Raw genomic sequence first — 72,089 nt, 5'->3', positions numbered from 1 at the left:
AAGTTACATACCGATATCAAAGTTGAACATTTCTACGAAGCCACTTTGAAATTGATCTTAAATTGCCCATACTTCAGTGGGCTTTGCACAACATGCCATATAAGTCGAATTAAATGAAGGACGGCTGTATTTCGTTGAGGTAGCATTCGTCAAGACTTGAAATAAGTCTTGCATGCCGATGTTAAGTTCTTCTCCAGTTCAAAGCAGTGCCCTAGCATGTTTAAAGAGCTATCAAAGTTAGCGAATGATAGGGAAATATCGGCATTCGGTGAGATGAATCTTGTGGGTTTAATAATTTTAGTGAATATGAATAATTTCTGCAAAGCCTCCGACTGTTCATGTTGTTGGTTGAGTTGTCTGTATGTCAGGTACTGTAGATAGTAGAAAAAAGATTCGATCTGTACACACATGCAGTCTTCGTGGTTATACAATGAATAAACAAGTTCTGATGAGCAGTCTGTGCATAAACGCCGTCGGTACATTTCGCAACGCAAGATTTCAGGAACACATTCGCCTCTTCCCTTCTGAATATCAAATGAACAGACCATCTTTGTTTTACAGACTGTTCATATGACTGATTTGCTATTTGACATGCTATTGACTCCAATGGAGAAACGAATAACTTGTATATACGATTGGTATTGGTATTTTTATCTTCTTCTATCTGCTTTTCTAGCAAGTCAAAATATGTTACCATGCCTTGTTAAATTGCCCAATGCAGAATAGGAGGGAAGCGTATCGCATGTAGTTGCCAATGGTATCAGACTCTTCAGATATAATAGTTTCATTGTATTGATGCCATCGTGATTCGATTCAGGTCCTCTTATGCCTTCAAGATACCCAGCACATCCTGCCAGATTTAGCATGACGCTATGTAATGCATTGTTATATTTTCCATTATATCCGAACGTGTTGCGATAATATGTTTCTAACCGTGTACAATCGTTTTCATACAACGCTTTCCTGTCATTGACCGATGTTTCTGAACATTCAAAGTCATACGTTAAATGTGTCAATTCCTGACAAAACTCAAATACATATTTAAATAGTGATGAACTATTCGTTCAATATATGCTGCGTCGTTCATTTTTTTTCTCTTACATTGCTCTTTAAGCGCCTTTCCTATGTTGCCCATCTGTATATTTTCGATAGTTGTCCTCAGTGAATTGATAATATTTGTAAGTTTATCCACCAGTTTTGGAAACTCTTGTCTTTCAATTCTTCCATTAAACAGGTTTACGTTCTCTATAGTAAAATGTGTGGACACATGCGGCGTATTAAGAATCGCCTTAAAGCTACAAGAATGTACTTGACACAATTGATAAAATTGTCTCCCCTCACACCATCAGGGCGGGTGTTCTCGACTCCAAAGAATAAAGCTGTTTTGAAATGAAATGTACTTATTCTGTTTTGATATTCGGGCACAAACAACTCTTTTCTTATCATCTTTGTAAGAGCATATGCTTGCAGATGAACTGTATCTAAACTGAACATAAATAGCCGCTCAGTTAGATTTGTAGACATTCGCCATTGGTTAGAATAATCATAACGATACGTACATATTTTCGTACATTTAGGAGGCCCCTGAGGTATTATAAAGACGCCTTTTTCCAACGTCTTGTCTGAAAGCCAGTGACCGGGCCGATGCCTTTCAAAAACGAACTTGCAAGGCGTAGGAACTGTTTTACAGTAGCACAGTGTCTGTTATATATACGTTCTGTAGATCCGTGTCTTTTTGCTTCCTTAAATATTACTGGATATTGGTTGAGTGTATCGATCATAATTGTATGTGGAATCACGCCGTTAGTTGTTGTCCCATCCCTTTGAAAAAAAATCAACGATATCAACAGGATCCCGATAAGGATCCAAATTTTCAAAATTCCTTGCTTGTGATGATGGTTCACAAACTGTTATAACACAGTTCTGCGAAGCACAATCGTTTGTTGTCACCTTAACTATGACTTGGTGAACATGCGACTGAAGGGGAGGTTTTTCGGAATCAAGAAACAAACGAAACGTATCAACACGTTGTTAGCTGTCTCGGTCAGACATCATTACAAGTGTTGTAGTTCCTTCGATCTGACTTCCAAAGCAATAAATTCGTCTGTAACATTCCAACGCTTTAAGCGCTAGTGTCATTTCACGTCCATAAGCGAACAATATTTTTCTTTTAAATTCTAGTAAGTGTTCATTAACGGTAAAGTAAGTAAGTGCACGTGCAAGTCTTTCAGAGAATTATGTATCATCTGTTGAAATCATTTCCACAAGTTGGGTTGTTTCAATAGCATTCCTATCTTTCCGTGTTGTGTGTTTCTTTTTGCTTCGCCCGTTTCGAGCCATCGTCAAAGATAAAAACTAAATTTTAGTTTTCATGCACTCGTATTTATGTATGATATTATACTTTCCATTTATGTAACAAATGCCGTGAGCTTTAAAACGTTTACTTAGCCGTTCACTTTCTCATAATTCATATAATCGCACATATTTCATACTTCATGTTTATAAACCAGAAGAGGACAGCCACTACCTCTGCTCCGTCCTAAAATAACAAATAATAACAAATAACAAATAAAAAAAATAGTATCAATTCCTTTTCACTCATAGACTCCATATCTATTAGACAAAAACATACACTTGCAATATATGATATGCAAGTATATATGATGTAATATTAAAATATTCATAAGTGATTCTCATTGACATTGTATGCAAAACAATATTGAAACAAGAACACACAATATGTCCAGCATAATCATGAAATAATATACACACTTGCTTAATGGTTTGGCTTTGTATCCTTAAATCATCGCACAATGGAAACCCAACTTACTTATTGGTAATTTTGACAACGTTTATGATTCGAGAGTGACCCCAGGCACAAATGAGCGGACAGTTGAATAGGGTAATAGGAAACCTCTATTCCGTCCTAAAATAACAAATAATAACACGCATTTAATTTAGTATAAATTCCTATTCACTCCTGAACTCCATAACTATTGGATCAAAAACATACACTTACAATATATGATATGCAACTATATATGATATAATATTAAAAGATTCATAAGTGTTTCTCATGGACCTTGTATGCAAAACAATATTCAAACAAGAACACACAATATGTCCATCATAATCATGCAATAATATACACACTAGCTTAATGGTTTGGCTTTGTATCCTTAAACCATGGCACAATTGAAAGCCAACTTACTTATTGGTAATCTTGACAACGTTCATGATTCGATATTCACCCCAGGCATAAAGGAGCGGACAGTGGAATAGGGTTTGAAATCTAAGAAAAAGTAGTACCCCCGTGATAAGTGTACACGAGAGTGTGTTCAACTTGTTACAACGCTGGAATCATCAGATAAACTGATTGATTAAAACATGAGCTTAGAGCAAACATCGCAACGGTAGATAAAGTAGAACTGTGCCATATACTAGTACTGAAACAAGTTCAGATGATTCACACACCTCTTTTGTCGAAATATTTTGAGTTAGCAGTGCCCCAGATAATAATTTGGGAAATAGGGTTTTCATCCATTGATTTTGAAAAATAGGGTGATTTCATTCTTGAAATAGGGTGAAATGAGATATAAAATGCATACCGTAAAATCATTGCCGCTTTACTTCTGTTGAAGCTGCACACTTGTATTGATTCAATAAAACTGTAAACTATCATCATTAACTTTAATAAACTGATGTTTCATAACATCTTTAATCCTTGAAACTGTCCATAATAAAAAATTAAACTTAAAAAAATGATAACACGAATGATTCGGCACTTATTGGCTTTTGCTTTCTTGGGTCGAAAGACGTCCGCGATCGACTGATATTTTGGCGCAACAATCGCGGACGTCTTTCGACCTCTATTAGAATTTTTATTTCGCATCGTAATAGAAGCTAAAAGATCAGACGCTTTACAAAGACATGCACAGTGAACGACAGATTTAGTCAGATTTAAAACGCATGTATGTCGTTGTAAATAATTTGGTCAGACGCTTTATTTAACAATGAAATCTAGTCCGCAGAGCGTTTGGATAACTTTGATTGTTCCCCTGCTCCGTCATCCAGGCGCTTGCTGAATGAAAGCGTCGCCGCATTACGATAATAATTCCAAAGACAAAATACCGAAAATGAGCAAAGCATTTTCAAACGAAGCTGTTGTATCGTACGCATCAAATTTGACGAATTTGCGTAAAAGTCAAACCGGTTGCGTTTTCAATACGCATGATATTGTATTTCTGGGTGAAAGGCGCAGATACGCAGCCTATCTGAGGCACTAACTTAGATAATTTTAAATTGCATGAATTTGCCAAGTTGCCGAAGCAGGGTTCTTATCTCAATGATGTAAAATATTTGTTGGAAAATGTAAGTAAACAAAATGGTGTGCGACAAATGTCCAGATATTTACTAACTTAAAGATTGGCTTCATAGTTAATGGGCGATGATGTGTTGTATAGAAAATGATGATAGTGGCTTGTTAGAACTAAAAATATTTGCATTTCATTTGAAAGGAATAAATACGTTTTGTATCAGTTACATGATAGTTTTACTGCAGGCGTATAGAAAACTATACAGCATTATAGGAACATATTTTACTGGAATATTTTGAGAAATTATGTTGAAATATGATATAAGAAATATACTATTTGTGCAAGCACGAAAACCGCTCAGGTAAGAAATAAATTGCCGATGAAACTATTGTGCTAATTGGGAAAGAATTTCAATTGACCTTTTTGGTCCATTTGCATGTATATTTATGGTTGTAATTAACCAATTTACTAAATGGACAAAATGTGTTCCTCTTCCAAACATAAAGACTGTTACAATAGCAAATACTTTGATCGAACAATTGTTGGACACGTTTTGTATTCTATTATCGATTCATACTGGCAAGGGGTTTGAGTCAGCATTATGTAAAGTTGTCAATAATTGTTTGATCAAGATCTATTTGACAGTCATATAACCATATCGCTGACAACTCAATTGTTTATTTGAATGGGAGAAATGGGAGAAAAGAAAGATCGCTCACATGTAGCTTTATTGTGATGGCAAACAGCTCAACAGTGCACTTTGCTGCGAGTGTGTACAAAACTTATTTGCTAAATAAAATAAAATATTGACTGAATAGTTTTAATGTTTATATTTCATATACCATTGTGTGCTGTTACACTTTTGTTATTTTTGAAGTGGGGCTAGAGCTAGGTGCGGAGGGCGCAGATTAAAATGTATAAGTAAAACAAAATGGTGTTAGTTGAAATTAAATCAACATTAGAGGAAGAACTGACAAACTTTACTGTCAGTATTTAACGTTCATAGAAAAAGAAATCCCTGAAGCAAAGGCGGAAAAAGTGCACGAGTAGTCTTAAAAAAAGGCTTTAGAAGTAAAGGTAGAATCCTCAGTGTGTATAATAAACACACTTCTAATTGCACCTGACAATGCCAATGAAGATGAAAGCTCCATCAGTGGTAGTAGGCCTTACTCACGATCAAGTAATAGTAGTAGATCAAAGGCGATAAGTGACGCTGTAATAGAAAGGAAAGTAAAAGCCGAGACCGCTCGAGGTAGATTGCATTATGTGGAGAAAGCGGAAAGGTTAAAAAAGGAACAGTATGAATTCGAATTAAGCGCTAAGAAGAGACGAAGTGAGATGGAATCCAACTTGAACATATTGAAGTGCAAACAAGAGATTGTGGAATCAGAGGCAGAGCTGAGAGCTGTAGAAGAAAGGTTGATTGAAAATTGTAGTGTTTTAAGTTAGCGGTGAAGTCCCTTTCATCCATCTCTAAGAAAAGCAAAAGTGAAATCGTCAATGACTATTTAAACACACTCCTGGCCGGGCCAGATTCCCAATCCAAGATACAGCAAGACACATTTCACTTAAAGCCAAGTGCTCCAGAATTTGTCCCTCAAACAACTGCGAACTTTGCTAACTACATGGTGAAAAAAGATCTCCTCCTTTCAAGAGTCACTTAATTCAGTGACAGATCTGAACAGTTCTACACATTGAAAAGTAGCTTTCGGAACATTTGCACAGAAAGAGAAACAAATGACAGAAAAGAACTCGACTTACTTCTGAAGAATCTTGCTCCAGAGTCCGGTCGCCAGGCTAACTCTATTCGTAACACGAACCCGCATGATGTTCATGGAGCGCTAGAAAAGATATGGGAGCAATTAGATCTTCATTTTGGTGCTCCCGAGAAAGTGGCCGACAGTTAGCGCCGAAGAGTTGATGCTTTCCAGAAAATAAGAAACAAAAAAAAGCTGTATTATCTAGCTGATTAAATTGAAGAGATTAACAGTGTGAAGAGCAATTCCAAATATAGTTGATCAATGTCATTTTATGATTCTTTCCTAGGTGTGAACTCTATATTGTGTAAACTACCATCGTTTGTTCAAAATAAAAAGGTTGATCACTGTAGTAACTATAAAATCAAGAACAATGTCATGTATCCACCTTTCCAGGTTTTCGTGAAGAAAGATGGCGGTTCGTCAGAATGTCCCTAGTTTTAACTTACATGCGCTAGGTAAACCGGAGACGACAAAGGTAATTGAGAAGTCTGGTAGGTCAGGATCAAGAACAGTTGGTATAGTAGAAAGACAAATGCACATTCTGACAATGACAAATCTAAGAATAGTACGGAACCACATTGTGTCTTACACGGCAAAAATTCTAGGAATGAGCTTATAGACTGAAAATCATTTTTACAGAAATCCATTCAAGAACCGACGGAAATTGTAAAGAAGCAAGGTTTGTGTTTTAATTGCATGACATAGAAACATTTAACAAGTGAGTGTAAAGTCCCAGTTAAGTGTGAAAGGTGCAACAAATCTAGTCATTGTACTCCATTTCATATTGACACTGAAACATTGAAAAACCAACACCGAGGTCCAGTGAGCACGGTGGGGAACCTAAAAACCAGGTCAGTCCCAGATGCACAGAAAAATAAGGAAGTCGTGATCGCAGAAGCAGGGAAAACAGGGATCGTTATGCAAGCCGATAACCTGCCACACGTTCTCGATCCAGAAGTGCAGCAAGAAATGATGACTAAACGCACGTGGCCTCAAAGATTGTTTTTGCTTTCATTCATTGATAACATGTTTGCTTCTACATTTGCTGTCTATTCAATTATCATTATGTGTATTCCCAGATCACAATTCAGTTTTCTTTGTAAGACATTGTGTTTTGATTGACGGACATATATTCAGAATGGAAGTTGACACAGAATCGGCAGTGACATTAATGTCGGAAATTGATTTCCGAAAACGGTCCGGAAATGTACCACTAGATCCCGCAAAGTCAGTACTTAAGACGTATTTCGGGGAAATCATTAAACAAGTAGGTACCAAGGTTGTAACAGTAAAGTACAATGGACAATCAGCACAATTACGGCTTTGTGTAGTTCAAGGCATTGGCCCTATGTTGTTCGGGAGAGACTGGCTAACGGCTATCAAGTTAGACTGGCAACGCATTGCTCCCGTTAACATGATCGAGAAAGATATTGTTAAAGACAGACTTAACACAATTATAATACACAATGCAAATGTTTTCTATGAAGGTATCGAAAAAGTGCAGAACATAAACGCCAGGTTAACATTTAAAGAAGACGCGTCGCCCAGATTCTTGAAAGCAATAACAATTCCGTACTCTATGAAACAGAAAAAAGAGCGTGACAGCCTTGAAAGGCAAGGTATTTTTTCAAAGGTAAATACCAGCAGATGGGCAACGCCAATCGTTCCAGTATTGAAAAACAACGGAGAGAATGTTCGAATTATTGGGGACTTTACAGTGACAGTTATCCAAGCACTTAAAGTTGACAAATACCCCCTATCAAGGATCGAAGACAGCTTCGCGAATCTGTCACACGGACAGAAATATTAGAAACTGGATCTGCGCCAGGCGTATCTCCAACTTGAGGTCGACGACGACAGCAAGGAATCGTTAACCATTAACACTCATCAAGAGCTGTATCGGTTCAACAGATGTGTGTACGGAATATCGTCACTTCCCGCAATCTGGCAACGCACAATTTACCAGATACTACAAGGAATACCTGGGGTGCAATGCATTATTGATGACATGATCGTGACAGGTGACAGTGATCAGTCTCATTTGGATAACCTCGAGAAAGTGCTTTCTCGTTTGAACGAGTTTGGTTTAAAACTAAACAAAGACAAGTGTGTGTAATTTGAGGATAGAGCTACGTATTGTGGACACGAGCTCGACAAAGATGGATTATGGAAGTGTAATGACAAGGTGCAGGTTGTGATTGACACACCCACCCCTAAAAATGTTACTTCTTTAAGGGCGTATCTCGGTGTTCTCAATTACTACCACAGGTTTCTGCCGAATCTCGCAACTGTCATTAAACCCCTAAACGAGATGCTCGAAAAAATCGAAAGTTTATTTGGTCAAAAGAATATGAGATCGCGTTCCAAAATTCGAAAAAGCTGATCACTTCTGAGCCCGTGCTTACTCATTATAACCCAGATCTACCAGTTAGACTGGAAACGGATGCCTCTCCGGTAGGAATATCGGGAATAATGTCTTATGTCATAGCAGACGGTGCTTAAAAACCTATAGCTTTTGCGTCAAGGTCATTAAGCAATACCGAGCAAAGATACGCGCAGATTGATAGAGAAGCGTTGGCTATATTCTGGGCAGTAAAGAAAATCTACCCATACCTTTTAGCGTTGTCATAAACCCACATACACAACACGAGTCTTCAGATATTGGAAAATATAGGGTGAAATTAACAATTTTGGGGATAACTTTCAAGTGATATAACGTAAGGGGAATATCATCTATATAGCTTAGTTTTGGGTTGACAATTCATTTTTTAGACTTTAAAGCTTTAACTCTGCTACATCTATTGGATACAAATCTCTTTTTATTTTACCTGTATTTAGAAATAATCAAGTATAATGTTTGTTTATCACATGTACCCCGAGTGTTAATCAACGGGAAGTGTATTAGAGGCGGCTCGGAAATCCAGGATTTGGACAAGTGTGGAGAGCTCAAGAGGATATTGTATGGCAAGCGGTTCGACACATAATACCAAGAAACTAGGTTTTTAATGAGAACCTAGGTTCTGATTCAGAGAACCTAGGTTCTCGCTTGAAGATTGCACATGGCTGCGAGTACCCACGTTTTTATTCGATATCATAAGTTTTCGCAAGAACCCAAGTATCATAAAATGTGCATCAAACGGCGACAGCCTAGGTTCTTATCTGTGAAAACCATAGTTCGCATCTTTAATACTATATCCGTGGTTTTCATTTGGGAACCATAGTTCTCATGAGAACCTAGGTTCCCAGAATAACGCGTCGGACGGCGTAAACTTAGTTTAAAGCTGGTTGGCTCGCAAACGCTAAACATAAATTCAGAAACATGTGATCTCATTTGAAAACCTTAGTTTACGCTCGAGAACGCATGTTCTCGGCGAGACGGAGCACATAGACACATAGAAATTAGGTTCTCATCAGAACCTAAGTTATCATTTCAGAAATCCCGGTTTTCAGTCAGACATTGAACGAGTATTCATAAAAACACACCTTTTCACGAAACCCTAGGTTTTCAAATCTTGAACTTAAACGATCAGATTATAAAGAAAAAAAATGTGCGTGAACCAAAGTTCTCGTTTGATATTCAAGGTTTTCAAAAGAACCTAGGTACTCGACAGCTTTTCGCGTCGTTTCTTCGGATATCCTTAGTTTTCATGAAGACACAAGATTTCATTTGGGATCATAAGTTCCTGTCAGAATGAGAACCTATGTTTTTAGAAAAAAACTAGTTTTATGGGATTATGCATCGAACCGCTCGCCATAATGTTGGCTGCTGAAACCACAAATGCTCGAGGCCTATGGATCAACATGTTACCCATACGACAAAAAAAATTGCGCGCTTATTTCACTCGTATTTAGATGTATGTTGTTATGGAATTTTTTATTATAAAACCAAGGCATGCATGAAATAGCAACATATTTCATTACATCTCAGCCATAGTATTTCGGCATATTGATAATATGTTCAAACTAACATCTTGATAAAATATATGCTTAAAAATCATTTGATTTAATTTACCTATTGTTAATATTTCTGCGTTTAAGCTTAATTGAACGCAGAGTTTCTGTCCGTCAGTGCGTGTTTGTCCGTAATTTTTTTCTTCAAACACTCCCCCTCCTGAATCGCCAGACAGGTCTTATCAAAGATCATAAAACTGATACTTGGGTGACCTTCTTTCAAACAGTTTCAAATGTTCCTGTTCCGTGGTTTATGAATATGACCAGACCTAAATATTAGATTTTTTTAAACATCACAAATATTTTCAAAAGCCAAAGGGGTAGGGGGTTTAGTTCTTGGTGAGTAATATTATCAAGTGTTCCTCGACTAAAACTGTTGTAATTAGTCCCCTGTGTTAAAACATTGCCACACCTTAGAGGTCACATGATTAATATAGCATATTAAAAACAATCTTTTTCTTACAAAATGACAAGAGCCATAGGTATATTTAACGTAACATACTATCACTTTACTAAGTTTTTTTGCTCATTACCCTGTGGTAGAAATGTGTCTCTGATTAATTGTAAATGGTTTCAATTATATGTATACATTGGAAAAAAAATTACAATTATTCTCTGAAACTGCAAGGACAAAAGAATTTGTGGTTTCATGTAATATTTCTTGGTAGTCATTAACCAAGCGCCTTAAAATTATGTTTCAGGGGTCAAAATTGGGTGGAACTTGTTTATGTTTGTTGTTGTTCGTTTTGTATACATCGAAACTTTAAAAAAAAAATCACGTTTTCGTAAATTGACAAAATAAAAAACAATGTTTCAGATTCGCAAAGTTTCGTTGTAATTATGATATTTGTGAGGGAACAGTAATACTGAACATTTACCATGCACTTAAATATCCATTATATGCATCTTTTGACGATTTAATAACCTGAAAATTATAAAGCGTTGCAACGCGAAACGATTGAATAATTTGCACAGTCCTGTTGTTGTCGTTATATTTTGTGACAATACGAGGATTGCGTACATAAAGTATAAAATACATCAATTATTGCAAGAGCACGAATGGCGGAGTAGTCTAAGTGTTAGACTTTTACTCCAGGGGTCAGTGGTTCGAGCCCAGTTTAGGGTTACGTGTTTCTTTCTTTAATTGTATTCTTGCTTTTACCGGAGCTTTTAAGATCCAATGTTTATATGTATTTATACAAAGCTTTAATGACAAACTCCAATATCTGCCAAAATCCGTGGAACGTTCACTTTAATAGTTTTTTAACTTGTTACTGATGTAATAAACACACATGTATAGTATTTGATAGCCGAGTAAAAAGTGTTCTAATATTTTCCGTGTTATAACGAATATTTCTAACTAATGATGACACCATTTTCAGTCCCGAATATGTGCAGTGTTATTAACACTATAAACAGGACACCCGTCTGTGCGAACAAACTCCACAAATAAAAAAAAACAAACTATAAAATGTTTTATCAACAATTGACATAAGCACATTATTGTATCAATAAATAAAATTACATTACCACAAAAGAACAATAGTACAATATAGAGTTACTCTAGCATACAAACGTTAAACAATTTCTCAATCATTATTCGATTTTGACCAAATACATATTATTCGCACCTAGCCATTTCTGCAATAGCATACACATTACGATTAACACTTATCGGACAATAGTCTATATTTTTTTGTGTTTGAAATAAAAACAGTTAAAAATAGATTAACTGACTTATATTCTTTAAACATTACAGATCTATACACAATTTGTTTTCTTATTTCTAATAGGATAGTGACACAATTTTGAGTTTCATATGCGTTTGTATCTTTTGGTGAATAAAATACATTTACCGATCAGGTGGTTTCACGTTTCTTTCCTAAACTGCTATTGAACGGATACTGTTTTATCAAACTTGTCTTATAAAAACTTTTTTGATGTAAATATGCACCAAAGTATACTTATATCAGTATATGATCCAAACAAACAAAAAATGAATGAAAATTTAAAAAAACAACGATGCATAAACAAAACGTAATACACTACACGCAAATCAGATGTTGTAAAACACATTCACATAACAACAATAAAGATTTTCCAAAACAAATTGTTCTATCCTATCTAAAGCTATACATTCAATCAGCAACAAAACACTTTTTAATGCGAAAAATTTATAAAATATTGGTTTGTTTATATCAAATCCACATTCCAAATATTGACGATTTTGTTATGCCTCATAGATAAAAATAAATATTTTTCTAGCAGACCTATTTTTCTTGCTTTATTATTATTATTATTAATGTTATTAAATTGATGAAACAAAGCTCTTGAATTACATATAAAAACACAATAGAATAAAGCGTCGACATCAATGAATAAAAAAGTAAGGCAAAGAAATAAACAAGACACACTTCTTACAGCTTAATAACTTACGGTGACAAGTTATAAACTATTTAATTTAAACGTCATTCTATGATGAATATATATAAACAGAATATAAAATGCTGTTCATGTATGTACTAAAAGAATATACGGTAACTGTAGAAAACTATGTTGATACATTTATATATATACAAATGCAAATACATGTCACTTATATAGCGCAAAAATTATTATAAACATATTATATTGCGCTTCACAAACACTAAACATTGGGTATCCGTGAAAAAGATTGCACAAATGAGTTTTAAGTATTGATCTACAGCTATCAAAACAGTAAACTTGAAACGATGGCAGAAAACTGCTTAATTTACTTAATGACATCAATGCGAGTCCAAAGTGCCGGTTCTAATAAGCTGTATTTAGTTCAACTTATTTTATTATATATTTTAGTATACATTACATTACAAAATGATGACCAGCTCTCACAGTAATCAAAGCAATAAACAATATCATAATGTTTATAGGAAGGGGCTCTATGGAATATTATCAACATTACATGTGTCAATATTTCATCCGGTTGCATTTAATAAGACATACATAAATTTTTGTATTATGTACCGGTTTGTTTGAAAATATACAATACAATGAACTCACATCCATGTTATACCTTATCACTAGTCATCGTAAACAGAAAACCATATCTTAGCGTTGTATTATGCAAACACATCGTGTTTATTCCGTGCTTTTAGAAATTTTGATAGATTCCTGGTTTCTGAACGTAGGCCAAAATTGCGTCGTAGCAGATCCTCAGTTGAGCCTTAAGGCAAACAGACACACATTAATAACACGAAATATTTTACATTTTAAACAAATCTTCATCAAATTCTTCCGATAATGTAAATAAACAAACAGGTTTTGTTTAAAATACAACATATTATCTATTAGACTGAAACAGACAGACATAATGTAACATTCAACAAATCTTGAAATATATCGATAATTCTTATTTTAGCAAATTACTTTATTAGATTCGTAATTGCAAATAACAGTACAGTTATAACTATCATATACATCATATAATATTAAATATCATACAGCGCTATGGATAAGATGTTTCTCTTGGTGCTTCATTGATACAACTGTTTCAACAAGGTTTATTTGTCCGTCGTGCTTCGTAATGCGACATATCTCGCTCAACAATACCACAACTAGGCCGCTTCGATGAAAGTTTGAGCTGAAATGGCCACTACATTTAAGAAATTATAAGGTCAAAAGATACAATCCTGATTACTATGTTGTTAATGAAATTAAATATGCAAACATATGCTAATGTTTGTATTACTCTAAAGATGTGGAAGTAAATGGGCCTATCCATGGGTTTTCCCAAAATTCTTAAACCGTTTCAAAACGGAAAATATTCTAGCGCTGGGCACATATATTAATTTTCTTGCAAAATATATTTGAACCTCGCTCTATGAAAAGAGGATTTAATGCATGTGCGTAAATTGTAGTCCCAGATTAGCCTGTGCAGTCCGCACAGGCTAATCAGGGACGACACTTTCCGCCTAAACTTGATATTTGCTAAGAAGAGACTTTCTTGAAACGAAAAATATCATACAAGCGGAAAGTGTCGTCCCTGATAAGAATTTGCGGACAGCACAGGCTAATCTGGGATGACACTTCACGCACATGCATTAAACCCCCTTTTCACAGAGCACGGCTCATTTATATAACTTAAAAAAATATATCATCACATCACAAGACATCACAAAACATCACCATATATTACATCGGCTATGTAATTAGTATACCAAACAATTAATAAAGAAATATGAAAAGATACAGACAAGATAAAGCAATCTTTCAGGATTCTAAAAAAATCTAAAAAAATAATAAAATACAACAGAGCCGTTATTGAACCTTGTGTGCGTGTATGTTAATTATTTTATCTTTAGCATCAATAACCATAACTTCATACTGGTTCTTAAATATGTATTGATTAAACTGACATAATTACAGATAGTGTTAATGCATATGGGCGGCATATATATCTATGTATTGTGTTATCATTTTCAAATATTTGAATAAAACTTATTTTGGATGATTTTTTCGCATCTATACTAAGTGGCATATACTGTTATTGTGGGTTATAATAAACATATTTCAGGTTTCGTGTCACATATTTTCCTGAATGGCTTGATAAGGTATTCCTTTTGCCTTTAGAACACGAAATTTACAAGCAACCAATTTCTTCAAATGTTATTAAACATACTTTCGGTATAATTGTGATTTAAATAACTCAAAATGCTAGCACTAACGCATATTACCCATCTTTAATCAATATCGGTGTGTCGGTCGAGAGCTGACCTTGCCATGCCAAGATCGCCTCTATTAGATCAAGAATAGACTGTCTGTCCGGGTCTTCATTCGTGCCAGGCACGTAGAACTGTTTAAACGTCTTTAGACTGCTACCTTTCTGTGGTTTAATATACATTTAAATGAACTAATTTTTGGCGTACATCAGCTTCATATCAATCATTTAAGCTATATTTTTAACACTGACTTATTATAATCCCTATAGCATTTTCACAATAAAACTCAATCAAAAACATATACAATGTACATAACAATTCAAACAATTAGAATATTGTTACTGTGTCTTCTTTATAGGAATATGTTCTCTCCTCAAAGCCGCGATCGTTGCTTTCCTCGGTTAAGGTGACGTAATATCTTCCGACACACCCACCCTCTTTCTGACCAAGGTAAGTGTCCGCCTAACATAAGCAATACGTGTTGTTCAAAAATGTTTAATAAAATTCATTGTCCCATGTCAAAAGCGTCGATGCTTAACATATAAGTTTGTATTTTACATGTGGATTAAAAAACATACACAGAAACAACAACAACGAAACATACTTTCTTATGACTTTGAACTTGAAATTATTTCAAATGGTTTAAGGTATGGATAGTCTGGATTAAGTATATGTTACCTTATGCGACCCTTCCGAACGATTTAAAAACTCAATCATAGTTTTACATCCCTGCTTCCCAACAAGAGACCATATATTTTCTGCAGTGTTATCATGTAAGGAAGTCAATGCCATAAACGCTCTGCTCTCTCCAAGTGCCTTAAATTTAAATTAATTGTCCATTTAGCCTATTGTTTAAGTTTGTTATGAGAAAGTGTATTATTCATTCGTATCAAAATGCATTTTGCAATATAACTTTTGTAAGTAATACACAAAGCCAACATACTGATAAGACAATACACTGCGGCTTAGTTTCCGTCGCCTTGATACTCATGGCTTCGTCTGTAACATAATATTAAACAATATAAAATATGGCATCATATGCATGAATGTAGATAATGACTTATGATACAGAGTAGTACAAATAAACGAGTTGTTATGATTATATAACTTTTGTCCATGTAAAGATAAAATTTCGGCAGGTTTCAGCAATACAGTTTATTAGAGATATATGTAATCTTCTTCAGATATAAATCGTTTTTTCCACATAATCGCATAAAAAGCTTCTGACTTTGAGTTTTGATATGGTTGTATACAAGTCCAGTTGCTATTGCTGCGTTCTGTCCCCTAGCGTAATCAGCACTTTTGGTTATCAACTGAAATAAACAGAATATAAAATTATTCGCGATTTAATTGGTGGTAAAATTGTTTGGAGTGTAATGTAAATATTGTTAGGTATATAAACTGAACGTGAACAAGAAATCGAAGGCTTTACCTTAGTAGACTCTTGAACCACGATCCCAACTAACCATTACTTTATTTTGATTATTTTTAATGTTTATTTTGTTTTGTCCAACAGGCTTAATTTAATCAAGGCCTCAAACAAAAACCTAAAAACTACGAAAAGCAACACAAGTATGCAATCAGAGATTAACAAGATGAATGTGCAGCACATTTACAGTTATCTGTATAATAGAAGTCATTGATATACATAGCATTTCGGTTAGTAAAGTGCAGAAAGTTTTTACCTTTACTATATAGATGTGATATTGAAATATAATTTAAAAAATGAATTGACAATAATAATATATAAATATGAAATAGAAAGCGGAACACCGGTGTTTTGTTTATTATTGGGAACATATGCAATCTTAAACAGTGTGTAGTAAAAGTTTATGGCAAATGATGTTGATTTATTTCTATTTACTACGATTTCTATTCTATGCGAAAAAACACAGATCAGTTAATGATATAAAAAATATCGTTATGCATGTTTATTGCGCACAATTGTGAGAAAGTATTAATGGCATAGTTTTATAATTATGTGTCTTTTTAAAATCTAGTTAAATTACAAAGTGTGGTTTTGTTCGGATCTAAAAGAATGATTCGGCTAAATTAGTAACGCTCGTTTCATCGTATATATTGTTCTAAATTAAGTTTGTTGACAAAAACAACAGAATATTTTTGGAAATTATCACACAACTCCTAATAACGCCCAATTATCGGGACCAATGTATATTGACAGTTTCATATTCAAATTTAACATGCTAAAAAGTAAACCGTTTTGTTGAAATATATGTTTGTTCTTATTTGATGCAGCAAAAGGCTGTTTATTAAATCGTGATCAGTTTAAGCGCATCGCAGTCGCGAGCTAATGTCACTTTACGACCGTACTGTGCAATATCAATGCGTATAAAACAATCCGTCGAGAAAGTGTAACATGACAGTAAAATAAAAAAAAATCATACTTCGAACTGCTGCTCGATTCGTGTCTTCGATGACTGAATGTCTTTTCCAATCATAAAGTTGTAGACACTTTCAAACTGCCTGGTAACCCAGTGATGCGTACCAATAAGGAGGGCTTCTGCCAAAGCTTCATGCACGTATTTGTACTGTTCCTGGTAACATATATTACCGGAAAAGTATCGGAAAATGAGTACGAAATTATTGCGCATATAATACTTATAAATTTAGTGTTTTTATTTCGTGTTCACATATCGTTTAATACCAAGTGGGTGTAACAAGAATTACTCCCCTGACAATTTTTCTGGAGCTTGTGTTTACCGTTTTTATTCGTCCTTTTGAAACACTATCGTTCACATTCCTTGAATAAATTATAGGGTAAAGTTGTATATACTAAAATATTAAAACAGAACACTAAAATAACATCTATTTTACAAGCAACAAATATACATTTTGTGGATTGCCAAGTGTATAACACCTTTGTTTGGACCATGTTCACTCTTTGTTGACGTAAAGCCTCAACCACCTGGAGAGGTCTGACGCAGTTTTCAATCCTTGCTTGTGCAATCAAGTTGTCCAGAGCGATAAACATTCCACTGCGTCCAACACCCGCACTAAAATATCATTAAACATATGTAACCAATGTTACATAAACATATTTAGAGCTTAACTAGAAACGTTAAATAAACGGCGTTTTCTAACAGATTTCTTTACGATAAAATAAAAAAAATCTTAATGATAATCAACACGAGCAAAATGTTATATGTCGGGTTTTGTTCACGTCGTTATTGTAAAAATTGCTTAATTGTATTATGATGGCTATTATCTGAGATACATGACAAGATACGACCGTTTGAGCTTAAAATTATGTTATGTTCGATCATTGTTTGTGTGCATAAAGGTCGATTCAGAAAACGAGACACACATTTTTGTTCAGATTCACTTAATGTTGTGTTTTGGATTTGTATGGCTTTTATATTTCTATTTTATTGTTATCAGAATTATTATTTCGGAAAGAGAAGGAAGAATATAAACATTCTAAAACGATATTGAGTTCAGAATACTTAAACTGCCTCAGAGTCATAACATTTAAATGATATATTGAACACTTGTTTGCACAAATTGAAATGTTGTTTACATTAATCGTAATTGTCGATTTTAAGGGAACACATGCATAGCATGCAATAAAAATAAATTCATTATAAACATTGTTTTAATAAAAAAAAAACTAACCTGCAATGTACAAGAATGGTGGATGTGTTGGTGTCGTTGCGCTTAGCAACAGCTCTCCAGAAATCGACAAGACACCAGGTTGTATCTGGAACATCTATATCAGGCCAGGACTTGAAATGGAACTGGTTGAGGCGCCTGGTCTCACCATCCTGGTAAGACAATGATGCGCATACAGTTCACATTGACATACACATTTTAATTTAACAAATATCACACAACAGTGTTTCAAATATGCTTTGTGTCGGTTTATAAAAAGTGCGCATTATAATTATTCATTCGTTTTATTATTCAGTCTATATTCGTCGTCTGTTAACGATACTTGTTAGTTCGTTGCTTCGTTTGTTGAAAAAAGTTTGGACTGAACAGTGTGCATGAACTTACCTTTGTGATTTCAAGTGATCTGATATTGTAGTCGAATGTTTCCTTGATGCCGACATACTTGATAAGAACGCCACCGTGTTTGCACTCACCGTTTATATCTTTTGGCCAATACTGAAGACACTTAAGCTACAGGAATAAAAATGTAAAAAAAAATATTGTTTGGTGCATAAAAGAAATTTTCAACAGTGGAGTCTTAAACTTTTTTAAGTTTGTGTGACTCAAACATTAAGAAAATATCATCAGTTCAATTATAAACCATCATTATTATTTTTAAAAGCATATTTGTTTAGACCTCCTATTTCGAGATATACTAATTATAAGGCGTATAATACATATTATATTTTTTACTGGTTTCAATGGCCGTTTTAAGAGGTAAGTTATTCATGTTATGCACTTATTAAAAAAAAACATTTTTTTCTAAATGTTAAGAATATCATTTATTTTCAAAGATAAATATTTCGTTAAAAAAAATCAACATAATTTTGTCATAGTAAACTGGCATCGATATTTTTTTTATAATTTGGTAATCGATCGTTTTGGAACATTATGAAACTAATGCGGTACATTTCGCAACCATTTGAATTCAGTGAGGACATAAATTCATATTTTAATAGACGTTTCTTCAATTGTTTTATTTTCATTGATATATTTCAAACTAAGATTTCGCATATACCTTCATACATGTATACAAACACCAAAAGAATTTGTACACAAAATGGTAAACCAAAAAAGTGTTTGCAATATTTAAAAATGATACTGAACAGATGGAGATAGATGGTATATGTTTCGCTTCAGCAGTTGCTATGAAATTAAAACGCTGAAAGTGTATACAGACTATTGGTGAGAAAAGACGCAAGAAGAAAGTAAATTGCCCGAGCTGTCTGGTCAGGGCTATCAGGTCCACTTAAAAGTGATATTATGCGCATCTAACGGTATATGCTATGTTTATAGATGTCTATCGCAACCGTTGTTATTTTTTTGTGTTTTCATTTCATATACGCATATATTTGTTAATGCAGCATCAACATACTAAAACAATATCCAGTAAAGAGAAAAATAATGCATTTGAATATCAACTGTACTTTCGTTTTACAACTGATCATGCATGAACGATGTGAACCTAAATGTAGTTTTAGTGCAGATTCGTTCATACGACACAAAAACTCATCTCCGATCCTTATAAAAGACAGTTCCGCTCGGCTAAGAGGACTGGGACAGTGATGTAAAATATCGAATATAATATATATTTTTTTAAACAAATGGTAGCAAGATGAGTTGCAGATAATTGGTCAGTTACCACATTTTAACTAACTCTTTTGACCTGTTAATTCTTTTCAGCTCAATTCAACAGTGAAATATGCGAACAATATCACTTTAAGAGATCACGAAACCGTGCGTGCTTTTATGGCGCGATTGGGGGCTCCTGACCAGACTACGCTGAAATGCGCTGGTCGATTATATAATATTACCCATATGTTCAATGATAAAAGAAATCTTTCGACGTTTGAGAAAACAACATTAATCACAAAACATACCGTTCCAAGTTCAACGAGATTTGTAAGCATGACTATTTTCTCAACCCTCTGTTGCCAAATCATACGCCAAAAATCAGAAATCATTTTCTGAGTAGGGCCTAGAAGAGTAAATTATTAACATAGTTTATGTTATTATTCTTCAAAACGGGGTTATTGCAAAAAGGATTGTAACATAGCATGATTACGCGAAATATTTATATAGATAGCTAAATGCAATTTATTTCATGCTTGCAATGTTTTATGCTATTTTTTATTATACCGAATTACAAAATACATGATTACCTTGACTAGCGATGAATTTGTTCAATTTATCGAAACCCTGAAATAAAGACATTTTTTAATTTATTTTATTTTATATTTATGTTTAGTTTTAAACATGGATACGTTTTGATTGAAATATTCTCCGTTTCATTAAATTTATAATGGATAATGTTCGTAATTACATGTATATAGCTGGCATTGATGTAGTCGGAATCATCTGGACACTCGTTTGTCAGGACAACTCGTGAATCGTCATCTGGAATTAACACCTATCAGTGACATAACTGCATATTGAATGTTTATCAAATATTCATTGAAGTAAGTGTAACTGCATTTTAACTGAAACAGGACAAAACAAATTGTGCGAATTAGCTGCAACTAATATAATATAAATGTAATTTATATTTTCAACCCACCATGATATTTTATATAAATGCGAAGATCATTTTATATACGTTATTTGCCGCTTTTGGTTTTTTCCTTATGTGACGTTTTAAGAATCAAGTGTTAGTCTATAAAATTTATTTTAATACATATATATTGTGTGTTGCCAGCACGTACATGCATACACCTCCTTGTAACGGTTTTTGCCTTTATTAGACGCAGCAGATGCGACATCGTGCTTTCGAATCAAACCGGCAGGTAATTTCTAAGTGAGAATACATTATTAAATTATTATGCAAAAATTTATATTATAATGTAACAATTTTAATTTTATGCAATGCTCTGAAAAATAAATAATAATGATAAAAGCTTTCCTAATAATACATTAAACTCCACGTATTTTATATCAGATTTTAATAACAGATTACGCATTCACGTCCATTTTGAAATGATGGGCACAACATTATTTGTGTAAAATATTTTATAAAAGTACTGTGTGTTCGGTTGCTTAAAGAAAAGTATTACCTGAAACTCGTCGTCGAAATGCGTTGAATCAATCTGGCTTTTGTCACGAATGTACGTCCATAGTTCATGCAGTTGAATACCAGTAGCGAAAGCATTGAAACCATAGTAATCGAATTCAATATCTGCGAAAGGAAGATACATTAAGATTATTCGATAAGCGATTTACGTACAAACGAACATATACCTACGGACAATGTGTAAAATCCCTATAGCTGTATCTTCGCTTGTTTTACACGATCATGGTTTAAAGCTGATCATTAATTAATCACATACATAATTGTAAGAATAAGCATAAGTAGACAACAAAAACAGACCAGTACACATCCCAATCACTTGAATTAATTATGCCACGTAATCGTTGTATACGAGATCAAATTACTCAATACATTTTAGTTGCGACATGATACAATTATATTTGCTTCAATAATGAATGCAAACCTTTATTATTAGCGTATATATTATCACATAAGGCAGTTTTCAAATTCGGCTGTTGTTCTGACTTAAAAGCAGAGTGTGATGCCGTCGGCGAGCACATTGCGACATCATTGAAAAACTCGCGATTGTCTCCGTTGCTTAAATAAGGATCAACATATAATAATAATACACAAAAGAACATATACATTTAATTAATTTAATTAATGTAGAAGTTGTAAACATATAAAAATTGCACTACACACGCAAACGGACGACGAATGTATGTATATTACGTTCTCCAGAGCCTAAGTGTACATATTGTCTTACTTGTTCATACGTTTCCGTTTATAGCAAACGACAGCAACAATAATCACAATTATGACGACTACAGCAGCCGTAACTCCACCTCCTATAGCACTAGTAGAAGATGAGGATGGTTTCGATGAAGCTTCACTATTCTCTGTAAATGATAAGGAACATTACTAAAGCAAACAATGAAACTCAACATTTGTTTTCTCAGAATACCATAAATAAACATGAAATAATTTTAACTGGGACCAGCGCCTTGAAACGGTGCATGCAAATATTTTAATTGGTTAGATGGCTGGGCGAACCTCACACTCACCCTAAAATTAATCGCAAATGTCTAAACCAATCTTAATAAAAGGTACATATACAATTAGAATTGAAAACATAATGAAAAAACGAAACGCGTGAATCGGATAATACACGTGCTATTTTATTGTTCTGGTATCGAAAATAGCGGAATTTTATTAAAACGATTTGGAGAAATGTTAATGGACTTGTTCTCAGTTAGGCAAAAAAAACATTGCATCAAGCAAACAACCACTCATACCTCAGAAAAACGCGATGTTTATATTTTTCCTATAATACATAAATTGAAAACTATTCCAAATAATGCCGTTGTTTTAGTTAATTTATTTTATGGCATTTTCCAAATAAAAAAAAACATTAGTATACAACATTATATGGTCGATCAGTTAAATATATTAAACTTTCATGTAAGCGATGTATCTACAGAATTAAACAAACAAAAATGGCGAACGAGCGACCGTGAAAATCAGTACATATATCGAAGCTGAAATTTCCAGAACTTCACCTGGATTTCAACAGCTAAATATTACATTCACACCGATAATATTCATTTATTTGCTGTATGAAAGAAACGTCAAGACCAAGGTTTGTTATCCAACAATGCTTTTTTTAAACAATTCAGATATGTATGCTGATTGTTGTTATGTAAGTGTAATTATGGCACAAAAGAAAAAAAAGAATGTTTTATTTAGAGTTCCAGTATTAGTGCAATAAATGTAAATGATATATGCAGGTTCGTTCCGTCGTTGGTTTAGTGTGTCCCATACCGAAACAAATCGAGAAAAAACATTGTATTTAGGGTTTTGTTTTTTAACGTAAAAATGTGGATCTTATTTTTATTTAATATTATATTATAATACATGATGAGAAAATAACATAACTCAAAAGATTATGCAATACAATAATTTAAATATAGCACTGATATATGCAGTTTTAAGATACAAACTTGTACAATGTAATATATGTTAATACAACATACGTAGACAGATATCTTTGATCATCTTGAACCCAGTGTCGCATTGCTGCGTAAACATTGCACATGAACCGTTGACATGATGGCATTCATCACAGTTGCAGTCCATTGAACAGTTTCCACCAAATTTCCTGTTTTTGCAAGCTGGAAGCGGAATAACACATGCCTCAGTTAATTATACATGGTATAAATGAAAAGAAGTGTCATAATTTTGCTTGATTTACTTTATTCGTGGATATTTTACTATAAAAAATACTTGACGCAAATATATAGTTTTGTTCATGATTATACTGTTTGACTTGTTGTTACTAAACGTACTAGTATTGCAGGTTTTGTCTTGGTTAAAGTCATATCCATCTTCACAACCGTTAGGACACGTGCCATTTATATGATGACATGACTGATTATTGTGACAATAATCGCTGCAGATGGGTGAGCAATTTCGACCATACCTTCTGTGACGACAGGCTGTAAAGGAAATTCCTTTCTTGCAAAGCATGTGTAGTAGTTTAAACCTAAATATTTTCGCTCGGTTGCATATAAAATACGTACTTCTTATTTGAAACGCTTTCGGGTCCGTTTCCTGGGACTAGAACCAGTACTTGGTGTCTATAGGAGGGCTCGAAAGAACGCTCCCACAATGGGGATCGAACCAGTAACCTCCCGGTCGCTAGGCGGACACCATATCCACTAAGCCAAGGCGACCTAGCATAAGTAGTATTGAATGCGTACTTTATATACGCGACATATAATAACGATCAACCATCAATAGCGTAAAGATTACACACAGGCATCACTTAAAAGTCAATAGTTCTTGCATTTTGTACAGATTCTGTAAAATTTAACGCACACTAAACATACACCGAAAATACACAAGTACATAAACATCTTATTTAACTATATATAGGAGCGTACACACAATAATATTTTATTTTCATATCGTCCGCATTAACAGTCATGACGCAGACTATTTTAACATTTGATAGTAAATAACTTCATCTCGTGTTCTTCATAACTTACGAGTATTACACGTTTTGTCATTGAAAAAGTCATATCCATCTGCGCACTCATCAATACAAGTCCCATTGATATGATGGCATCGACTATTGTTGAGACAAAATGCGCTGCAGGGTAATAAACAGTTAGTACCATATGATCCCTCTGCACACGCTGTAAAATATAAAGGTTAATTCTACAACAACGAAAGAACATCGTGCATTATGTGGCGATTAAAATTTATCAACGCAAGGAAGTCACAACCATACACTCTGTAATTGTAACAATATTATTAAAGGACATACATTTCTGCATCTAAGTCTAGCAATAAGGTGAAAACATAAGATAATATGAATTGGCATGGAATTGCAAATGACGTGTCAGTAAAATTGTTGTTTTTCACGTTTGTATTCGGACACTTATTAAATCGGAACTGCTATTGGCAAATAATACCACGTTTAAAACAGACGCATTCACATACGTATACATTTGAAACAAACTGTTTCAGAAACGCAAACAATCTAAATTTGCATACCGTCACAATGAATACCGTCACAATAGACGGGGTATTCTTTAATTACTTACTAGTTTTACACTTGTTGTCGGTGACAAAGTTATATCCATCTTCACAACCATAAAGGCACATCCCATTAACATTATGGCATGACCGATTGTTTCGACAAAATGCGCTGCACGTCGATGAGCAGTTGTGCCCATACCATCCGATTGCACACGCTGTAAATGTCAAATAATTTTTAATGTGCAAGCAGAACTGAATACTTGTGTCAACTCTAAAATTCAAATTATATGTAGAATTTTGTTATGCGTTATCTATTTTTTATTTTGTCTCTTTTCTATAAAGTTCTTAAAACATCCGAAATTGAAACGGTATAATGAAATAAAAATATATTGTATAACATAACAGACGAAATATTATTAATAAATAAGTGATTCGATATACGCCCTGTCATTAATCTACGGTGGCATAGAGGTGACATTCACTCCTCTTTTTTAAATTGCACTCCTCTTTTTTCTATCTCGTGGCCACGAGTTAGATAAGTCGGGATCTGGAGAAAGCTATGTCGTGGCCACGAGAGGTGTGCAAAACTAAATAAAAGAGGAGTGCAATTAAAAAAAGAGCGGTGCAGTAAATAAAGGAAAGGTGCATTAAACAAAAGACGAGAGAATTTTGAGATCTCGAGATCCCGACTTAGCTAACTCGTGGCCACGAGTTAGTCAGCAAATAAAATACTGTTTTGTTCCCTCAAATTAATCAGCCAATGAAAACGTCCCAAAAGCAAGGCTCTGATATAACATAACATAACAGACTACTATTAGTACTACTATTACTACTATACTACTAATGCTGTTGTTGTTGCTGCAGCTACTACTACTACCACTACTACTATTACTACTATTACTACTACTACTACTACTACTACTACTACTACTACTACTACTACTACTACTACTACTACTACTACTACTACTACTACTACTACTACTACTACCACTACTACTACTACTATTATTACTATCGCTACTGCTGTTAATGCTCCTCCTCCTACTATAATAATAATAATATGTAGCATCTGCATGTATATAAAAATAAGCAACGTGTTTAACTTATTATTTTTATTATTTTTAATAATTATTTGTTAATACCTTACAAAGTTGTATCGAACCAAAAACCTTTGGCAACAGGATCTAAATAACGAATACAATTACACGCTTACCGAGATAACACTAAAAAAAATATAATATGACCAATCGGCTTTTCTCATGTTTTATTATTTCCTTTAAAGAAATTCCGACGTATCATAGCTTCTTCTTATCATCATGCATTATGACTACGCAGTTTGTCCGAGCACTTTTTTTTCCTATGACTCTTCACAAGTCTTATCGGTCCAGGATTATTTTGTTAATATGTTCAGACTTGCTCGTAATTCGATCTCTAATGTTTTTATGTCGGTTTTGATTTACACGTGCACTCACTTTCCTGTCATATTAGTATAAAGATTGACGACATTTGCAGTTCAAGTACATGTATATAATTAAATATGGTTCTAATTATAGTTATATATATTTATTAAAATTTAAGAATTATAAGACCTTTATACGTATTTGTATTAAAATGTAAAATACCCGAACTATATATACGTTTAGTTTCTGTTAATCGCGCAGTTATTCTTTGTAAGCATTTCACCTGGCAGTGCTATATTTACATTCACTTGTATGACATTGTTTCTCCTTGTTTGTAATGTTGTGAATTATCTTATCGCTACTTGGGCTTAACTATTTATACATCTCGAATCACCAACCTGTTATTGAAGGACTTGAACATGTACTTCAATTAACGAAAGTGCAAACCAACACAGTAATTACTTTCATTGCAGGCAGCCCCTCTCCAGCCACTCTTACACCCTGACCCACATGCACCAGTTATAGCGTCACAAGGTCCTTCCAGACAATAACATGTTTTGTTACAATCAGGACCATAGGTTCCATTTCTGCAATCTATAAAATGTCAATGTCAGACTACTTTAACAAAAGTACGTTCATTTAAACAAATGCATGCGTACGTTATTTATTTGTCAAACGAGTTATTAAGATATATATGTGCAAGAAATAATGTTTATTTAGTTTTCAACGTATTGCAAAGCCCAGACTTGTAAATGTTAACAAAGGCGTATACTGAATTTTAGATTACTTGTTTAAGGGTATACAATATGCAGTTTTACGCTCTATCTGTGTTGTATTTATACTATAATACAGAAAAGATACATGTACAGAAACTTGTGTATCCATTTAAATCAGCCGTATTTCAAATATGTTTGCATAATATCTTAAGCTGCAGCAAGGCGAGATTATTTTCATCCTGTGTTCCTTTTTTGACGGAAAACATTTCACGGACCTTACATAATGACATTTAAAACACAAAATATATATCAGTACTTTATTCCGTTATAAAATAACACAATTCGTCGCACTGTTGAGCTTGCAAAGCTTTATTTAACAGAAATAAACAAGGTTTAATAAATTGAAATGAATCTTGCGACACAGGTATGATTTATATATTTTTGATACAAAATGCATGATGGATATTTAGAACAAATAACGCGATAAGCGTGTGGTGTGTTAAGAATATAAAATATTCAGAGGCGACCCGTTTGGACTAGATAGTGACTTTCGTTGTTAACGATCCACTGTTGGTTTTATATACTGTCATAATTGAAATTAGTTCATTACCACTACAGTGGGTGGCAACCCGTAATGTTAACCCGAGATTGGTAATGTCAACCAAGGGAAGGCTGATGTTGACATTACCATTTTGAGGACATTACGTTTACTTTCTATCATATGGATTAACGGTAATCAATTATTTATATTTTTCTTCACTTATGTTTTATGTTTTACTATAATGAAAGCTTACCGGAAATTCAAATTCAATTCAATTCAAATAAGCATTTCAAACAGAAAGTCCGCAGCCAGGCTATTTAGAAAGATATAGGGAATCATTTTCATGTAAATGTTCAATATTTTATCACATAGCGCTAAATAAATCAAAACATGTATCCACTTAACGTGTATTTGTTCCAATAGAATAGAAATACAGCCATAAGGTATAATAAAAAAGTATATGGGAATTTATCATCACCTAGTCACGTGTTGAAAAATAATTGCATTTCCATTCAATCAAATGTTATAAATAAAAAGTTCTGTATGTTTACCTTGTTGTCTGTAAACTTCTATTTCACATATTATCATATAATCTCCGTCCTTTCGACCAGTCACGTCACCAGTCAGGCGTATTACTTGTATAGCTTGTGGCGGACTTAACACGAAGGTTCGTACGGTATTAGTTACTTCAGAGAAGTTCCATTTGACCATTTGACTGACGTCATTACCACTATAAATTGTAATGTTTGCCAACTGGTGGAATGCTGAAATGCAAACACATTTTCTCAATATGTTATCACGATCACGATTAACTGCGTTGTGAAAGTTAAAAGGCATTAATGTACACACTTTAATTGTATAATATTAATCCGTTTTATTATATTTTTGTTATCAAATGAACACCTTTTAAATCAAAATATCTGTATGAGTACTGTAACATAAACAATACAGAGAGGTCAATAACACATAGTTATATCCGTGTAAGTATACTTCTCTTAAAAATCTTTGAATATTTATTAAAAGACTACCTCCGTCTGTTCTCCCTTGAAGTACGATGCGCTTTACAAGATAGTTTTGTTGTAGATTCAATTGGAGCGAACACGGCCTTGCAATAACGGTGCAACATCCACAAAACACGGCTCCTGTGCGACCATCAACAGCTCGGTCAACACTCCAATTTGTATGATATAAAGTTCCATTTGTCGACAATGATGATCCGTTTATTGAAATCTTGATATCACCTTTAAAACAACATGCTTATTTTTCATAATTTGTAAAATATATTGATTTGAAGCATTGTGGAATCCCGTAATCTGTCATTTTTTCCGCAATTAATTTTCTATATTCCATTGGTTAAGCGAAGTGCCCCCGTGCAATGATTTGGCTCAAACGTTTGAGAATACATTGATTTTACTTGCTTACGTTCCGCTTATGCTTTGTCGTTTCAAAGAAAATTGTCTATACTCAAAAGTTCCATAGCCCAATTACTCATTTAACCAACGTAGAAATAGTGATGAGATGTTAAGATAAAACATTTTGCGCCCTTGTTTTAGGCAAACAGAATGTTTTTACCACTAATGATTTTCAAAGTACAGACACGTAGCATCGGTGTATAATGAAAATAATACTTGTACATCAAAAGGGTTATTAAGGATATTCTATTTAATAAAAATATCATCAATCAATTTTTGTGAAAAAGATATTAAAAAATTATGTAAACATATCATAATAACGTTAAGAATTATTAAAAATATATAAATGATTTTGTATACATGTTTATGTATGCATGAACGTTTAAACATGCAAAATAATATTTTTTTAATAAACTGCATAATTTTGACTTTAAAGATTACCTGAAGAATTCTGACATAAAAATCATATTTTGTAAAGGAATACCATATAATAACATTGAAATAAAAACAAAAAAAATAAAAAATAAAATATTTAGAGGTAAAAAACGATGACTTTAATGATCGGTAGTTTCCGTAATGCGTTCGGCAATTTCCGCCGCTATTTTCCCCGATGACGTAGTCGGACACCACTGCGCATGATCCAGAACGACCTTGTTATATACGTTACGCAAATTTCCCGCACAAGGTTAATTTATACAGGACTGTGTTGATCATTTACTTGCATCTTATAAATTTTCTATCTACGCTGAGTTGATTACGATTCGAATTGTTACGTGAAATTGCGAATCGACGGGTAATAGGATGGTGCAGTGTGCAGCGTTTGGATGCAATGCTCGTCCTGTTAGGGGAAGAAAGGATTTTTCCGCTTCCCAAAGGACGAGAGTATCAGGCGAAAATGGATACTAGCAGTGAATTCACGACGGATAATCGATGGAAAGGTGTTTGACTTTACGCCCAGCAAACATGCAAAGCTTTGCATTGAACATTTTTAGGACAAGGGTTTTGTCCATCCCCCGAGTGTGATGGCGAGTGCGGGCTTAGGGCTGAGACTTTTGCTACTTCCTGAGGCAGTACCAACTCTGTTCCCTGACACGGACTTTTTAGACTCACTGTTAGTGCAATATATTGTTTAATACAATTAAATGTTGTTATATACATAATTGAATTGGAAACAGGTTTCAGTGTAATAAACAAATTTTGGTAAGGAGCAATTTCTCTATATCATTATAGCATTAAATGTACTAAAGGTGGGTCTAGCTAGGATAGCCCCCCCCCCCCGGAGAAGTGCCCCCTCAAAGATTTTATTGGGTGGAGAACTGCCCTCCTGCTGAAAAATAAGGGGCGGAGAAGTTCCCTCCTGTCAGAATTGATGACCCGGAGAAGTGCCCCCTCAATAAAGAAATTTCGCGACGAGTAAAGTCAATATATAGAGCGAGTATTACAATGAAAAAAACGCCAGTAACTTTCTTGCTAATTTGGTTGGAAAGTGAGCGAAAATTCAAAAATAATATAAAAGTAATAAGAGGTATTAAACGGAAAAAAATACCTGCCTCGGCATGGACGTCGCCATATTGATAATAACGTGATTTTCCCCTAATCTATGTGAACAAAAAAAAAATCCCTTTTTGCTTATAAAAAGTTTTCGCTGCTGAAATATTTGATAATTTCTTCATAATTAAAACAAACAATACGTATGCAATTTATTACATCCTTATGCAAGCTGAAAACAATAATTTGTTCCATATAATAAACCCGTATGCGGCTTTCTTTAAAGGTAACAATTAAGTGCTCAACAATTAAAGTCGGCCCGGTCTACCAATTAAAAGATTAAAAGATCGCGGTGCTTATCGTTAAAGGTAACACGGTCTCAGCCTGCCTAATTAGCTGCAAATTAAAACTGAAACCGATTTTGTTTTTGAAAATGCATTACACGCTCATAGGCGCTCGATGGCAATGTTTTTTATTTATTTATTTATTTTAATATTGTTTTTAGTTAGGCTACCCGTTTTCTATTATAATGCATAATCATACTAAATCAATAAAAATCTTTCGACAAAACGTCTTCTAAAAAAAGATAGTTCGACTATGAACATAGATATTGCTCAAAATGCAAACTGTTTCCGTCAAATCTACATGTTTATACCGTAGACAAGTGTGTGCTACCTTATATATAGGCATCCATTTTGCCTATTGAATACAATTTATTATTTGTAAATTTACGTATTTGTTCGCTATTTTCAATGGGTCAATACTATCTTTTTGTGTGCATTAATTCCGATGTATTTTTTCTTGCATAAGTACTCCATGTACTTAGTTGCACGTCTATATTTAGTTACGACACATGGTCTGTATTAACACGCACGCTTTTTCTGCGTGGACTCGACTATGTTTCGCGCTCTTATTAAAACACGACTTTTACATGGCATAAAATGTGTACGGGTATAACGTAAAATTACCCGTTAGTATTGTTTTCACTACGTACTCGCCATAAGTAATGTATTGCTCACCATTTGCATTGAACTTCACAATAGAAACCGTTGTTGTTTGAGTTGCTGTTTGCGGTAAAAAGGTGGGATGATGATGCCCGACGTTTCATGCTAATTGAAGTTGACACAGGGGTCACTTATGCGCCCCTTGAATTATTGTGAGGGGGGGCAGATCTCCGCCTACTTAATTCTGACAGGGGGGAGGGCAGTTCTCCGCCCCTACAGATTTGATGGGAGGGCAGTTCTCCGCCCCCTTTAAAATAAGGAGGCAGTTCTCCGGGGGCACTTCTCCGCGGGGGGAGGGGCGTCTCTCCGGATACCACTAAAGGTGTATTGCTTGATAAATTTCTTTTTAAAGAAACATGTTTTATTACTAGTATGACTCAAAAGTTATATTTATCATAAAAGTTTGTGTTGCAATTTTTGTATTAGTAGACAATAAATGGATGATAACTGTCATCTTATGACAGCATTTTAATGAGTACAAAATTAAATAAGACAATTTCAGTTTATTATTTTTACATTTCATTTATAAAGTTCATTCAATTTGGTGGTTGCTTGACAAAATAAGTAGGTCACTAAAGTGCATATACTGTTGCAAATCACCATGTCAACAAGGCGTGGAAGTTAAACCAAGTTGGCAGAATTCTATATATTACCACCTTACAGATGCCATAAATCAAGCTGGTGTCATAAAATAATTTGTCCTGTTTGTTGCTGTGCAGTCATGTTATCAGTGATCCACTGTTATCAATTTCATCTGTCACAGACAGTAATAAAACAAGCAGATTATCTGTCTGCAGTAATAATATATTTTTTTGAGTTGTATTGCAACAATGTTTTAGTAAAGCTCGTGTACTAATTCCGTCCAATTTTCTAAAACTTGCTGTCATTGTACAGGTTCTTCTGTTTTGTTTGTCTGTGGTAATTTATATTTGTAATGTTGTTATAAAATTGCATGTTACTTATAGTGTTGTGTACTATTTGAATAATTTAGTAAGTTAACATTTGACATGATATTTGTCCTTTATCATATATATTCACCTCGCTGTGGATAGTATAGAACAATTCAATTTCTTCATATCTATCGACGAAAAATATTAATTATTATTAATTAATTAATAATAATTTTTATTAAGACAAAATATTTATATATAAAAGAACAGAAATGAGAAGTTTCACGTTGAAGTGAATGGCGACAACAACGAGATCAATAAAGCATAAGTACAAAATCGTGTGCAGGGTCAACATCGGGTTTCAACAAAATGGCCCTTTCCGGATAATAGCAAAAGAAATTAAAGTAATTTATATTCTAGACAATTCTAGTTTAAATTACGCGACATTTACGTAAGATTAATTCATTTTAAAAATCAAAATTGTTTGTTTTGACTACATTGATTAAGTGTTAATTTGAACGATTAGTTTGGACTTGCAATCGAACATCGTTCAATTTCAGGTAATAATTGTAACTGTTCATTATGTGTCAATTATCATTGTCTAATTAAATCGTAATTCAATACTTAAAACAATCAAGATACGCCGTCATGTGTGTGTACTAAGAAAACTCCTCAATATATATGTCGATCTTTAATATGACTACAGCTGATATCGATTCTTTTGTTATGAACTCTAGCAAGTGGTGCCCTACTACGTCTGCCTGTCTGTCTGTCTGTCCGTCCGTCCGTCCGTCCCTCCGTCCGTCCGTCTGTCCGTCTGTCTGTCTGTCTGTCTGTCTGTCTGTCTGTCTGTCTGTCTGTCTGTCTGTCTGTCTGTCTGTCTGTCTGTCTGTCTGTCTGTCTGTCTGTCTGTCTGTCTGTCTGTCTGTCTGTCTGTCTGTCTGTCTGTCTGACTGTCTGTCTGTCTGTCTGTCTGTCTGTCTGTATGTCTGTATGTCTGTCTGTATGTCTGTCTGTCTGTCTGTCTGTCTGTCTCTCTGTCTGTCTGCCTGTCGGTCTGTCGTCCGTCAGTCTGTCTGTCTGTCTGTCTGTCTGTCTGTCTGTCTGTCTGTCTGTCTGTCTGTCTGTCTGTCTGTCTGTCTGTCTGTCTGTCTGTCTGTCTGTCTGTCTGTCTGTCTGTCTGTCTGTCTGTCTGTCTGTCTGTCTGTCTGTCTGTCTGTCTGTCTGTCTGTCTGTCTGTCTGTCTGTCTGTCTGTCTGTCTGTCTGTCTGTCTGTCTGTCTGTCTGTCTGTCTGTCTGTCTGTCTGTCTGTCTGTCTGTCTGTCTGTCTGTCTGTCTGTCTGTCTGTCTGTCTGTCTGTCTGTCTGTCTGTCTGTCTGTCTGTCTGTCTGTCTGTCTGTCTGTCTGTCTGTCTGTCTGTCTGTCTGTCTGTCTGTCTGTCTGTCTGTCTGTCTGTCTGTTGTCTGTCTGTCTGTCTGTCTGTCTGTCTGTCTGTCTGTCTGTCTGTCTGTCTGTCTGTCTGTCTGTCTGTCTGTCTGTCTGTTGACATTTCCGTTTTTTTAATGAGCAACTAAAGATTTTCATTACATACAGATAATATGTGGAATAAATAACAGAATTATAAAAGCAACGGGAAAGGGTTATTACCTAAGAACGTGCACAGTAAAAGTGATGACGTTATCACTTCAGACAGTGGCGTATGAAATAAGAGAGTATTTTATACGCTGTTAAAATAAAACATTTGCTAGCTTGATTATTTTTAATTATTTGGATTTCGATGTTTTAAGAAGCGAATTTTAAAACAATGTTCTCAATCAAAAATGTTTGTGTGCTTGTCTACTTAAAATGCATACTTTTTCCTGCTAAAAATTGTCTATGGCCTGCATTACATGTGCAAAAAACAGCTTGAATATTTTGTTTAAAGAAAATTCAGGAACTACTTATGCGATAACGACACTTACCTACCGAATTGAAACACAAAATGCTCTAAGGCGCCCGCCTTAGAAATTCAAGCGATGGTAATGTTTTATTATGTAATTATTTTTATATTATCATCTTTTTGATAACCAAACCGCCCATCAGCCACGTTTCAAACGGCCGGAACCTTTTCGAACTCACGAAATATATATTTGAAAACCATTTTCTTAACAAATTCGCATGAAGATTTTTGTAAAAAAATGATTCCTGAAGTTTTTACATAAATTTAACGTAAGCCTTTTATGGAAAACTACACCATCACCAGCTATCAATTGCTTGCGAGCGTCATAGCTGTCGCGATCGATAAATCAAATTAGTTTATTATATTAACTCAAATTAAAATATGAGAACGTCGTTCAAAAGAACGCAATCATCCGACCAAGATAGTGTCGCTAAGTGTATAAAAGCATTATTTGCGCACTATTTCGACTTAATAGATTATTTTAAAGGGACCTTTTCACAGACTTTCCATGTATTGAAGTTTTACATTAAATGCTTTATATTGATAAATGTAAACATTGGATCTTAAAAGCTCCATAAAAAAACAAGAATACAATTAAAGAAAGAAAAAAGTAACCCTCAACTGGGCTCAAACCAATGACGCACGGAGTAAAAGTATATCGCTTACACCACTCGGCCATCCATGCTCATTCATTGAGTGATGTTTTTTATAAGTTATATACGCAAAACTCGTACTTTCACAAAATATAACGAAAACAACAGAACTCTCCAACGCTTTATTATATTCAGGTAATTAAATCGTCAAAAGACGAATATAATGGCTACTTTTTTAGCATTGTACATGTTCATAATTACTGTTTCCTCACAAATATCACAATTTCAACGAAAATGTGCGAATCTTAAACATTTTTTTTTTCAATTTACCAAAACGTGAAAAGACCCCTTTAAAGTGAAATTAGACCCATCTAACAGTATATGCTAAGTTTATAAGTGTCTATCGCAACCGTTGTTTATTTTTGGTGTTTTCACTTCATATACACTTATATTTGTTAATGCAGCATCAACATACCAAAACAATATCCCGGAAAGAGAAAAATAATGCATTTGAATATCAACCGTACTTTTGTTTGACAACTGACGACAGAAATGATTCGTTTTCCTGCAACGATATCTATTCATACGACACACGAACACTAACTTCGATCCTAATAAAAAGACAGTTCCGCTCGGCTTAGAGGACTGGGACAGTTATGTAAAATATCGAATAGAATATTAATTAATATTAATTTTTTTTATAAACAACTGGTAGCAAGATGAGTTGCAGATAATTGGTCAGTTACCACATTGTAACTAACTCGTTTGACCTGTTAATTCTTTTCAGCTCAATTCAACAGTGAAAAATGCCCATAATTTCACTTTAAAATAGACAATAATTTTAAGTAGTTACCGTTGATACCGCATGGAATCATGAATAATCCGCTTATTACCAGCATGTATTCCCTTAGTACTGCCATTTGTCATTGTAGTTGAAACAAAACTACGGAATGTGAAAGGGAAGTTAAGACCAACATAACCATCGAAGCGCGATTATAAACTTTAACAACCAAAAAGCGGACCGAAAAGCAGAGTATTGTATTTCATCGTTATGAATAGACAGTATACTTGTGCCGAGGTTGAAGCATACTATGTAATACACGGCCGCTAATCAGGTAATTGATAAATGCGCTAATGCTACTTCCGAGGTGGCGCTCAGGCCCGGATGATTTGAAATTTAACGGATAATTGTACTGGGCGATTTGCTTTTACGAATTCTACCATACCACAACTTAAAAAGGTCCGCATGTTTCCAAATGGGTTTTTATTGCATGTTTTTGTACATCTGTGGATAAATTTATAATCGCTGAATCGCACTACATTGCCCGATTTTAAAAATTATGTGAAATATGTTGAAAAAACATCTAAAACGTAATCACCCTGTAAAGTTATCTATGAAATTTCAAAACATTGACCTGAGAGCCACATTGGAAGTTGCACCGGCTCATTTATTAATGCATCTCAAAAAAGAGGTGGCGCGCATGATTAACGGTCGTGTAATAAGGTATTATTAGGTAATATCTTCTTTGTTCGTAACGTATCGGTTTCTCCTAGTATGTTAACAGCCCGATATTATCGTACGTCGAATTGAAATAAATAAAATATTAAATAGTTTGTAAATAAAGGATGAACTTAAAAAAAAAACGCTTTTTATATGTCATAACATCAATCTATTTATGCATTTACATTTAATTTATTTGGTGTCATTTAATCATCATCATCATCATCATCATCATCATCATCATCATCATCATCATCATCATCATCATCATCATCATCATCATCATCATCATCATTATCATCATCATCAGCAGCAGCAGCAGCATTATCATCATTATCATCATCATAATCATCATAATCATCATAATCATAATTATCATTCCTTGTCAAAGTTGGGGGTAAATGAAGGGCGACGACAAAGAGATCCTCCGCCAGTAAGGTATTTTTTGCTCTATGTAGAAGAGGCGTTGGATGGACACTAAGAGGGACTTGTAGAGCCTGTGCTTGATCTACCTGATCTAGCTGATTGTTCACAACCGTCTCAGTCTGGCCGTCGCTGCGGTCGCAATGGCAAATACTGTTCGGACCTCAACGGAACTGGCACCATTCTTGAACAGGGTTGCTCATTGTGGCACTTCTTTCCAGCTTCTCGCCGTTCATAATGATGTATGCACTTGTGGTGTACGTGCTGTTCACTATTATTACTATTATTTAGTATTATTATTTTTAAACTATTATTTGACTATTATTTATAGTTAGTATAGGTGAGCATTTACGACTGTGTAAGCAATTAATGCTATTTACCTTTACTCCATTTTGACGATTTTCTATGATAAATGTAAAATACATTCGAATTCCAATCAAATTAAAATTAAAATTTAAAGTAGTCCCAAGTGATTAGTGGGAACTGATCAATGCATTTCACTATTTCATCTTTTAGCATTTAGTACATACATGTTTTGGTTTGACAACTGAATCCGTAGCCTGAACTGAAAATCGATCATTGGTTTATCGAAGTTGGAATATTCTTATCGAAAATACAGTACTGAGTATTGTTTTTATTATTATATTGAAACACGTCGATCTTTTACGCAAAGAACAAAGCGATCGTTGTAAAACTACCAATTTTTTTTTATCGACAAGAAGTTCGAGTCTGAGAACAATACAATAAAATATATCGTCAAGTGGTAACATATTTGTCAGGCTCTGTAAATATGCGTTCGCAATTATAGTTGTTCGTGTCCCAATAAGAAATCCGTTGGAAAAGATGTTCACTTAATTAGTAGTGCTGTGGTGTTTAGCATGACAATCATCAGAACATCTTTGCCTATTTGCCAAAATAGAACAATATATGGAACATTATATCTGAATTTCAAACACGCGTGCGAACGAAACCCTGATCAATATCTAATTTCTCATATTTCTGAGCAATATCTCATGTCCCATGTTTACAAACACTTTCACATTTCTCATGTTTCTAAACAATATCTCATTTCTCATGTTTCAGAACAATATCTCGTGTGTCCTGTTTCTGAACAAAATTTAATTCCTCATGTTTCTGAGCAATATATTTTTTCTCATGTTTCTAAAAAACATCTAATTATCATGACCTCGTTTGCTCACCTCATCCATTGCTTATCTCGCCCTAGTATCAATAGTGTTTTTTTTCCTTTATAAGCCTTTGAATTTAATATAATGACATGACGTTTTTAATATATCTAATTAGATAAATATATGTATATATATTTTAACATAATAAGTTAATGCATGTTATATATATTTAGTTTAAGAGCTTTCACTTACTGTTTCTATACGTGATTCTGTTTCAGTCAGACCCTCTAAATTTAGTAGTGAAAACTGATTGATGTATGGGATTAATAACGTATATATACCTCACAGGCTGTTCCGATAACACAACTATATTTACAAATATATGCTTACTTCTCAATAAGTTTGAGAATATTTGATCCGGTTAATTATGTGTTCGAACATATGGAAGATAAATGACATGAATTGTATTCATATAATTGGAATGATTGCAGAATTCAACAAAACCTAGATGTAAAAAAACGTTTACAACTATTGCAGAATTGTAATATATATGCGTATATAAATCAAATTTTATTTACAAAATATATAGAAATCTATAATTTAGTATGAATACTAATGTATCACGTCTAAGATGAATACTAGTGTTCAAGTCTAAACATGAAGGCTTGGGTATTACGTCAAAACATGAACACAAGAGTATAACGACCAAACAGGAACACTTGTGTATCACGTCGAAATATGAACACTGAGGTATAACGACCAAACATGAACACCAGAGTATAACGAACAAACATGAACACTTGAGAATCACAGGTGGTAATCGTGTAGCTATGATATTAATTAGTGAAAACATCATTTTGAATGATTAATAATCATATCATAACGAAAAATCTTCTTTTTTGAAAAAAAATCACTATCAAATATATATATATATAACAAGGTATTCAACTCAAAATCAACCAAAAACGGGTTGCATCGCTTTGAACAGCCATAACTTCATCAACTGTGCAGCGATTTTCACGATCTCGTTCTTATTCAACGCAGAAATTACTTTCCTTTCTGGAAATATATATGTCTGGCAATATTTTAACAAATGCTGGGTCAACTTTAAAGAAATAACACGATACACAACTCGCGTGACCCACTTAAAATCGATCAGACAGTAACTAAGACTGAAATCTTCACGGAGTGAAGGGCATTGTCCCTGCAAAAGTTCACGTACCTCGATACCATAGTTTAATAAAACGTTTGAAAAAACATTCTTACCGTGCTTGCCGTTACATTATGCATCAAAGCTAACTGTCCAGCACCTTTTGAAACCTTTGTTTACATACATTTCAAATAATCGAAATTTTAAACACACCAGTGATTTCGCGTGATTTCATTGGTCCAATGCGAAGGTTTGTCTTTACACCTGTCACCTTAAATACTGTCTGATTGATGTCAACTGGTTCAGGTGAGTTGTGTATCGTGTTATTTCTTAAAAATTGACCAGCATTTGTATAATTATAACAAGATATATACATTTCCAGAAAGGAAAATTATTTCTGCGTTGAATAAGACCGGGTTCATGAAAATCGCTGCACAATTGATGAAGTTATGGCTGTTCAAAGCGATGCACCCCGTTTCGGGTCATTTTGAGTTGGATACCGTGTTATATATATATTTGATAGTGATTTTTCTTTCAGAAAAGTTGATTTTTCATTAAAATATGATTATTTATCATTCAAAATGATGTTTTCACTAATTAATATCATAGCCACACCCTAACCACCTGTGTTGAGTATCACGTCGAAACATTAGCAGAAATGTAAAACGTCTAAACATGTACACTAGGGCATAACGACCAAACATAAACAAAAGTTAATAACGTCCAAACATGAACACTAGGGTATTTCGTCCAAACATAAACACTAGGGTATAACGGCCACACATGAACACTATGGTATTACGTCCAAACATGAACACTTGGGTATAACGGCCAACATGAACACTAGTGTATCACGTCGAAACATTAACACTAGTGTATTTCGTCCAAATATGAACACTAGGGTATAATGACCAAACATGAACACTAGTGTAACACGTCGAAACATGAACACTAAGGTATAACGCCCAATCATGAACACTAGCGTACAACGACCATACATAAACACTAGTGTACCAAGTCCAAACACGAACACTATTTTATCACCTCGAACCATGACCACTAATGTATTACGTCCAAACATGAACAATATGGTATTACATATACTTCTAAACATACACACAAGGGTATAACGAACAAACATTAACACTCGCATATTACGGCAAATCATAACCACTTTTGTAAACGTACAAACATGAACACTTGTGTATTCATGCCAATTACAGAAACATTAGTATATTACGTCACAACACGAACATTTGTGTCTAAACGACACAAGTGCATCATGTTAAACGCTTTATTAAACAATTAACATTTCAGTTAACATTAGAGTCCAAACATCAACACTTATTAATTAAGTTCAAACATCACCTTTTTTAAAAGGTGTATATATTATAAAGAGGGCATACCGTAGGTGCTCCATATGATCATCACTTGCAAGTGCATCGGTAGCGGTACGGAAATTGCCGAGATCGAATGACGTGAATAGGTCGGGAAGATGCTACAGGCTTTCTCTCGTTTTCATGGGAACACTTAACCATAATCTGGTACCGTACATTGAGGGAAAACAATGATTTACACTTACAATTTTGTTCACACACATGTTCATACATTTTGTTTGATTTTTATATTTTCCTAATGAAGACGTTAAGCTTACGTTGTTCATTTATCTATGTCGACAGCACTATACACCTTAATTGTAAACTGCACATATTACAAATTATATATGTGAATTACATATCTCGTGCCTAGCATTCACATTACAACCATAATTCACCAATGACATAACCTAATACAGGGGATAATTATTACCTGCGTAAATATTGAAGGAATACTTATGATCCACGCTTTAGGACATAATACACTTCTTCTCATAGTTATTTCGTTTGAAGGAGTTTTGTTTCGAGCAAGAAACAAGCATAAACAATAATTCCGTGAATATTTCACAAAACAAAAGAGGTATGGTTCGTTTAATTTTCACTTCCGTGTATTATCTGAATGAATTATATGAAGTTTCATTTAAATCTAGTCAATACCAAAAGAGTTATCCTCCACAGCACAATTATAACAAAAAAAATTGCCTCAATGAATGACAATAGTTAGCGTAAAAATGTAGTTTGTTTCCACTAACAAAACCGATTCTAATTTGTTAGTTCATAACATAATATTTTTGGAAATTCAAGTTTGAGTTTTCGATCATTTGTTATATTTAACTAAAATAATTATTAAGGTTGCGCTTAGTTTTATTCATTCTATCAAATTTGCTAAATTGATTCTAAATTAACATTGACACTGAAAAACAATATTTGAGATATGGATGATTTCTGCATTATGATCATATTGGAGAACGTTAACTAGGGTTTAAATAGTCGACCTATACACCCTATTTTACTGGATATGTCTGGGGTTCAAATGTCTTTGTGACCTCATGTTTCTTGTACTTCCGCTCATTGCCGCTCTAGCTCTAACCATAGCTAAGGTACGGGATTACATTATATATACATGTAGTTTCATTTCAATCCCTAACATCGTTATGTTCAGCAAACAACGTGTAAGGGACGGACCAACCGACAGCAGAAAATTTAAGACTCACTATAACATATTAAACTAAACAGTCCGTAAATCTAGTAACTTAACAATAGTTATCTTAGCCCGGATAGACAGACGGAGAGACACAATACAACTTCATAAAGATACATAAATAAGTTTAGATATTAAGTAAATTTGGATAATGAATTAACTTACACGTACCATACGGATCATTATAGAAAAAAATTAAGTGCCAAACTTTTTTGTGAAATAAATGCAAAATAACAGTATTATAGTTATTTTTTTTTCCATACAGCTTTCTTATTTTCAAAAAATTAATTTTGTGTCAATCCGTTATTCGGGACATTAAAGAATTCTTTAGCAATGCTCTTAACTACGATTACCATGACTTAATAGCTTTCAAGACTAAAATACGATATTTATACAAAAGCATCAACATTTAATCGAATGTTTTCTGTTAGTTTTATCTAGATTAAATGACCTTAATTGACATCTCGCCAACTGTCAATCAGATTCTTATCTTAATATCCATCGACCAATAAGTGTTCGAAAAATCGAGCGCGCCGGTTGCTCATACCTGTCCGCCATTTTCTAGCCAAGCCGAATGCATAGTTCTTATTTATTCAACGAGTTTCGTTTGTTTTCGACGAAACAATAGGAAATGAAATATAAATAAACGGTGTAATAAAGGCTCGATTGGTCATTGTCGGCTCGGGTACTACTTACATGTACCCCGGGTACTCTTCATGTACTTACATGTACCCAGGGTACGGTAAATATACTAATACGTACCCGGGAAATTTAACGCTAAATCGATCGTTGTCGGCTTTTTTAAATTAATTATATTCACATTTATGTCATTTTTTTGTATAATGGCCTCTATATTATCGAAACCCATACTCAAAAAAAGCATTATGATAAAGTTTTGTTAAAGAGAAGTTTGTTTAAGATAATAGATAGCGCGTTTTACGACATCAGATTTTGGGCAGGAATACAACTCGGGTACAGTCTAATATCGACCGGGTACGATTAAGTATATTTACCTTACCCGGGGTACATGTTAGTATACTTAAAGCAGGTATATACGATCTTGTCAAATATTTATTTATTTTTATAAAATGTGTAAAAAACTTATTATACATATATTTCAATATGAACTAAAATAAAAGTTAAGAAGAACATGTGTCGAAAAATGCATATTGTGTGTTATTATAACATATTTGTATCAATATATTACAATTCAACAAATATAAAAATCGTATAATCTCGCTTTAAGAGTATCCGGGGTACATGTAAGTAGTAACGGAGCCGACAATGACCAATCGAGCGTAATAAATGTTTATGTAACTCGGACAGTCGGTATCTAATAGTGAGAGGAATTTAATTTATGCAATTATCAACGCGGAAATGTGGCCTTACAAGTGCGATTTGAGGCTTCAATTTGTAGAATTACCAAAAATTACCAAAATCCCCCTTATAGAAAATTAATTTATTTAAGAAACTGATAATGTCACAAAATCAATATTAAGTGTGAATTATATCACGTGTATATGTAAACTTATAGGGCATATTGAAATCAATTTTGGTATCAACGAATTCAACGTTATAAATCGCTTTTCATATCAGAAACAAGTGAGATCTATGTTATGTAACTTTATTAATAAAAACGTATCGACGCCACAGTTTGTTTTTTTTCACTTTCAATTATTATGATTGATAAATGTCCAATAAGCAATCTTTAATATAATTTATTCACGTTTATACGTAATAATATGGGGGATTTCGATGTCCCCTCGGCGTCAGAAAGCGTGTAAAACGGAATCGAAATTCCAGTTATAAAGCGCTAGTCGTGTTAAATACATGTGGACAAAATGCTCCGTTAGTATTTTCGGTAATAACATGGGTAAATACCAGTGTAGAGGTATTAGTTTATTAATAATACCACCATTACGAGTAGTAATAAAACCATCTGTCAATAATACCCACAAGGGGAGTTAGACAGGATAGATAGATGGATAGACAGACAGACAGACAGACAGACAGACAGACAGACAGACAGACAGACAGACAGACAGACAGACAGACAGACAGACAGACAGACAGACAGACAGACAGACAGACATAAAGACAGACAGACAGACAGACAGACAGACAGACAGACAGACAGACAGACAGACAGACAGACAGACAGACAGACAGACAGACAGACAGACAGACAGACAGACAGACAGACAGACAGACAGACAGACAGACAGACAGACAGACAGACAGACAGACAGACAGACAGACAGACAGACAGACAGACAGACAGACAGACAGACAGACAGACAGACAGACAGACAGACAGACAGACAGACAGACAGACAGACAGACAGACAGACAGACAGACAGACAGACAGACAGACAGACAGACAGACAGACAGACAGATAGATAGATAGATAGATAGATAGATAGATAGATAGATAGATAGATAGATAGATAGATAGATAGATAGATAGATAGATAGATAGATAGATAGATAGATAGATAGATAGATAGATAGATAGATAGATAGATAGATAGATAGATAGATAGATAGATAGATAGATAGATAGATAGATAGATAGATAGATAGATAGATAGATAGATAGGAACAGGTTAGATTTCGGTAAGCGCGCAAGCGTTTTAATGCGTGTTTAAATTACCGAAATACCCGTTATAGATAATGTTCTTTATAAACTGATATTGTAGCGTTCTTGCCGATTGTGTAGATCTATGAGCGTTAAGATACGATATTGGATTTTTTTTAATACAATGACTAAAGACCATGAACGTTTCAAACTGCGTATTTGTTTGTTAATTTCCGTTTCTCTTGTGTTCAAAAATTATATAATATTACATGTATATACAGGCACCCAATGTCTAAAATAATTCTGTGTAATATTAGCACTGATCCTTTTGAACAGTTACAGATTGTTTCCAATAGAGCGATATTAAAGTCTTCAATATATTTGACTGACCAAAGACAGATTAAGTCACACAAGTGCATTAATACAATACATGCAGTTTACGCTTAAATAGTTACTTTTTATGTTAGACTATATGTAAAACTCTAGTATTAAGTATAAAAATAAACCATTTAAAAGTAGCTCTAGTAGCATTCAAAACCACGTACTCGAAAGAATTTTAAGTTAGATTTCTGTTAAAAAGTGACGTGGAGATGGTTCCAGTCAGAAAAACTGAGCGAGATTGACTCGGAGCAAAAAATCGGTTCCTTGTATACTCTGTATTGGGATCGACCAAAAAAATCTGAGGCGAAACGTGGTCGGAAAATGGTCGAAAGGTCGTCATTGACCAACTATTGGCCAATGACCAAGAATACATGGGCAAAAATTGGTCGGTGACGAAATAACTGGTCAATGACGTCATTGTGACTTAACTACATTCGAACGTCAACTTAACAACTGACTGTGTAAAACAGACAAATGGCAGCCATCTTGAACTTTAAATAAGAATTAAACATGAGCGCAGTTAAATTATGACATTTACAAGAGCGGTGCATTATACCATGACATGATGCGGGCGTTTTCTATTCATGGCTGATAACCTTGACTTGAAAAAATTCAACCGTTACGAACACAGGAAGTAAGATGGCTGACGGCTGACAAAAATGTGATTTCAATCAAAAGAGTTTTACGATTGCAAAAGGAATAATGGCATGTAATGCAAAAAGGAGCAAACAAATTAACAGACTAAGTGTTATAGACGTATTTCAATTGTCGTTGTTGTAAATATATTTATTTCATAAATATATTTATTCTGAATGATATTGAAGTAAATTATGTTAAAGGGAAACTTTGCTCTCATTGTTTAATGATTGGACAGAGTAGATTTTAACTGTAAATAGGAATGGTAGCGTTCTTTTGTAGTGTTTGATTAGTTTTCAGTATGTAGAGACTGATAGAAAGTTGAACTCTTTTTGCTAACACTTTTTGGCTTGTCACGCATGAGTTTATTCACTCAACCGAATCCGTGTGCATGAATGACTATTTCAATTGTCATTCTTTGCATACGATTCATGATATTAAGATGTACATTTATGATTAAAATCGTAAATATAATATATTTAGGTAAATATGCATTTTATATATCTTTTATATTCATATCTTTCGGTTGTATTATTGTATTTATTTTGTTTTAATAGATGTATTTGTGTATTTGTGTATGAATTCAGTTGGTATCTTACCGTCGGAACACATCATTTTACATTTAATTGAAATGTACACTTATTATAAGAAAGTCATTTTTTGCATACGATTCATGATATTAAGATGTATATTTATGATTAACATCGTAAATATAATATATTTAGAAACCCAAACGTGTTGGTTGAAGAAAGAACCCTTGACGCCCATACGGCAACACTGGCGCCCAACAACGAGTCTTCGGCATCAACAGCGTTTGGAGCAGAAAAACGGTAGTAGCGGACACGTTACTACGGCGAAAATCCCTGAACAGACAGGAGCCTCAGATCGGTAGCGAGGAGGGGGAGAGTCCAGGAATTTAACACAGCGATTCCTTGGAAAGCGGTTTTTGAATTTTCCCGGGGATTAGGAGTTCACATTTTTGCGCGGCATCGAGCTCGAGCACCGGTGTGAGTACAACTACGTATTTCTTATGCACAAAACTTTGAAGTCAAAACCGTTAAATTGTACGTACAGGATTTCACGTTCTGCTACGCAAGGTAGGATTCACGTTCGATCAGGACGGAGAGTGATGGACACTTAAATCGTTGTGGACATTGTGTATCGTGTAATTCTTGTGTTTTTGCTTGTATTTTGTAAGTGTTCCGACGGAGTTTGGTGAGTGTAAATATTTTTAAAATTATTGTGCAATGTACATTTATCTATTTATTGTAGTTTCATTGTCGTAAATGAGTATTTTGAAATACCAATCAGTTGACTTACAAAAACAACAACAACATAAATATCTAATTTAAGTTAATGCGGTCATGCATTTTGCGAATTGGTCGAGATAAATGATACGACCTTTTGTCAGCTCATTGGTAAATTAGTGTCATATGCAGTTATTTTAAGGAAATTATAGTCCCTTTACGAGCACAAAGTTTATTGCATGGCGAAGTTAAATCTATTCACCACTTAGAGGAAGTTAAGAAGTGTATAGGTTTTAGCAACTGGATTTATTTACCTCTAGTAGCAGTTGATTTTGCCCAAGGGTTATAATAAGTATCGAGAGGTTTCCACTTTACGTATGGTTGAATTGAAAACGGAAATAAATACTGCTTTTTTTCACTGAAATTTGATAATGTTAAAAAGTGTATGTGCGACTGTCGTCTTACCGATAATTGCACGTGCTCGCGATATCGTAGCGCAAGAAGAACGCTATTTCGGCAGTGTGGTAAACACGCGATAGTAAACCAGTTGCGGGTTCGAATCGAAATAAAATCGAACTGAGCAAACACCTGGTACAAAATAAAAAAGTTTTGATTAGATATTTGTGATAGTCAGGCTGTTGACTTAAAATAAGCTCAAAGGGAGGTAATACAGGTATGTTGAGATAACTGTTTCGGTATACGTGTATTGGAAAAAGGGAAAAAGTGAGTCGTTATTATTATAGATTGATTAAACGAAATTGACTTAGGTAAAAATGGGAGATAATTGAACTTGAATGTAAATTAAGTAAGAGAGAAATAAATGCAAGTCGCGTGAAATATTTTTCAATTTTCTGTTCATTAAATGAAAATAAAGTAAAATTTATATTCATAAAATAAGTAACATAGCCTAAGGATTTAACATACGTTTTTTCAGAGTAAATCCCTAGTTAGCAATTTTGCATACACATTTTTTTATTAACGTAACCGCATTTAAAAGCATGGCTACGGGTAGCGACCGCAAAACAAGCGGGAGGCGTAGAAATATTGAACTGTTAGAATCACAAAATGCGAGGCAAATGTTTATTGAAAGGGGCAGACGGGGCTTACATGTTGAGAACCAAAGTACTCCTTCACACAATATTAGGCCCGAGGAGGAAAGAGATCAGTCTAAAACTCCTGGCAGAGCTAATCCCAGTGGAATTGAGCAAATACAGGAAAATGGGGTTAAAACTCCAGTTGCAACCAAACTTGTTGATAAACAGAGAGCTGTCTGAAATGAGTATTCTGAGAACGCAAATAAAAACGGAAAATCAAAACAAGGATACCGACGTGAAAGAGAGAGAATTGAAAATAAAAGAATTAGCACTTGTGGAACGCGAACGCAAAAATAAACCGGAAGAGTCCCGTTTAAAGCAATATTTTGAAGAAAAGGAATTCGAGTTGAAAATAACAGAACCTGAATTCAAACGGAAGTGCATCGAAGAAACTGAAAGGATTGCCGAACAGGAGTTAAGACTACGAGAAAAAGAAACTTCATTACTTGAAAGAGTAAGTAGAATTGAAAGGAAGATAGAGTTGAAAGAAGAGGATTTAATCAGTAGAGAACGCTTTTTGAGTCAAAAAGAAAAGGGAAAATGGAAGCCCACAAACAAAGACATCACTTGAGGAAAACAAATATTTAGCAGATATTGAAAGGCGAATAGAAATGCTCAAAAGGGAGAAACAAAGTATGGAATTCGAAGATAGCGACAACGTTGTACTACATAGACAACGTAGCTATCAGGATACCGCTTACGAGAAATTGAACTTGAGCGCATTTTCCGGGGTAGTACCAGGGCCTAAAAACGAAGTCTCGTTCGAAGATCTGAAACTGGAAGTGGACAATGTCAAAGCGATATATTCACAAAACGCAGTTAAACAGAGTCTCAGAAAGGCATTGAGCGGCCAAGCTAAACGCAAAATGCTGCACATGAAACCGGAAGCTACATTAGATGAAATAATGTCCGAACTTGATGATACTTATTTTAAACGTCGACACTATGCTTTCAAAATTTCTTATGGCAGAACAATAACAAAATGAGACCATATCCGAATGGGGTTTACGTATAGAAGAGTTGTTGCTGCATGTTACGTGAAAGACAAGGCTAGACGAACTTGAAAAGACTGATATGTTACGAAAACGGTTTTGGCACAGATTACGGAATGAAGAATTGAAAAATGCGACCCGAGTGCATTTTGAAAGTAAATCGTCATACGAAGAACTTAAGATTAAGTTTCGAGAAGAAGAATTCGATATACAAATCTCGAAGGACAGAGGAAAGCAGAAGTGTAGTAAAGTTCATCAGAGCGCTCTGAACGCCAAAGACGAAGGCGATGAGTTACTGAAGCAACTTATCAAAAAGATGGAGGATTTAGAGAAAAAGGTTGATGACTTTAAAAACGAGCGAAACCTAGAAAGCAGTGACCATAGAAACAAAGATACAACCAGACAAAGAGGGTGTTCTCGAGGTCATGGGCGTGGAAACCACTATGTTCCATATAACCGCAGTAAAAACGAAGCGAGAAATAGACAAAGAACAGAAAGCTCAACGGGCACTTCAGAAAATAACAAACATTTAAATGTTAAGACGCCGCTGTTGGGAGTCAAACGGACGGTGTCGAGAGTGGTGACCCGAACACAAAGAGACATACATTATTTGAACGATTGATTGGTGCGTCAAATGAAGCAGAGGTGTGTGTAGATGGCTTATGCACCAAAGCACTAATTGATACCGGTGCAATGGTAACGACCAAATGTCAGTCTTTCTACGAAAGTTTTCACCCAAAGCCAACACTTCATAGCATTGAAGAGCTATCGGTTACAGGGGCAAATGGTATTGAAATACCATATATTGGTTACATAGAAGTGAGCATTACCATTCCTGACATAACTGAGCAAATATTTCATGTTCCAGTTCTTGTCGCGAGGGATACCGATTTTAATTTTGCGGTACCAATGATAGTAGGAACCAATGTTCTTCGCTTCTTACAAGCGTTGGAAATCGGCGATAGCCGCCGTGTCGTTAAGCTCGTCTTTAGGCAATGTTGTATCGACGAATCATCGACCAATTGAGATTCAGCCTTATCAAACAATGACATTATCGGGAATGGATGGAAACCGGACAACGAATGCATTGGTATCACCGAACCGTCCGAATCTTGTTGCAAAGGGTTAGGCGTCTGCCCACGGGTAGTAAGTCTCGGAAGTGTTGGTACGACAGCCAGAGTGCATGTTCGTATTTTCAACATTTCAGCCAAGACAATTCAAATAGTGCCCAAATCAGTTCTGTGCAAACTACAAGAGGCGAAAGTGCTGCGCAACTGGTCACCGGATTCAGTGTGCAAGACAGAAATAACATGTAAAACTGAACCATCACAGAAAGAAAAAGATAATGTAATCAATGAACTGAAACTAGATTTAAGCCATTTAGAACCTGAAATGCAAGAATCCTTGAAAGATTTAGTTTTTGAATTTCAAGATGTATTTTCAAAAGGGCCCCTAGATTTAGGAAGCACCGACATAGTAAAACATTAAATACATCTTGACAATCCCGAACCGTTTAAGGAACCATACCGTAGAGTGCCTCCAGGCCTAGTCAGTTAGGTAAGAGAACATATACAGGAAATGCTAGACATGGGAGCCATTCGACCGTCGAACAGCCCATTTTCATCGAATGTCGTCACAGTGCGAAAGAAAGACGGGTCGACACGATTTTGTCTCGATTTCCGGAAGCTAAACAGCCGGACACATAAAGACGCATACGCACTTCCAAGGATCGACGATACCTTACACCTGTTAGCTGGTTCTCGGTATTTCAGTAAACTTGATTTAAAAGCCGGATATTGGCAAGAAGAACTCGAGGAACAGGATAAGGAGAAAACAGCGTTCCAAGTGGGAAACCTAGGTTTCTATGAATGCAACCGGATGCCGTTTGGGTGCTGCAATGCCCCCGCTACGTTTCAGAGGCTTATGGAGGCATGCATGGGTGAGATGAACCTGCGAGAATGCCTCATATACCATGATGACGTTATCATATTCTCCGTCGACTTCCGGTCCCACATATTGCGTCTCAGAGCCTTCCTGAAAAAGGAAGTTACATATCTTGGTCACGTGGTGAGCGAAGAAGGTATCAAAACTGACCCATCCAAAACGGAAGCCATACGCAACTGGAAACTGCTAAACAACATCAAAGAAGTGAGAAGTTTTTCGTGCGAGCTATTATCGCAAATTTGTGGAAAATTTTGCTACAATTGCTCAACCATTAAACGACCTGTTGGCTGGGTACGAAAACAAATCGAAAAAACGTCCATTTGTTTGGGGTCAACAACAACAAAAATCGTTTGAAACGCTCATAGACAAATTATGTACGACGCCTGTTTTGGCATATGCCAATTACAATAAGCCGTTCATATTATAAAATAATCTCTATTTTAAGCTCAAGGGATATTACATTTTTGCATAATTCATGGCAAAAATATTAGCAAAACAATCAATCATAATAGTAACAAGTTATATCAGAGGTGTGATTTTTAGCTCATCTGTTTTCAGAGCAAACCTGAGGTATTGTCATAGCCAGCTGGTCGTCCGGTTTCTGCCGTCCGCCGTGCTTAAACCTTAACATTGGCTCTAAAATCAAATTGCTTCCACCTACAACTTTGAAACTTCATATGTAGATGCACCTTGATGAGTTCTACATGTCACACCCATTTTTAAGTCACTTGGTCAAAGATAAAGGTCACTGTGACCTCTAAAAAAATAATTCTGACAAGCTTTCATTTATTCAAAACTGCACCCGCAGCCAAGCGTTGGCACCTGTATGCGGTGCTCTTGTTTAGTTGAATTTCTCCTTTTTAATGCAAATGTAGGTTTGCAAATTGTTTATACATTTTGAGATCTATATAAAAGTCAAGAATTTGGGTGAAGGTAGTTTTGCAAATAGTTCATAGAAGTCTGCACAGGCTAATTAAGGATGCCACTTTCCGCTCGTTTGATATTTTTTGTCTGAAAGAAGACTATTCTTTTTTAAAAATCCATTTTAGGCAGAAAATATAGTCCATGATTAGCCTGTGTGAACTGCATTTAGCCCAGTTTTCCCAGAGCCAGGCTTATAAACATCTTTCTTCTGTAGGCAAAGGAGTTGCCCACCTTCAAGGACAATGACTTCTTGGAGAATGAAGCTAAAGTCAACATCGGGGCAGAGGAGAAGGCAGAACTGATAAACAAACTGACCCGCGATGTGAACGTAAGTTTCTATGGGACCTTACTGTGGAGGACTGAATTTTTAAGCTTTAAACGGTGAAGTGTTACCTCTTTCTTAATGATAGATGCCTTTTGGGGAGCTTTCTATGGAGGCTTGGTTTGTACTATTTCAGAAGTATTACCTCCTTTGAATAATAGATAGAATGCCCATAGAGTGCATCTACAACTGTGACCATATTCATGTCAAGATGGCAAATAAATATGCATTTATTTTGTGATTTATTCTGAAGAAAAAATCAGTTTTTTTTCAGTTAAAGTTATTGGCCATCCTGCAATTAATGGACTACATCTTTTCTTTAAAAGTTCTTGGCAAGCTTCCTCTAAATCTTGGCCAACATGCACTAAATCTAGGCCATCCTGGACCACCCTTTTTTCTGTTCAAGTTCTTGGCCAGCTTACTCTTAATGTACTAAATCTTTTCTGTTTAAGTTCTTGGCCAGCCATCACTTTATTTTCTTTATGGTTTTGGTCACATTCCACTTGATGTTTTTATGTCCCGGTAGGGTGGCATATAGCAGGTGAACTGTCCGTCAGTGTGTCAGTCAGTCTGTCCGTCCGTCCGAAAACTTTAATGGTCATAACTTGTTTAGCTCACCTGATTGCTTTTGTGACCAGTCCTTGTCCGTCGTCTGTCTGTCCGTCCGTCCACATTTGTGTGTAAACACTCTTAAGGCCACATTAATTATCCGATCTTCATGAAACTTGGTCAGAAGCTTTGTCCCAATATAATCTCGGTCGAGTTTGAAAATGGGTCGTGCAGGGTCAAAAACTAGGTCACTAGGTAAAAAAAAAGAAAAAACTTGTAAACACTGTAAAAGTCACATTTCATGCCCAATCTTCATGTAACTTTGTCAAAATGTTTGTCTTAATAATATGTTGGTTGAGTTCAAAAGTGGTTTCGGTCCATCCAAAAACATGGCCGCCAGTGGGCGGGGCATTTTTCCTTATTTGGCAATAGAGAAACCTTGTAAACACTCTAGAAGTCACAATTTTTGCCCAATCATCATGAAAGTTGGTCAAAAGATTTGTTTTATTGGATGAGTTCGAAAATGATCCAGATCTGTGAAAAAACATGGCCGTCAGTGGGCGGGGCAATTTTCTCTATATGTATATAGTGAAAGCATGTGAACACTCTAGAAGTCACATTTTTGGCCAAATTGTCATGAAATTTGGTCAGATCATTTGTTTCCTTGATATGAGAGTTGAGTTCGAAAATGATTCCGGTCAGTCGAATAACATGGCTGCCAGGGGGGGGGGGGGGGGGCAGTTTTCCTTATTTGGCTATAGAGAAACTTTGTAAACACTATAGAAGTCACAATTTGTGCCCAATCATCATGAATTTTGGTCAAAACACTTGTTTTATTGATATATTGGACGAGTTCGAAAATAGTCCAGATCATTAAAAAACATGGCCGCCAGTGGGCGGGGCATTTTTCTCTATATGTATATAGTGAAAACATGTAAACACTCTAGAAGTCACATTTTTGACCCAATTGTCATGAAATTTGGTCAGAACATTTTTTTCTTGATATGAAAGTTGAGTTCGAAAATGGTTCCGGTCAGTTGAATAACATGGCTGCCAGGGGGGGGGGCAGTTTTCCTTATTTGGCTATAGAGAAACCTTGTAAACACTATAGAAGTCACAATTTTTGCCAAATCATCATGAAAGTTGGTCAAAACATTGGTTTTATTGATTTCTCAAAAGATTTTGAAAATGGTCCAGATCAGTGAAAAAACATGGCCGCCAGTGGGCGGGGCATTTTTCTCTATATGTATATAGTGAAAACATGGGGACACTCTAGAAGTCACATTTTTGGCCCAGTTTCATGAAATTTCGTCAGAACATTTGTTTCCTTCATATGAGAGTTGAGTTTGAAAATGGTTCCGGTCAGTTGAATAACATGGCTGCCAGGGGGGGGGGCAGTTTTCTTATATTTATATAGTGAAAAAAGCTTGTGAACACTCAAGAAGTCACATTTTTTGTCCAATCATCATAAAACTTGGTGAAAAGATTGGTTTTATATATTTCACATAATTAATGCCTTAATTATTGCCCTTAGATTGTCCAAATTTTCATTATATTATACAAAATCCTTGTAAACACTCTAGAGGTCACAATTTTGTTTCAGATTTTATGAATCTTGGTCATTATATTTATTTTTGTAAGCAAAGTTTGATGTTTGGTAAGAGGGGTCTACTCAAAATATAGGTCACCAGTTCAAATCTTACACAAACAAAATCACTCCATATGCCAGAGTTTTGGTTCAATAATGATGAAACTTGACCAGGATGTTTGTCTGGACAATATCTAGGTCAAGTTTGACTTTTGGTTAAGATTGAATGAACCGACTCCTCTCAGGTGAGCGAACTAGGGCCATCTTGGCCCTCTTGTCAATATTTAACAAAGCAACTTGATATTTGGCACGCATGTGCATCTCATGGAGCTGCAAGTTTTGAGTGGTGAAAGGTGATGGTCAAGGTCATCCTTCAAGGTCAAATGTCTAATATATGGCGTCTGTCCGTCCGTCCGAAAACTTAAACATTTGCCATAACTTTTTCACTATTGAAGATTTACTTGATATTTGGCATGCATGTGTATCTCCTGGAGCTGAACATTTTGAGTGGTGAAAGGTGAAGGTCAAGATAATCCTTCAAAGACATATGTCAAATATTCTGCCACTGGCCATAACTTTTTAAATATTGAAGATAACAACTTGATTTTTGTCATGCATGTGTATCTCCTGGAGCTGCACATTTTGAGTGGTGAAAGGTGAAAATCAAAGTCATTCTTCAAGGTCAAATGTCCAATATTCTGTCCGTCTGAAAACTTAAACATTGGCAATAACTTTTTAAATACTGGTATTTGAAGATAGGAACTCGATATTTGGCATGCATGTGTGTCTCATGGAGCTGCACATTTTGAGTGGTGAAAGGTCAAGGTCATCCTTCAAGGTCAAAGGTCATATTTAGCAATATTTAAGATATTAACTAGATATTTAAAATGCATGCGTATCTCATGGAGCTGCACAATTTTGAGTGGTGAAAGGTCAAGGTCATCCTTCAAGGTCAAAGGTCAAATTTTGCAATATTGAAGATAGCAACTCCATATTTGGCATGCATGCGTATCTCATGGAGCTGCACTTTTTGAGTGGTGAAAGGTCAAATCTAGGTCATCCTTCAAGGTCAAAGGTCAAATATATGACTTCAAAGAGGCACAGTAGGGGCCATGGTTTTTCTGACAAACACATGTCTTGTTTAAAAATGCATTGACAGTTGGTAGTTTTACAATGGGATCCTATGGGAACTGGAATGAGTGTACTCTTTCCTTTAGATGTTAATGTTTTTGGCCAGCCTGCACATAATGGACTTCATTTTTTCTATTAAAGTTCATGGGAAGCCTTTTACTTGAACTTAATGGATTACATCTTTTCTACTGAACGCTCTATATTTTCTGTTACAGTTCTTGGCCAGCCTGCACTTAATGGACTACAGCCTCATTTTGGGCATTTACGACTGCGACAGGATCGAGCCCGAGGGCTCGGATATCAACGCCCAGAATAGCGAGTCAGACGGGGAGCCTGTGAGTGGGGAAGATGAGAACGGGCTGGAGGAACAGGTGCCAGACATCGGAGGTTTTGCGCCCACGCCGCCCGACAGTCCCCAACCGTACGGACCTGTGCCTGCATTCAACGGGGACATAGATCCGAACATTGAGAAGTTCGGGGTGAAGAGTTTGGAAGGTAGGTCAGCGATTATTATTATTTATTTATTTTTTGAATTTTAGGCCATTGTAGAGACTTGTTTCCAAGGAAAATAAGTATATATTTTTTGCAATGAGACCTAAATATTTCTTATTGAAGGTTTCAACAAAAACAAAAATCTATTAATTTTAACATTGAGTTCATCGCCCGTTCAGCTGTAAAAGTTGAACTGTATTAAATCTTATATTGGACACAGTTTTATTCTCAATTTTAAAGTATTTGTTAATCAGAAAACGACAACACTTATTTCCGCATTTTAGTCAAATAGCTATATTTTCCAAATCCAAAGGAACCAGCCCAATGCCCGAAATGGTGATAAGAACACTGTAGGTAGTGCTGATTTTGGTGGCGGAAGTTGATAATTATGAATTCAGTCAACAGTGAATGAGCACAGAGAATATAACAGACAGTTTTAATAAAATAAATTCAGAACTTTGTGTACATTTTTTGCTGCTTTGTTGTTCTTATGTATAAATTGGTTTGAATTCATATTAAAAAGATGTTTATATTTGTTATATACAGCGGCTTGTTGAAAATTTTAATTAAAAGTTGAATTCTAAAAATTTTAGTTTTTGACATTTTAAAATGTGCTTCTTATTGATATTTTTATGCTCCCCAAAATAAAATATCGGCGGAGCATATAGTTGCCAGTTTGTCCTTCCTTCCTTACTTCCTTCCGTCACACTTTTTTTACAGTTTCTCATAGCGCTTTCAATACTTTACCAATCTCTTTCATATTTTGCATGTAGGTACCTTGCATAGCCCTCTACCTTTTGATGAGGTTTGAGGTCACTGGGGTCAAGGTCAAAGTCACAGAGGCTAATAATAGATTTTCCGTCACGCTTTTGTTACAGTTTCTCATTGGGCCTTCAATACTTTGTCGATCTCTTTCCTATTTGGCATGTAGGTACCTTGCATGGACCTCTACTTTTTGATGAGGTTTGGTGTCAAGGTCAAGGTCACCAAGGCTTATAATAGATTTTTCCGTCACACTTTTGTTGCAGTTTTGCATAGCACCTTCAATACTTTACAGATGTCTTTAATATTTGGCATGTAGGTACCTTACATGGACCTCCACCTTTTGATGAGGTTTGAGGTCACTGGGGTCAAGGTCATGGAGGCTAATAATATATATATTATTAACAATGGAAGTCTGTCCATTCATCTGACTGGCCATGTATGCAAACTTGTTTGACATAGCACACCTACACTTTTAAATGTATAATGTTTAAATTTGCTTGATTTGTTCCATATTATATGAAGTTGTGTGTGTGTGTTATTTGTAATTTTCATGTGCTTATATCTTATTATCTTTGTCATAAAATTTCCTTAACACGATTAACATAATTATAACAGCACACATATTATAACATGCAGCATTGGTATGTTTTTGTCACTTATAGCTAAGCTGTGAAAAAAGTAATAGAACTTCGCATTGAAAAAAAGGTTCATGTACCATAAGTTTATGTGGGCACATTTGAAGTTAAAATTCATTCAAAGCTTTGTGAATTTTATTTTAGGATACGTAATCTAAACATTAAACTAATGGTAATTTTACATCAGAGCTTTTTTATGTTATAAATTATATATTAATGACAAAAAAGAATTAGGTAGTCTTGCTTCCTTTGTTGAATGCAAAACTGATGGTGTTTAAAAATGGTAACGATTCCTTTGCCTTTATTTCTTTTCAAATCAGAAAGCCACACCTGTTTTGAAAAAAATAAATTTTCCATTCCATTTAAATAATATTTGGAACGGTAACTATTCTCTTACCTTCTTTTCTCTTAGAATTAGGAATGCATGCCTTTTGCAAAAAAAATTATTCCATTCAATTGAAGTAATATTGAACGGCAACTATTTTCTTCTTTTACAGGAGGACCAAAAAAGGAGATTTACTTCCTCGCACTCATAGACATTCTGACACGGTATGGAATGAAAAAGCGCACCGCTCTTGCTGCAAAGACGATGAAACATGGCGTTGGGGAGGAGATATCCACCGTGCATCCTTATCAATATGCAAAACGGTTCCTTGAATTTATCGACAAGTGTATAGCGTGACAGTCGAAGCAGTCAAAGTGATATTTGTTTGTTAAGTGTTAATGTTTTTACATGTTAGAGGGGTGAGATTTCGCCTCCTTTCAGCTGTCAGCTCCATAACAATGTAAAAATAATTTTACAAATATTCTGGGTCTATATACAAATGAAGCGTTTAGTTGAAACCTGTAAGAGGGGTAGGGAATTTTATCGTTATATGTGTCGCATATGTGTTGTTGCTTTGTTAAATACTTTAGTCTTCTGTCTTTCACAGTATTTATTCGATTCTCTTCAGTCGTGTACATGTATTTATATTTGAAAATGGTTAAAACTGATACTTTTGCGGGAATAGTAAATTCATGACTTCAAAATAATGACGTAAATTTACAGTAAAATATAGGAAATGTTCGCTGTTTTAAAAACAGATGCATTACCACAAAGAAATTTCTGGTATTATCGTTAACCGTTAATCACAGGAAATCATAACAAAAGCCGTTTATTAAGTTTTATGAGTATACATTACAACTACAAAGAGACCCTTATTCTTCTTTAAACTGATTATTTTAGTATCGGGTTGTCATACGTCCGACACAAGTCTAACACAATTGCGTAAATTATAAATCGAGCAATTGCTTTTCCACGACGTACAATAAAATTCATACGAATTAACTGTGTCATAATCACACATTACTAGATCAACCGATTAATTTTATTGATCAATCAAATACGATTTCTCGTTTCCAGGAGCTATTTAGTCATGGCAACGACGTCAATAACCAATCTGTGCCATCGTAGTAATTAATACTTCACGCAAATTTATTTAAACTAAAACCTTTTTTAAACAATTTCAAATGCATTTAATGATCTGATTTTCGATTATATGTTATTATCAAATGACAATCAAGTATTTAAACAGTATTTATATTTGTCATGCTATGCTTACGGTAGATTTATGGACAGAAATCATCTATGCGCTCATGCTATTGGTTCAATGTTACATAATATATAATATGATGTACGTAAGTATCGAATCATAATATCAATAACTCCTTTCATTGGCATGCACAGAATAATCAATCAAAAACATAAACAGAGATCAACAGGCACATCGATGATAAGTTTTGTATAAGAGGCTTTTTTCAAGGGCGTGGCCATTTCTTACCCTGGACAGTATTGCCTCTAGGATCAAAGATCAAACGTCGTGTGGTGTACCACAATGTGATGTTACATGCCAAATATTAAAACTCTATGCATAGTATTCCAGAGGAAATCACAGTTGAATATATTTCAGAGGAAAATACCTTTTTGAATATATTAACCGAGTGACCCAAACGCGTGGCCAGTAATTAAACTTAGGGGCATATTTTGAGGAAACTTTATGTTGCATAAAAAAATATAACACCGTGGTACCATGTTGTTGTTTTTTTTGGAAATAGTTTGTACTACGTATAATGGTGCTGTAGAATCCCGACATTAATATGGGGATATGTATGTGATGTATTTTTAAACGTAAGATTGTAAGTTACATAATTATTTAATATTGTAGTATTCCTTCTCGTTTAAATATTGTACGTTGAAATATGTGAAAAATCTACTTCGGAAAGAGAGACAGTGTGATAGAGAGAGGGAGAGGGAGGGATAGAGGAAGGGAGGAAGGGAGATAGGGAGGGAGGGTGATACGGAGGGAGGGAGATAGGGAGGGAGGGAAATAGGGAGAGAGTGAGGTAGATAGGGAGATATGGAGACAGACAGGGAGACAAACAGGTAGACAGATAGGTAGACAGACAGACAGACAGGCTGATGTACTACATAGAACGGTTAAGGTTAAACTTCGTCGAATAGTTTTCTAAGATTTAACTGTTCGTTTATAATTGTGTACACGTTAGCTGCCTCGTAACCACATGTACAAGTTCGGTAATATCTGCATTTATTATTGCATGTCTTCAGTTTGACAGTTCGAGTTGCAATTCTACCATCCGCAAACAGCGCAAGGTTGTGAGCGTAGAGGCGTTACAAGGGATGGAGGCGCCGGATGAGGGAGCGCAGCCCGGGCAAAATGCAGTGGCATTCGGTGAACAAGTATCTATAGAGACAATTACGGAGGACGATGTGGAACCCAGCACAAGTCAAGGTTAGGTGAATTTGCTTAACCATGTGCAACTGGCTATACAAAAACAAAACAATGGAAACTGAAAACTTATGAAATAATGGTTGCTATTATTGAATGCTAATGGCAACACCGTGTACAAATGAGGAAAATCACACACGTCCAAGTAACATCGGTCCACAATAAACGCTATTCAACATTATCGCGAGACATCGTATCTAAAATTAGGCTTGTCCAGAATGGAATAGAAACATGGACGGATGCATTGTCATGTATGTGGCTGTTTTTCTATTAAACATAGGACTAGTATTTTAAAGCAAACTCAGATGGGCGGATAATGATTGTTTCGTTTCATGTACTCTGTGTAATCTTAACCAAAGTTGCTATAGGACGAGTACAGGCCTTGTCATTCTTACAGAAATGTTGGTGATTGTACTTTGGTTAATAGTAAAGTATATGTTTGAACGGCAACATTCAAAATGCTGCTCTGTTTTGAAGTGTACCTATCGTACAGCGGCAAAGTCTTTTGGTTATTGCTTATCCCTCATACAGCCACCAGCCTTTGAGGATTTACATGGAAATAAGGCCTCATTTTCTGTAACGTTACTATGCTAGTCCTCTATTTAATGGTCTACTTTAATTTACGTGACCAAAATTATATATGTAACATGACTTTTGCTTATCAATATACGTTGCGAATATCTGAAGATCTGAAAAATTATTATCGTTTCGATTTCATTTGGGCGATCTACGTGCAAATATGCTAAAACTGAAAATCGGTAATTTTTAGTCTCCATCGATGCCTTATGGACGCGTAAATCCGATGGACATGAATCCTACATATCGCGACGGTTTGAGATTGATCAATGAAATATCCTTCATAAGTGTCAAATTACTATACGGATTGAAAGTTCGCAAACGCATTCTTAGTGAATATAGCTTATTTAATAATAATGTAATATATCCAAATTTACAAACGCATATACAATCAAACGTAATTATGTTTATCCTGCTTTTCTATCTTAACTAAATGCTTACAACAAAAACTACCTTTAGCAAGCAAACCATGCCATTTCTATACACGTCTACGTTAGTCTACGTTAGAACGCTAGCATGCCAACACCACAAGCCAATGTCAGCATGCTTACCATTCTAACTTGAAAAGCTTACGTTAAATTGCTTACAGAAATGCTACTGCTCCCGGACAAAATAAGCATGCTAACAAAACAACTGCTAATAAAAGGTTAACGTTAGCAATAGTTTCATATAATATAACATTTAAACCACATTTTAATTATATTTTAATCAAGTTAACAAGTAAATAACTAAGGCTGTTAACATACCCACATCAAGTAATAATAACACGAAGGCTCCACACGTCCAACACACATTCGATATTGTGACTACGTCATGTGACCTTGTTGCTTTGTTTTCGTGCGCAACAATCTCATATCAGCGTATACATATGGTTATATGCGAGATCTAATTGACCGTTAAATTTGCATGCATGCACAGTTTGCAAGTATATTTATTATACGAATATTGATATTTATGAGAATTTATTTAGATAGTTTTCAAATGTTGACTTGTTTTATATTTATAAACTGTTTCGTAAGACCGTTTGTTTGTAACAAGTATTTACAAACGGATCATTTTACAGTCGTGGCGTATTCCGAAAAATACAGCGAGTGCGAAGACAGAGAAATGTGGTATAAACGTAACATCGAAACAGTCGAGATGATTGCAAGAGACATGGTAAATGAAGCAATGGCTGATGTATTTGAAGGAATACGAACAACGAACGAAACAGAAGCAGACTACCAACGAAAATGCGAAGGTATGTTAAAGGAGCCTTTTCACAGATTTTGGCATTTTTTAACTTAATCATTAAATGCTTTATATTGATAAATGTAAACATTGGATCGTAAAAGCTCCAGTAAAAAATCAAGAATAAAATTTAAAAAAGGAAAAGAACATTGCCCGGAGCAGGTTTCGAACCAGTGACCCCTGGAGTCCTGCCAGAGTCCTGAAGTAAAAACGCTTTAGCCTACTGAGCTATTCCGCCGAGTACACATACTTGATGTATTTTATACCTTATATAAGCAATCTTCGTAGTTTCACAAAATTTAACGACAAAAACAGAACTCTCCAAATTATTCAATCGTTTCGCGTTGCAACGCTTTATAATTTTTAGGTTTTAAAATCGTCAAAAGATGCATATAATGGCTATATTAGACCATGGTAAATGTTCAGTATTACTGTTTCCTCACAAATATCATAACTAAAACGAAAATGTGCGAATCTGAAACAACTTTTTTCAATTTTGTCAATTTACCAAAGCGTGAAAAGATCCCTTTAATTTTCTCTTGGTACAATCGCATTTGATACTTTTACAAACAATATTAACTACAATATACATTTATAAATCATATAATTTTGATACAAGTGCATTTAAAATATTGTCACACTTGAATGGCAGATTTGTCGAAATGTCATATAATATAATATACCATTTCATAAGGGGTTGAGTCCAAAGGTAAATAAGTTTTAATTTAATTGTTCTTGATTTTCTTGATGAACACCAAACTATTAATTGTTGTGTTTGTTTAGGCTGAGATAGCAGGAAAAAATAAAAATAACTAAAAAACTGTCCTTTGTTATTAAGGAGTTACACTTATTGCAGATAACATACGTATATTGGAATCATTTGTATGGAACTGTTAACCTACTATTTGAAGCAATTATTGTTTGGTTAAGTTTGGGGCACCACAAAAAGGAACACCCGATTATTTGCATTGAAAAATGGTTGTAATATTGTTTATTATCAGTGTTGGTTTAATGTAACCTTTCAAACGAGTTCAATTAGAATAATGATGGTTCATGATTATTCTGATGTGAAGCTTCATAATTCTGCAATCTTACAGCTATATGATTACTAGTTCTTTCTGAAGTGGAGCATATTCCTATTACATTATGTAAATCCGTCAGAACTTAAAAATGTTCGTGTTTTTTGCAGATACAAAATACTCAAGTATGTTTAATAAAACATCTAAATTCTAATATATATATCACCAAATTATTTTTTTTTAAATCTTTTTTTTCTGGTCTGACATTTTTCTTAATATCCACATAATTTATAACAGATGACAAGCTATAAACATACAATGATTAAAAATGAATCACCGCCTTGAAACACTCAATGCCTTGGTTGTTTATTTCATTTTTTCGAGTAAACATTTATCTTGTGGCAATGTTATACTGATAAAATTGTTAGAAAGACACTTATGCAAACCCAAATAAATATAGTTTGATACACACCTCCAGCTCGAACTCTCGTTTACAAACTAGCCTAGTTGAATGCGCGTGCGTATACTAATGCCTCATGTAAATTTCTTTAAGACGATTTTTGTGCTACCACTTATTTTTCCACCCCGCTAAAATGTACAAGAAGACAACTTTTTTTATTTTTGTAAAAAATAAGTGTTCTAATGAGAGCTTTTGTGAAAAGAACGACTCTTATTTAAAAAGCAAATTTTTAATAAATTATGTTTTAAGATATTATTTTTAAACATAAAATACCCGTTATGATACCCCCTTAATAGACAAAACGCTGAGCATAATGGACTAGATGATCATATTAATTCTTTTATCACTAATGGTTCAATCAATTTAGATTTGGACAATCTCTCACTCAGGACTACATATTTTGTAAATACATTTTTTAATTCCTTTGCTTTTCTTGTACATTAACAAAATACCATGACCATTTATTTCTAGAAATGGAAAAATCGTTGTAGCAGCCTATTTTAAATGAAGGCTTTTACTATTGATACATTATTTATTACGACATCAATGTTAAAATTAAAGGTAGTTAATAAAACCAAAGTTCCAATTGAATACTGCCCAATTAATGAAATTTTGGAATTGATTGTTGCATTTGAAAATGATTTTCACACTATAAAAATGTATTTCCTGTTTTTGTTATTGTTGACGTTCTTCTTATTCCTTTGTTCTTTTTGTGATAAGTAAAAGCAGTAACAGTATCAGCTGTTTTGCTATTCTTATGAATTTCATCCTCATCGCCATCATCGTCGTCGTTATCTGCATCTTCATCTTAATCTTCTTCATTTTCTTCCTCTAGTTCTTCTTTTTTCTTTTTTATGGTATAATTATTATTATTCAATCTAAAATAAAAATCTCTATTGTTCACTTGATTGTGCCGTATGTTGATCTAAGTTTTTATTTATTTTTTTCAGAAAGGTTAATACAGTTCTATACCACTAAGAAGAATACTGTGCCTGTTTCACCACTGAGGGGGGGTTCGTGATAAACCCATCTGGGATGTCTTTGTGCAACCGAAATTGAGCCACGTCACAATTGAGAAAGATGGATCTAGAACGAAAACGGAAAACGCTGTTCATCAATACAAAGATTTACTTTATAAAGATGAAAAGCTCAATAGCCGTGTATTTATTCAAGGAGATCCCGGGATGGGTAAAACAACATTCCTTACTGAACTGGCGCTTGACTGGTGTGATGCAGTGTCTGAGCAAAATCCTGATCACACGGCTATATTTAGTGACGTCGATACATTGAAGGAGTTTCAGTTTCTCTTTCAAATATCACTAAGAGATGCAGCGGAACAACGAGAGGTTATAGAGATGATCAACACACAAAAAGTCCAGGAGATTTATACTGATGCTTAACGCGAAGAGACCGTGAAGCTTTTACCACAAATTATGGAACGAGAGACATGCTTAGTATTATTGGATGGGCTTAATGAATGGGTTGATCGTTTGAATAAATGCGTGATACCTTTACTGGCTCAATGTTATACTAAGTGCATATCTGTAATTACATCACGGCCATGGAAAATGGCGGATGAGCGAATCAAAGATTCCCAAATCAACAGTTTAATAGAAATTGAAGGAGTAATTGATTCAGATGGGCTCTCAAAGAAAATAATTTTCAGTCTTCAGACTGGTAATGAAAAGACACACACTGAATTCATGAAGTACGTTAACGAACGTCAATTGAGCAATTTCCTTTCGTCACCCTGGAAGCTTACTCTGTCAGTCAATGTGTGGATGAACTATAACGTCAGTGGTTCGTTGTGTGAAAAACAGTGTATTCTCCTAGATGTACTTTTTAAAAATGCAAACGCAATAAAGGGATATTTTCAGAAAGGAAGTTCTTTTCAGTGTTTATCCAATACACGTTTCATTCAGCAGCAGATTGATATTTTTGATAACCTTGCGAAGGCCGCGTTTTACTTAACGTTTTCATCAAACAAATCTCTTGTGTTCACCGAATGGGAATTATTGAACTGCATGTCAGACGTTCAGTTGGAATTCTGTCTTCGTGCTGGTGTTTTAACGAACAGATACTGCTCCTCAAAAGTAGATCAAGATGCACAGTTTTCCTTTGTTCACGAGACAGTGCAAGACTTCCTGGCGGCATATCATATCGCAAATTCAAATCAAGACTTAATTGCCAATATCAAAATAGAATCTATATATAATGTGTTCGGAATGAGCGAGACAATCATTTATCTGTGTGGGCTAGCGTGTAAGAAAGCTAATCAACTGTTAAATCGTCTGGTTGACGTCAAGTTCCTCAACGACATAAACCGGGGATTGAGCAAGTACGTAATTGGAGCGGTATATAACGAATATGATTTCACACAGAGAAACGTTTTAAGATCAAATAATGATCAAATAGATGACAACGTTCGTTGCCTTACACTCTCAGTCTTATTCCAGCGTATAATTATTGCTGGTTACACAGAAGCAAAGGCCAGCGGGGAGAATGACATTTGCCTGACATGTACGGACTTTATATGTTATGCTCATCTTAATGAGTCCGATTCAAATGTATTAAAGATACTTTTATTGTCAAACAAATCAGACGTTCAGTCACTTATTTTAGAAAGTAATGTTCTACAAACAAGGGGAATACTGACAGTTATACAACAATCCAAACATAGTCTTACACGTGTAAAGTGTACAGCTAATCCAGAAATTAATAAAGCATTATCTCATACAAGCATAGAGGAGTTACACTTTATCGGGCATATTGACGTATCGTCATTTTCTTGTGTATTGCCGACCCTGTCTTAATTAACGTTTTTACTGATACAAGACTCAAGTTTTTCGAAAGATATAATTCCACCTGACACAATAAAAGGCATTACTTTAGTTTATTGTACATGCACTGCTGTATTTCTACGACGGTTACTAATGTGCTTATCGTCATTAAAACACGATGTGCATTTACTTTTGATTTGTCTGAATGTAACGGATTGCAAAACGCAACTATTTCAGCCGGAATTATTATCAAGTGATATGAAACACATTGCCCTGTTCGTGCACGACGGAAATAGTGATCTTTATAATTTGGTGCGCTGTATATCTATTGAGAAACTATTGCTGGGATCGACTGCTTGTGTTTCATTAGCATCAGAAATTCTTCATACGCTCAACAAGCTCAAACAACTGTTTTTGATGGGAACATACACGGGCCGATGTGATCTAAAGCTGCCTGCTTCATTGAAGTGTATTCGTCTCGACAAAGTCGAATGTTCATCTGATTGGCTGTGCAGCGTGTTGATCACAATCTGCTCATTAGGTCAACCTGTCGAGTTACAGCTGGGGAATGTTGTATTACAGTCAAGTAAAGAAACCCATAGTGGAGAACCACCTGCACATGTGTCGGACTTGCGATCTGAAATACTGTCATGTGACATGTCCAATATTATGATAATAGTGAAATATTGCAGTAAGGAATTGTTTGACATATTGCGGGATACAAGCATAGGGATCCTAGAATTAGAAATAGCCGATTGTGTCTCATTAGCATCAGAGATTATGTTCACGCTCAGCAAGCAAACACACCTTATATTGTCGGGGACTTACACGGGTCGAAGTTTTCGCAAGCTGCCTGCTTTACTGACGTGCTTTTGTCTGAAGAAAGTGGAATGTTCATATGAGTGGTTGTGCATCTTGTTGATTACGCTCTCTTTATTAACGCATCCTGTCACATGTGTGCTGTGGGATGTTGTACTGCAGCCAAGTGAAGAAACTCGTGAGGACGATTCCCATTTACATGTATCAGACTTGCGTTCTGAAATATTGTCATGTGACCTGTCAAATATCACGATTTTAATGAACAATGTCAGTAAGGAACTGTTGGAAATATTACGTCATGCAAGTATAGGGATCCTAGACATAAGAACGGCTGAATCATTATCATCAGATATTGTTCACACGCTCAACAAGCTAAAACAGATTTATTTGCGTGGTACCTATACGGGTCGATGTGATCTCAGGCTGCCAGCTTCATTGCAGTGTATAAGTCTGCAGAAAGTCGAATGTTGAACTGAATGGCTGTGCAGCTTATTGATCACGTTGTCTTCATTAGATCATCCTGTCAGGTGTAATCTTGTTGATATTGAACTGTTCCCAACCCAACAGCGCAGCCGTTGTCGTATTGCGGGTCGCCAATTCTGAAATAAATGGTCCTCATTGCGGGTTACCAAGTCAGCAGCGTTAATAATGATCGCCATCTTCATCGCGGGTTGCCAATTTAGCAGGAGAAATCATGGTCGTCAACAAGAGTTACCAAGTCATAAACGCAATGGTCACCATCGCGAGTTACTAAAACAGCAGAGCAAACGATTGTCGTCAATTCAGTAGCATCATTGTGATTTCCTGGTCAGTGGTACAACCCATAGCCGTAATTGTGGGTTATCAAATCAGAATCGAAAACATTAGCCGTCAATTCATGTCACCAATTCAGCAGCGCAAACCATAGTAGTCATCGCGGGTCAACCGATCAGCAACCAATGGTAGCCATCACAATTTGCAAAGTCAGCAGCGCAACCAATGGTCAATACGGGTTACCATGTCTGCAGCGCAAACAACCATCGCTATCGTGGTTTACCAAGTCAGCAGCGCAAACCATGGTCTTCATCGCGAATTACCAACTCACCAAACAATGGTAATTTTTGCGGATGAACAATTCAACTCCGTGAAAAATGGTCATCACCAAGGGTTACCAATTAAGCAGCACAAACAATTGTCATCATTGCTTGTAACTGCGAAAGAGGCTTATACGTATCGTTAATGCGGTTTAGCAAGTCGGCCGCGCACAACCATGGTCGTCATCACGGGTATGTTACCAAGTCAGCAGCGCGGATTTCCAAATAGGCAGCGCAAACTCTTATCGTCACCATGATTTATCTGGCCAGAAAACAATGGTCGACATCGCGGGTTAGGAAGACAATGGCGTAAACAATGGTCTACATCGCTGGTTACCAAGACAATGGCGTAAACAATGGTCGACATCACGGGTTACCAAGACAATGTAGTAAACAATGGTCGACATCGCAGGTTACCAAGACAATGGCCTAAACAATGATCGATATCGCGGGTTACCAAGACAATGTCGTAAACAATGGTCGACACCGCGGGTTACCAAGACAATGGCGTAAACAATGGTCGACATCGCGGGTTACCAACCAATGTCGTAAACAATGGTCGACATCGCGGGTTATCGAGTAAGCAGCGCATACCATGGTTTACGAAAATAACTTTTTGTTAATCCATTATTCAAATTACTTTTTTACGTGAATACCATTGTTATTATCTGTATGTTACTCAATTAAATAAAGTTGTTCTTGTGTTTCAAATTGAAGATATACCGCAACACAATATACTATATATCATTATGCACGTGCACAGTGGTATAGTTGCATTCGTAAATGTGATTTTTCGAATATATATTTTTAAAGGATTAACATCTGTATAGGCAAACCTTTTTTTTTAGAGCCGTTATGGTTGGTATTTTGTTTTTGCAATGTTCAAATGTTGTCATGCATCAAATTCAAATCATACATTGATGTACATTTCCCGAAATTCGCCATTTCGAATGATGATGTAAATACCTTTTAAAGGTGATGAATAATATTCTAATAGAGAGTAAAGGCCTTCATAAACGAATCTAATTGTACATAAATATTGTTTATTACTTGTATACAATTATATATATTACAAACCCAATTATAACGTTACTCTTGTAAGTCGATGAAGGGGAACACACGAATCATTTCGAGTGTTTTCTGAACGGTCAAATACCATTTACTCAGTCGCTTCAGTCGTAAGAAAATTTCAAATGCCTAAACCAATATATAATTTTGACAAAACTGTTCGTCGAGAACATGTTGTTGTAACGAGTTATATGGTAAATAATTTATCGTTTTCAAAACCATTATTTTAAGGGTTTTGTTCATTTTAGCCGCAATTTTTATTGGTTATTAAGGCATTTCCGTTTTATAAGTATTTTGATCATGTTAAATGACTATATTTTGGTGTTGTTTGTTTAATTCTTCGACAGCACATATGGAGGTTGAACGCTTCTTATTAATTATAAGAACTTACTTAAATGTCTCCAACGATAACAGACGTGGCATTATCTTATTATATTTGAAATGTGCTGTTTGTTTTAATAGTATTGATAGTAATAGTAGTGCTGTTTGTTTTAATAGTATTGATAGTAATAGTAGTGCTGTTTGTTTTAAAAGTATTGATAGTAATAGTAGTTCTGTTTGTTTTAATAGTATTGTTGTGTTATTGGCTTGTATATACTTTGCAATGTGCGAGTTTATCAGTTACAATAAGATGTTCTAAGAATGACACATGTACATCTTCTATTGACCAAAAATACAAAATAATGTTAAAGCTTTGCATGCTGGGAAATTTGTCGTCTGCTAAAATGTCGTCTGCTGAATTTCTAAAATTTGCATTTTCTTCGATTTTTTTTTCAAAGAATACTATCAGAATAGCAAACAGTTTGGATCCTGATGAGACGCCACGTTCTGTGGCGTCTCATCTGGATCCAAACGGTTTGCAAAGGCCTTCAAAATTCAGTTCCCGCACTGAAAGGGTTAAAGCTTTATTGAAGTTTGCCAAAGAAGATCTGTAAGGAGCTTTGTATTATCGCTTGAATTGCATCATTTGTTGTCAGTCCATAAGATATTCGAATATATTTCATTTTCATAAAGGATTTGCATTTCCAATATAGTTTAAGTGCGTCCATAGCGCCATTTTGATTTATCTACCAGTTTAACTGAAGTTTCAATATCACGTGTATAGATTACATAATTTGTGTGCGTGTGTGTGTTTTTTTAGAAGGGGATAATATCATATATTTTATATGAACCTTGAAAAAAACTACATATGTATTGTCAAGTATTTACTTGTAGATGAAGACATCAGAACATGTAAATTTCCAAATGTAACACCGTGAAATAATAATCTGTATTCAACGGTCGTATATTCTAGATGTCAAGTTATGCCTGAACATGAATCATGGATATGGGCTCATGTTGATGTTGAATAGGATAGCTTAGAGGTCATATGATGTTTGACTATGGCATACGTATTCATTAAAACAATAATTTAATAAACGAGATATTATTGTGTTATATGTCAGTTTTCTCTTTTTTCGTCTCAATCAAGCCAAATCGAAAATCACAACATTTTCTTTACACGTCAAACAGACTTGATGTGGTGAACCTCCTGGTCGTGGCACACTCACTTTTAACCGATTCTAAGATTGCTGTCGGTAAATAAATCGACTGAAAGATACTGGCTTACAGATTGACAAATTGACATTGTTCGTATTTATTCATCACAGATCACGGATAAATACAATTAATGAGTATCTACATGAGCGATATAAGATAACACATATAATATTATTAATTCTAGTCTCTTGAATATCCAATGGTCAAAAGAGTTTATAATGTTGCCAGTAATATTAGGCTTTTATTATGAGAAACATGTATCCAATTCTTAATACAAGTTACTTTTTCCATGAAATAAATTTCTATTTCCAGATACTCAATGGCAAAGACGTGTTACATTAAAATATTTTCCCACTTAGATGTCAACACGACTCAACAGCTCTTAATACGAGAAATAAAGAATATTCAAAAAAGTCTAAATCACGAGATACTCTGACGTTTTTACAAGCAAAATTATATAGGAAGTATCTTAGTATAAGTTTTTTCAGATTTTAGGAACTAGCCGATATGTGATTGTACTAGAGGATTCGTTATGATTGCTAGAGGTTATCGTTCATTATATGTTAAATGAACAAGCCCTATTGGTAGACGTCGGAAATTTATCTGCAAAGGGGACGTTCGCATGCGTTAATTGCTTACTTACAATATACGCAAGGAAATTCAATTTGGTAATGCATATACGCACACTTTTCTATTAGGCTATGTTGAATTGGATTGTACAACAACGATCATACTTTGCAGTGTCTATAAAAAAAATCAACAACCATCAATTTATTATTTTTTAAGATAGCATGCTTTGTTCTTCCACCGTAAAATGTATCTTCAAAAAAGATAAAGTTCTATGTTTAAACTGAATAGTTGGTATTTCCCATAGATATGCAAAGATAGAGTCACATTGAAGTTCATGGCAGAGGCATCGGAGCTGGGGCGCCGCTCCAATATTTTTCGGCAAAAATGAAATTTCGGAAAAGACCTTTTTCATTTTTTTTAATTTATTAAAATACCCGTATATTTGAAAATATCTTTACCAGAAGCAAGGTAATCACGCTTTCTCGGTTATGACACGTGTATTGTTGATTGTCATTACCCGCCCGAGGTAATGTATTGTCAATTATGTTGTTAATTGATCGATCGGTCTCTTTTATAACGATCATCCATTCATTCTTGAGTAATTAAAACCTAGGAATCTTTAATTGTCGGTATGATCTAAGCCTTTGTTTCTTTTATTAATATTAAGGAAAGTATGACATGAAACAAATGTGCCGATATCCAATGGTCCTTTATTATCACAAAATTAAAGATACCTCAAGATACCCGAATTAATTGTAATAACTCAAAGTAAATCGATAATTCTAAAAAACTTATTTAATGTTTTTACCAGGTTTTGTGTCATTTCAATATGTCTTCTCCAAACAATCCAACGATATTGCAATGTATGCAAAAAAAAATTTTATAGGCCAAACTGGCGATAGACATAGAAATTGGCGATTTGTCCATGAACAACAAATGTCAGACACCTCAACAATACTGATGCCTTTAATTATACATTTAGATGAATGTTCAAATGGTGAACCAAAATTTAAAATATTTCCATTTTATAAGCTATTTTCGAACAATATTTCAGCTAGGTTAGCAAAAGAACAACATTTTATACATGTATTAAAACCCCAATTAAATTTCATTTAATATTTATAGACATTATGGCGTCATAACTTATATGACGTTTTGACGTTG

The 72,089-nt window shown here is 34.9% G+C and overlaps 1 protein-coding gene across 1 annotated transcript; it reads left to right on the top strand.

The window, feature by feature from the left end:
- The first annotated feature begins 47,634 nt into the window (after positions 1-47,634).
- On the top strand, positions 47,635-48,234 carry LOC127855955 (DNA ligase 1-like). The gene has a single exon (XM_052391892.1). The coding sequence runs from the start codon at positions 47,635-47,637 to the stop codon at positions 48,232-48,234; it is 600 nt and encodes a 199-aa protein (XP_052247852.1).
- The last annotated feature ends 23,855 nt before the right edge of the window (positions 48,235-72,089 follow it).

Source organism: Dreissena polymorpha, chromosome 13 (genome assembly GCF_020536995.1).
Source record: "Dreissena polymorpha isolate Duluth1 chromosome 13, UMN_Dpol_1.0, whole genome shotgun sequence".
In the NCBI taxonomy this organism is placed as follows: Eukaryota; Metazoa; Mollusca; class Bivalvia; order Myida; family Dreissenidae; genus Dreissena; species Dreissena polymorpha.
Note: the sequence above shows the minus strand (reverse complement) of the source record. Positions and strands in the feature narration are given on the sequence as shown.

What these genes read in the sequence shown, in the direction of transcription:
- LOC127855955 (XM_052391892.1), top strand. Translation starts at nt 47,635, where the DNA reads ATGCGAGGCAAATGTTTATTGAAAGGGGCAGACGGGGCTTACATGTTG.